The following is a 72,089-nucleotide window of genomic DNA, read 5'->3' as shown; positions in this document are numbered from 1 at the left end:
ATGCACCTGAGCTCAATTTTGAGTCTCATAGCAAAGGGTCTGAATACTTATATAAATAAGGTATTTCTGTTTTTTATTTCTAATACCTTTGCAAACATAAAAAACACTGTTTTCACTTTGTCATTATGGGGTATTATGTGTAGATTGATGAGGAAAAACAATAATTTTATCAATTTTAGAATAAGGCTGTAACAAAACAAAATGTGGAAAAAGGGAAGGGGTCTGAATACTTTCTGAATGTGTTCCAGTCTCTTGAAATACTTTGCAAATGCAACTTATTTCTATGTGAAAACTGTAATGGTTTATTCATTCCTTTTACAAGATGCTCTTATACAGAGCAACTTACAGTAGTGAGTGCATACATTGTCATACTGTTCCCCCGTGGGAATCGAACCCACAATTAAGAATTTCAAGTGCCATGCTCTACCAACTGAGCCACATCATCACATCATCACAAACCACTTGATGTCTCAATGTACTCAATTACAGTATTGGTCATTGTTTTCTTCATGGTGATGGAAAGTCTACAGGTACGAACCTAGATGACCAGCCTATGTACAATACAGTAATGTACATTTACATTAAGTGGTTTGTAAGGATGGTCTTAATATTAATATTAATTAATACTTAAATATTTAATTTGATGTGGCTGTTTTGTGTCTTTGGCCATAATTTTCACCGTTTAATGTAAATGTTTGAGGACAGGGTTTTTTTCTTTCTGGATGCCATTGGAATGACAATCTCAGAGAAAGGGACAGAGAAACAACTCTTACAATTCCAACTATTGAATCCTGCAAGATACTGTTCTTAATTACCTTTTTTTGACAAAGCAGAGATGCTGAAAAATAATTTGGGTTCGCGCTACAGATGTTTATATCGGTCTGCTAATACTAGTAAAGGTCTAGTGCAGTACTTTTTTGATAAACTTTTTAATTGTTTATGAAAATGTTTGCTTTTTCAGGGGGTGCTGCAGCACCCTCAGCACACCTACTTCCCGTGGCCATGGGAACTATTTATTTTTTTATGTGCCTGTGTGTGTGTGTGCATGTGTTTGTGTGTGTGTGTGTACATGTATGTGTGTGCTGTGTGTGTATGCATTAATGTAGTGTTAAAGAAAATTGTTGGGTTAACTGAGATTGCGTAAAGCGCAAAAAGGTGCGTAAACTATGTTTACATGTGTTTACCCTCCACTACACCACTGTGTGTACGGCTATGAGTATGTGTATCTGCAAGCACCTCCATTCTATGTCCTCCACTCTCAGTGTATCACTGCAGCCCTGCAGCAAAGTAGACAGAAGACGGTAGTACATAACCATGTGTCAATACTGCACTATGGCCTGACTGTACAACATGCAAGATGCATAACTTAACTTAACATAACGTCCTAGAAAACATATTGTGTAGGGAGGTACTTGAGACATCACATTAAGACTCGAGACAGCATGAAATGGTAAGAGATTACAGTAAATAGTACACCATTAGATAGTATTGGTAGTGTCTTGTTGTGTCCAGAGGATATTGGCCTCAGTCCTAAGAGTCTCTAAGAGGCTTTGAGTTGGTACCAACCAGGCGACCATCTGTCTCAATGTTCTGGACAGGGTCCTTCTGTGTATCTGGGAGATTAGCCCCTGTAGAACCAAACTAATACCTATTGCATTCTACTTTATTCTGTTCTACTCTGTTCCAGTAAATGCTCGTCCCTATATTTGCTGATGCACAATCAAGCAAGATGTGTGATCACTCTGATGGCACTTCTTGTTATTCACGGTGGCTGTTTACATAACTGCTTAGAGTATATCTGTTGTGGAAATAGTATTTATATAGGTAAGTCAATTGAGAACACATTTTTATTTACAATGACGACCTGTCAAAAAATCCACTAACTGCTGTGTCATCATCTCCCATAATGCCCTAGGGTAGTAAGGAACCAGCTGAACCAGTTAGCCTAACCAGTGACCAGTCTGCATGTAGCCTTCTGATTAACTGGGGTTTCTAAGGTTCATGGGTTCAAGTTTTACACACTACTTTAGTTCATAAGGCTATACTATACTTCTCCAACCTTGAGATTGACACATGTCGTTGTAAACACAACAGACGTATAGAAGAGGCCTAGAACACATCAGGTTTGCAGCTGTCTGCTTTTCAGGCTGAGGCTGCAGGCCGCAGGATAAACATTGCTGGGATGTATGTGGACCAAAGGCCCTTTTTTTACATTCCTGTCTCAGACAATGCATGGAATGGTCCCTTGGTGTGCCAGCAGCACACAGTCTAGTACTGAGTTATGGTCTCTTATGGCTGTTCAGTGGAATTCAATCAAAACTGCCCTGCATGAAATTACATAGCACTTTTTGCAATTCATAAAAAGGATTTTTAAGTACTGTAAGGTAATTTGTGTGATGTTTTCTGAGAACTCATTAAGGTATGAATTTTCTGGTGATATATTTAATCCACCTAGACAGTGAGATTCCTGTGAAGGACTAAATATGGGGAAGCAGGTGAAAAATGACATCCTCTGATTTGAAGCGGTTATTGTATCCAATCATTCCCATTGAGGAATTGTGAGAACCATGTGAGAACCCATTGTGAGAAACACGTATGTCAGTGAAATAGCACAGATCGATGACACCACCCAGACAGTGCTCACCAGCCAGCACGGTAGTACATAACCATGTGTCAATACTCCACTGTGGCCTGACTGTACACCCTGTCCTCTTCTTGGCTGATCTAAATACAGTTTAGTCACACTGGCCTATCAAAAATATGACCTGTCTATTATGAGTTATTGCCCATGGAACACTCAGCTCTGGTTCCATATTATCTCATCAATAATGAGAGTTCCTAGAATCCCATAGATAGAAAAAAGAATCCCATAATTACAAAACAGAATCCCATAGTTACAAAACAGAATCCCATAGTTACGAAACAGAATCCCATAGTTACAAAACAGAATCCCATAGTTGCACAACAGAATCCCATAGTTACGAAACAGAATCCCATAGTTGCACAACAGAATCCCATAGTTACGAAACAGAATCCCATAGTTGCACAACAGAATCCCATAGTTGCAAAACAGAATCCTATAGTTACAAAACAGAATCCCATAGCTAAGAACACTTGGGGCCAGTTTCCCAGACCCAGATTAAGCCTAGTTGTGGACTAAAACGCACTTTCAATGGAAATTCTCCATTGAGAATGATTTGTAGTCCAGGACTAGGCTTAATCTGGGTCCGCGGAACCTGCCCATAGAGGCAGGTATACCCAGACTGTACAGTCCAGAAAGATATGGTGGCATGTTTTCATTATCACACAAAAACTGATGAGTGATGGACCTCACCTTCGTCACAAAGTGCACAACTGGGGCAAACTGTAGAGGTTGGCACCAAACAAGATTCCCATATCTGTTCACAACTGTAGTGAGTTTATGATTTTCACTAATGTTAAATAAGAGGGCACTGTACTGTTTTGTTACATCATGCAGCCAGCCAAAAGATAGACCTCTAAATAGAAACAAAGAAATCTACACTGAGTGTACAAAACATTAGGAACACATGCTCTTTCCATTGCATAGACTGGCCAGGTGAATCCAGGTGAAAGCTATGATCCTTGCACATCCTCATCTGCACATCTATCACTCCAGGGTTAATTGCTAAATTGTAATGACTTCGCCACTATGGCCTATTTATTGCCTTACCTCCTTACTTCATTTGCACACACTGTATACAGATTTTCTATTGTGTTATTGACTGTACGTTTGTTAATCCCATGTGTAACTCTGTGTTGTTGTTTTTGTCGCACTGCTTTGCTTTATCTTGGCCATGTCGCAGTTGTAAATGAGAACTTGTTCTCAACTGGCCTACCTGGTTAAATAAAGGTCAAATATATATATATTTTTTTTTAATCCTTTATTGATGTCACTTGTTAAATCCACTTCAATCAGTGTAGATGAAGGGGGGGAGACAGGTTGAAAATATTTTTAAGCCTTGAGACAATTGAGGCATGGATTGTGTATGTGTACCATTCAGAGGATGAATGAGCAAGACAAAAGATTTAAGTGCCTTTGAACGGGGTATGGTAGTAGGTGCCAGGCGCAACAGTTTGAGTGTGTCAAGAACTGAAACGCTGCTGGGTATTTTCATGCTGAACAGTTTCCCAATGGTCCACCACCCAAAGGACTTCCAGCCAACTTGACACAACTGTGGGAAGCATTGGAGTCAACATGTGCCAGCATCCCTGTGGAACGCTTTTGACATCTTGTAGAGTCCATGCCCTGACAAATTGAGTCTGTTCTGAGGGCAAAGGGGGTTGCAACTCCAATATTAAGAGGGTGCTCCTAATGTTTTGTACTCAGTGTAGATTTGGCTCAGTAGCAGAACTCCCAGTAAATCTCCCTCATTGGTTAGTGTATTCTTTACACATTAACACTATATTCCTGTGTCAGCTTGAGACACCAGTCGCCACTAGTCCTCCAACCTGGTCTCAGAGCATTTTGTATTATTCTGTATGTAAATGCTAGACACTCCGTTTGGAATACCGTTTCGTATGGTATCTATTAACATTCTTTTCAATTCATATTATTTCAATTCATATTATATGGTACGAATTTTCAAAACGTACAATATGTTATAAATATAACGCAAATGTCTAACAACCTAAAGGTTGCAAGATCGAATCTCATCACGGACAACTTTAGCATTTTAGCTAATTAGCACCTTTTTAAATATTTACTACTTTTTATCTACTTTGCAACTACTTAGCATGTTAGCTAACCCTTCCCCTAACCTTAACCCTTTTAGCTAACTCCTAAACTTAAACCTAACCTTAACCCTAACCCCTAGCCTAGCTAACATTAGCCAGCTGGGTAACATTAGCCACCTAGCTAGACTTCGTAACATATTATACATTTTGCAAATTCGTAACATATTGTACATTTTGCAAATTTGTAACATATAATACGAATTGTAATTCGTAACACATCATACGAAATGGGTGATGATGTCCACAAATCAATACATACCATACGAAATGTAACATATCATACTAAGTGGACTGTTACGGAATTACGTACAGAATAATACGGAATGCTCTGAGACGAGGTTGAGTCCTCATCAAACGATGAACTCAGTCCCTCTGGGAGAGCATAGCAAAGAGACTCTAGTCTTGTAACCCCTGCTTCTGTCTCCTGGTCATAAACATACTAAAGCTACTGGAGAAATTAATCTAGAGAGTGCATTAGCACATTTTCTAAGAATCTAAGAGATCATCTAGAGTTTCGGGGGAAGTACTGGAATACGATAAGATGATACTGTACATATTGTAATATTCCCACTGAGTCCACTGTTTCCACATGAATGACCAGGTAGTATTTTGAGAAATTAACATAGCCGCCATGTCTTCACACACAATCACAAAATTACCTCTTATATTTTCAATAATGATAAATATCCTGTTCTGAAAATGGCCGTGGACGGATTCCGTTTCGATGGGATCTCCCAAGCCATACAGACAGGTAGTCTATCCGTCAGCCAGACGCGTGATTTCCCTACTTTCCTCCTGTTATTATTCCATTTCCTCGCTGCTAAAGGAAGGACGCAAATAACCATGGTGAAATCTTTGACTCTCCTGGGGGAAACCTTTTGTGTCAGAAACTCTGAAAAACAAGAGCTACTGGCCGCAGAGTGGTGCTCTGGGGCTCTAGGGGCTCTAGTGTTTCACGGCTCATTACCAGGTGGCCATTATGGGGATAGGACAAGATATGCCTCTCCATGAGAACCTCCCTGTGTCTCAGACTAAAAAGTACTAGTGGAGGGTTCACATTGCCCAAACTACATCTGAGAGCAAAGTGACATATCCATAATGTAGAAGTTGTGTGAGCCTGGTACATTCTCAAGAGGCAATTGACTGAGCAGTGGTTCCCAACCAGTTAAGAATTTGTTCTTAACTGACTTGCCTAGTTAAATAATGCATAAATAATACTTCAGGGGTACTCCTGGCAGAGCAAAATTCAGCTGGTGGTACAGTAAGTGAAAAAGGTTAGGAACCACTGGCCAAGAATATATCTTTCCAGCTGATGCTGAAATCAGATTGGCCTTTCTTGTGTGCTTCTTCAGATTACCTTTATTTAATTAAAGTGAATATTTGTCACATCATTGATGTGTCTGTTTTCTTTTGCTACCAGGATAGCATAACAAGTTCTTGTTCCTTTGATGCCAAAATTCCAGAGACACCTCTGAACAAACATTCCTACAAATGTGTTGACATGAAAGTGTCTCAGTGCCACAGACGAGCACGCACGGACACACACGCACACAAACTCCTACACGCCTACACTCCTGAAGGTAAGCTGTCACAGCCAAACAAATGAGAGTTGTGGCTGGCATTGTGGTGGAGCCTCCCACTAATGTCCAGGCTGATGTCTCTCAGAACTTACCTTCCCTCACACAACCTAGGAATGTAATGGGGAGTGTCAGAAACGATTGTCTTTGTCTTTGACACCTGCCATGTCACTAAACCAGAGCACCCAGATGTATTATGCCACTGCCAGGGAAGGGGGCCACAGGCATACAGATAACATTGAGTCAATACAACCAAAATCAAGTTTTCCTTGATTTGAATCTATCCTATACGTACTGGGTACCTCAAAATGCACTATAATAGCAGCCTTGTTTGAGCTGGGCGAGGACCTGTTAACAAAATCCAAGAGTTGATTACTGTAATTGAAGCTCAGTTTGATTATACAGTACCAGTCAAAAGTTTGGACACACTTACTCATTCCAGGGTTTTTCTTTATTTTGACTATTTTCGACATTGTAAAATAATAGTGAAGACATCAAAACTATGAAATAACAGATATGGACTCAAGTAGTAACCAAAAAAGTGTTAAACAAATCAAAATACATTTTATAGTTGAGATTCTTCAAAGTAGCCACCCTTTGCCTTGATGACAGCTGTGCACACTCTTGGCATTATATCAACCAGCTTCATGAGGTAGTCACCTGGAATGCATTTCAAGTAACAGGTGTGACTTGTTAAATGTTAATTTGTTGAATATCTTTCCTTCTTAATGTGTTTGAGCCAATCATTTGTGTTATGGCAAGGTCGAGATGGTATACAGAAGATAGCCCTTTTTGGTAAAAGACCAAGTCCATACTATGGCAAGAACAGCTCAAATAAGCAAAGAGAAATGACAGTCCATCATTACTTTATCGTTTCTTCAAGAGCGGTTGTAAAAACCATCAAGCGCTATAATGAAACTGGCTCTCATGAAGACCATCACGGGTAAGGAAGACCAAGAGTTACCTCTGCTGAAGAGGATAAGTTCATTAGAGTTATCCGCACCTCAGATTGCACCCTAAATAAATGCTTCACAGAGTTCAAGTAACAGACACATCTCAACATCAACTGTTCAGAGGAGACTGCGTGAATCAGGCTTTCATGGTCGAATTGCTGCAAAGAAACCACTAATAAAGGACACCAATAAGAAGAAGAGAGTTGTTTTGGCCAGGAAACACAAGCAATGAACATTAGACCGGTGGAAATCTGCCCTTTCGTCTCATGAGTCCAAATTTTAGATTTTTGGTTCCAACCGGGTCTTTGTGAGATGCAGAGTAGGTGAACGGATGACACTGTCTGTGATTTATTTAGAATTCAAGGCACACTTAACCAGCATGGATACCACAGTATTCTGCAGCGATACACAATCCCATCTGGTTGGCGCTTAGTGGGACTATCATTTGTTTTTCAACAGGACAATGACCCAAAACACCTCCAGGCTGTGTAAGGGCTATTTGACCAAGAAGGAGAGTGATGGAGTGCTGCATCAGATGACATTGCCTCCACAATCACCCGACCTAAACCCAATTGAGATGGTTTAGGATGAGTTGGAAAGCAAAGTCAGAGAAAAGCAGCCAACAAGTGCTCAGCATATGTGGGAATTCCTTCAAGACTGTTGGGAAAAGCATTCCTTGTGAAGCTGGTTGAGAGAATGCATAGAGTGTGCAAAGCTGTCATCAAGGAAAGGTGTGGCTTCTTTGAAGAATCTCAAATGTAAAATATAATTTGATTTGTTTAACCCTTTTTTGGTCACTACATGATTCCATATGTGTTATTTCATAGTGTTGATGTCTTCACTATTATTCTACATTGTAGAAAATAGTAAAAAATAAAGAAAAAGCTTTGAATGAGTAGGTGTGTCCAAACTTTTAACTGGTACTGTATGTCTCCAGATTCTAAATCAGACTCCAAAACAACTACAGTTGAAGTTTAGATAATTGAAGCAAATACATTTAAACTCAGTTTTTCACAATTCCTGACATTTAATCCTACTAACAATTCCCTGTCTTTGGTAAGTTAGGATCACCACTTTATTTTAAGAATGTGAAATGTCAGAATAATAGTAGAGATAATTATTTATTCAGCTTTTATCTCTTTCATCACATTCCCAGTGGGTCAGAAGTTTACATACATTCAATTAGTATTTGGTAGCATTTCCTTTAAATTGTTTAACTTGGGTCAAACGTTTTGGGTAGCCTTCCACAAGCTTCCCACAATAAGTTGGGTGAATTTTGGCCCATTCCTTCTGACAGAGCTGGTGTAACTGAGTCAGGTTTGTAGGCCTCCTTGCTCGCACACACTTTTTCAGTTCTGCCCACAATTTTCTATAGGATTGAGGTCAGGGCTTTGTGATGGCCTCTCCAATACCTTGACTTTGTTGTCCTTAAGCCATTTTGCCACAACTTTGGAAGTATGCTTGGGGTCATTGTCCATTTGGAAGACACATTTGCGACCAAGCTTTAACTTCCTGACTAATGTCTTGAGATGTTGCTTCAATATATCCACATAATTGTCCTGCCTCATGATGCCATCTATTTTGTGAAGTGCACCAGTCCCTCCGGCAGCAAAGCACCACCACAACATGATGCTGCCACCCCCGTGCTTCATGGTTGGGATGGTGTTCTTTGGCTTGCAAGCCTCCCCCTTTTTAATCCAAACATAATGATGGTCATTATTGCCAAACAGTTCTATTTTTGTTTCATCAGACCAGAGGACATTTCTCCAAAAAGTACAATCTTTTTCCCCATGTGCAGTTGCAAACCGTAGTCTGGCTTTGTCATGGCGGTTTTGGAGCAGTGGCTTCTTCCTTGCTGAGCAGCCTTTCAGGTTATGTCGAAATAGGACTCATTTTACTGTGGATATAGATACCTTTGCACCTGTTTCCTCCAGCATCTTCACAAGGTCCTTTGCTGTTGTTCTGGGATTGATTTGCACTTTTCGCACCAACTTATGTTCATCTCTAGGAGACAGAACGCGTCTCCTTCCTGAGCAGTATGACGGCTGCGTGGTCCCATGGTTCAGATGAACGTGGTACCTTCAGGCGTTTGGAAATTGCTCCCATGGATGAACCGGACTTGTGGAGGTCTACCATTTATTTTCTGATGTCTTGGCTGATTTCTTTAGATTTTCCCATGATGTCAAGCAAAGAGGCACAGAATTTGTAGGTAGGGCTTGAAATACATCCACAGGTACACCTCCAATTGACTCAAATTATGTCAATTAGCCTATCAGAAGCTTCTAAAGCCATCACATCATTTTCGGGAATTTTTAAAGCTGTTTAAAGGCACAGTCAACTTAGAGTATGTAAACTTCTGACCCACTGTAATTGTGATACAGTGAATTATAAGTGAAATAATCTGTCTGTAAACAATTGTTGGAAAACTTACTTGTGTCATGCACAACGTAGATGTCCTAACCGACTTGCCAAACTATAGTTTGTTAACAAGAAATGTGTGGAGTGGTTGAAAAACAAGTTTTAATGACTCCAACCTAAGTGTATGTAAACTTCCGACTTCAACTGTATATGATAACTATAAAGTTGTCTTTGCCCCTAGGCACACTCCTGCCCTCTGTCTACACACTTAGAAAAATAATTTCTATCTAGAACCTTAAAGGATTCTGTCCCCATAGGAGAACCCTTTGAAGAACCACCTGGAACCAAAAAGGTTTATCCTATGGGGACAGCAGAATAACCTGTTTGGAGCCATTTTTTCAAAGAGTGTAGGCTTCTGTTGTCATATTGGACCATCTGTATGTGTCTGTGTAAAGGTGCAAGCCAAAACCCTTTTGTTTCTGCCGTCCAGACGATTTATTTGTTTGTTTGTGTGTTGCCATTATTTACAGGGTCAATGACCTCATCATAATAATCCAGACCAATGTTGTCTCTCTGTTTTTGATGAAACAGGAGCTCGACCTAAAAGGCCGCACTGTTCCAAACATCACATGCATTATTTAACAACAGATTGACTTGCACGGCTCAAAACCTGCCCCATCTCTAGTTGTTCTGGTTCAAATCGGTACTGTTAGGGCCTGGGGCAGTGTTCCACAAGCAGATGATTAGCAACCCTCTTATGATTCAAGCAAGCAGTATTTATCGAGATCTTCCATGGAGCCACACTAATATTTGTTTTTTGAATTGCTGACTGCAGTGATGATTACAACGTGGCAATACAACTTCAGTAAAAGACATGTGATTCTAAACATGAAAAGTGTTGAGATCTACACTGAGTGTACAAAACATTAGAAAAACCTTCCTAATATTGAGTTGCACCCCCTTTTGCCCTGAGAACAGACTCAATTCATCGGGGCATGGACTCTACAAGGTGTTGAAAGCGTTCCACAGGGATGCTGGCCCATGTTGACTCTAATGCTTCCCACAGTTCTGTCAAGTTGACTGGACATCTTTTGGGTGGTGGACCATTGTTGATATACAGGAAACTTTTGAGCATGAAAAACCCAGCAGCACTGCAGTTCTTGACACAGTCAAACCGGTGCGCCTGGCACCTACTACCATACTCCGTTCAAAGGCACAAATCTTTTGTCCTTCCCATTCACCCTCTGAATGGCACACATACACAATCCATGTCTCAATTGTCTCAAGGTTTAAAAAACCTTCATTAACCTTTCTCCTTCCCTTCATCTACACTGATTGAAGTGGATTTAACAGATGACATCAATAAGGGATCATAGCTTTCACCTGGATTAATCTGGCCAGTCAGTAGATAGTTTTCATCCAATTGGCAACAGATTTTCATGTGAATATTTTAAAATCTGAATAAAGAACATACAGTTGAAGTCGGAAGTTTACATACACTTAGTTTGGAGTCATTAAAACTTGTTTTTCAACCACTCCACACATTTCTTGTTAACAAACTATAGTTTGGCAAGTCGGTTAGGACATCAATTTTGTGCATGACAAGTAAGTTTTCCAACAATTGTTTACAGACAGATTATTTCACTTATAATTCACTGTATCACAATTACAGTGGATCAGAAGTTTACATACCCTAAGTTGACTGTGCCTTTAAACAGCTAGGAAAATTCCCGAAAATGATCTCATGGCTTTAGAAGATTCTGATAGGCTAATTGACATAATTTGAGTCAATTGGAGGTGTACCTGTGGATGTATTTCAAGGCCAACCTTCAAACTCAGTGCCTCTTTGCTTGACATCATGGGAAAATCTAAAGAAATCAGACAACATCTCAGAAAATAAATGGTAGACCTCCACAAGTCTGGTTCATCCTTGGGAGCAATTTCCAAACGCCTGAAGGTACCACATTCATCTGTACAAACAATAGTATGCAAGTATAAACACCATGGGACCACGCAGCAATCATACCGCTTTGAGAGACGCGTTCTGTCTCCTAGAGATGAACGTACTTTGGTGCAAATCAATCCCAGAACAACAGCAAAGGACCTTGTGAAGATGCTGGAGGAAACGGGTACAAAAGTATCTATATCCACAGTAAAACGAGTCCTATATCGACATAACCTGAAAGACAGCTCAGCAAGGAAGAAGCCACTGCTCCAAAACCGCCATGAAAAACCCAGACTACGGTTTGCAACTGCACATGGGTACAAAGATTGTACTTTTTGGAGAAATGTCCTCTGGTCTGATGAAACAAAAATAGAACTGTTTGGCAATAATGACCATCGTTATGTTTGGAGGAAAAAGGGGGAAGCTTGCAAGCTGAAGAACACCATCCCAACCGTGAAGCATGAGGGTGGCAGCATCATGTTGTGGCGGTGCTTTGCTGCAGGAGGGACTGGTGCGCTTCACAAAATAGATGGCATCATGAGGCAGGACGATTATGTGGATATATTGAAGCAACATCTCAAGACATCAGTCAGGAAGTTAAAGCTTGGTCGCAAATGTGTCTTCCAAATGGACAATGACCCCAAGCATACTTCCAAAGTTGTGGCAAAATGGCTTAAGGACAACAAAGTCAAGGTATTGGAGTGACCATCACAAAGCCCTGACCTCAATCCTATAGAACATTTGTGGGCAGAACTGAAAAAGCATGTGCGAGCTAGGAGGCCTACAAACCTGACTCAGTTACACCAGCTCTGTCAGGAGGAATGGGCCAAAATTCACACAACTTATTGTGGGAAGCTTGTGGAAGGCTACCCAAAACGTTTGACCCAAGTTAAACAATTTAAAGGCAATGCTACCGAATACTAATTGAGTGTATGTAAACTGCTGACCCACTGGGAATGTGATGAAAGAGATAAAAGCTTAAATAAATAATTCCCTCTACTATTATTCTGACATTTCACATTCTTCAAATAAAGTGGTGATCCTAATTTATCTAAGACAGGGAATTTTTAGTCGGATTAAATGTCAGGAATTGTGAAAAACTGAGCTTAAATGTATTTGGCTAAGGTGTATGTAACTGACTTCAACTGTATTTGCATTTTCCCACCAGTGGTGTTTCCACCAAACTGACTCGTTGCGGATAAAAATCTATGCGGGATGACGTAGTGCACACAATATTTACCTTTTCGCTTAAGTTTTCATGTACTGAATAAAAATCTAATGTTCAATGTGTTTCCATCGCATTTTCAACTCTACCGATAGTTTTGTCACAAACTCTTGTGTTAAATAGCAAATGTGCCTATTCTGGTCTTGGCAAGTGTGCTCCAGCCAACAACTTACAGATACAGTGCGGGTAGGCTCTGCAGGTAGGTCGGTCTACACGATGAGAATATTTGTCAAACTGCAGTCAAGCATCAATCATCATGTCACCTGAATAAGACCCTCAACATTTATTGGAAAGGCGCATCTAGCTCATACTGTGTACTTTCACCACCCTGTGAAGTTCATCATCATTTATTTAATCTGTAGCCTAATAAATTGCATGGTTTCCCAAGTCATAGTGGGAGGACCACACACCATGTCATGCGTGACTCCAAGTTTACTTCGATATAATGGTTATTATATCAATATTTGCGCATAAATGCATGTCCACCGTCATTTCTCGCATTATAGTTATTACAGACACAAAAATCTCCTGTTGAGTCATATACGTACCTTGCAGTAGGTTAAGCAAACATTAAGCTGTTTGTTTAAAGGTTCCGAACAGTGAAAATCATGTTGTTTAGGAGACATGGATTGTGTATGTGTCCCATTCAGAGAGTGAATTGCAGACGTGTTGCTGTGCGTTTTGTTGCTGTGCGTTTTGTTGCCAACTTTACTTTGCTAGCTGACAACTTTACGTTTTTTTTTTCTTTTTAATTACCGTTTATATTTTTTGTTTTTCCATCGCAACTTTTTTCCCTCATTCAACTTTTTCACTCCGGACGCTTTATCTGGACATGGTTCGTCAGCACCTTCAACAGCCGAAGCTAAGTAGTAACATTAACATGATGTCTTCTAATTGCAGTCGCTGTACTCATAATATACAGGAGAACGATCGCCTTATGGCGAGGATAGCTGTGCTGCAAGCCCAGCTTCAGACGCAATCGTTAGGTAAGGGTTATTTCAGTGTAGGAAAGGATGAAACAGCGTCTGTGCCACCAGTAAGTACAGATAGTAACGTTAGTATAAATCCCCCCGCACAGTCCCCGCAGCCGGACAACTTTCTCATGGCTTCTGGAGGGAAATGCTGTTGGAATGCTCAACTGGTGTCGCTCATTCAGCCGACAGAAACTTTCAACCGGTTTTCCCCATTAAGTAGCGAGTCGGAGTCTGAGGCTGAGTCTTCTCTTGTCTCTACTCCTCCCGTTACGGGGTCTGAGACGCCGAAGGCTCCCACCATTAGCTCTGACAAATTGAAAACCCTAGTCATTGGCGACTCCATTACCCGCAGTATTAGACTTAAAACGAATCACCCAGCGATCATACACTGTTTACCAGGGGGCAGGGCTACCGACGTTAAGGCTAATCTGAAGATGGTGCTGGCTAAAGCGAAATCTGGCGAGTGTAGAGAGTATAGAGATATTGTTATCCACGTCGGCACCAACGATGTTAGGATGAAACAGTCAGAGGTCACCAAGTGCAACATAGCTTCAGCGTGTAAATCAGCTAGAAAGATGTGTCGGCATCGAGTAATTGTCTCTGGCCCCCTCCCAGTTAGGGGGAGTGATGAGCTCTACAGCAGAGTCTCACAACTCAATCGCTGGTTGAAAACTGTTTTCTGCCCCTCCCAAAAGATAGAATTTGTAGATAATTGGCCCTCTTTCTGGGACTCACCCACAAACAGGACCAAGCCTGACCTGCTGAGGAGTGACGGACTCCATCCTAGCTGGAGGGGTGCTCTCATCTTATCTACTAACATAGATAGGGCTCTAACTCCTCTAGCTCCACAATGAAATAGGGTGCAGGCCAGGCAGCAGGCTGTTAGCCAACCTGCCAGCTTAGTGGAGTCTGCCAATAGCACAGTCAGTGTAGTCAGCTCAGCCATCCCCATTGAGACTGTGTCTGTGCCTCGACCTAGGTTGGGCAAAACTAAACATGGCGGTGTTCGCCTTAGCAATCTCATTAGGATAAAGACCTCCTCCATTCCTGCCATTATTGAAAGAGATCGTGATACCTCACATCTCAAAATAGGGTTACTTAATGTTAGATCCCTCACTTCAAAGGCAGTCATAGTCAATGAACTAATCACTGATCATAATCTTGATGTGATTGGCCTGACTGAAACATGGCTTAAGCCTGATGAATTTACTGTGTTAAATGAGGCCTCACCTCCTGGTTACACTAGTGACCATATCCCCCGTGCATCCCGCAAAGGCGGAGGTGTTGCTAACATTTACGATAGCAAATTTCAATTTACAAAAAAAAAAATGACGTTTTCGTCTTTTGAGCTTCTAGTCATGAAATCTATGCAGCCTACTCAATCACTTTTTATAGCTACTGTTTACAGGCCTCCTGGGCCATATACAGCGTTCCTCTCTGAGTTCCCTGAATTCCTATCAGACCTTGTAGTCATAGCAGATCATATTCTAATTTTTGGTGATTTTAATATTCATATGGAGAAGTCCACAGACCCACTCCAAAAGTCTTTCGGAGCCATCATCGACTCAGTGGGTTTTGTCCAACATGTCTCTGGACCTACTCACTGCCACAGTCATACTCTGGACCTAGTTTTGCCCCATGGAATAAATGTTGTAGATCTTAATGTTTTTCCACATAATCCTGGACTATCGGACCACCATTTTATTACGTTTGCAATCGCAACAAATAATCTGCTCAGACCCCAACCAAGGAGCATCAAAAGTCGTGCTATAAATTCTCAGACAACACAAAAATTCCTTGATGCCCTTCCAGACTCCTTCTGCCTACCCAAGGACGTCAGAGGACAAAAATCAGTTAACCACCTAACTGAGGAACTCAATTTAACCTTGCGCAATACCCTAGATGCAGTTGCACCCCTAAAAACGAAAAACATTTGTCATAAGAAACTATCTCCCTGGTATACAGAAAATACCTGAGCTTTGAAGCAAGCTTCCAGAAAATTGGAACGGAAATGGCGCCACACCAAACTGGAAGTCTTCCGACTAGCTTGGAAAGACAGTACCGTGCAGTACCGAAGAGCTCTCACTGCTGCTCGATCATCCTACTTTTCCAACTTAATTGAGGAAAATAAGAACAATCCAAAATTTCTTTTTGATACTGTTGCAAAGCTAACTAAAAAGCAGCATTCCCCAAGAGAGGATGGCTTTCACTTCAGCAGTAATAAATTCATGAACTTCTTTGAGGAAAAGATCATGACCATTAGAAAGCAAATTACGGACTCCTCTTTGAATCTGCGTATTCCTCCAGGGCTTAGCTGTCCTGGATCTGCACAGCTCTGCCAGGGCCTGGGATCGGGAGAGACACTTAAGTGTTTTAGTACTATATCTCTTGACACAATGATGAAAATAATCATGGCCTCTAAACCTTCAAGCTGCATACTGGATCATATTCCTACTAAACTACTGAAAGAGCTGCTTCCTGTGCTTGGCCCTCCTATGTTGAACATAATAAACAGCTCTCTATCCACCGGATGTGTACCAAACTCACTAAAAGTGGCAGTAATAAAGCCTCTCTTGAAAAAGCCAAACCTTGACCCGGAAAATATAAAAAACTATCGGCCTATATCGAATCTTCCATTCCTCTCAAAATTTTTTGAAAAAGCTGTTGCGCAGCAACTCACTGCCTTCCTGAAGACAAACAATGTATACGAAATGCTTCAGTCTGGTTTTAGACCCCATCATAGCACTGAGACTGCACTTGTGAAGGTGGTAAATGACCTTTTAATGGCGTCAGACCGAGGCTCTGCATCTGTCCTCGTGCTACTAGACCTTAGTGCTGCCTTTGACACCATCGATCACCACATTCTTTTGGAGAGACTGGAAACCCAAATTGGTCTACACGGACAAGTTCTGGCCTGGTTTAGATCTTACCTGTCGGAAAGATATCAGTTTGTCTCTGTGAATGGTTTGTCCTCTGACAAATCAACTGTACATTTCGGTGTTCCTCAAGGTTCCGTTTTAGGACCACTATTGTTTTCACTATATATTTTACCTCTTGGGGATGTTATTCGAAAACATAATGTTAACTTTCACTGCTATGCGGATGACACACAGCTGTACATTTCAATGAAACATGGTGAAGCCCCAAAATTGCCCTCGCTGGAAGCCTGTGTTACAGACATAAGGAAGTGGATGGCTGAAATCTTTCTACTTTTAAACTCGGACAAAACAGAGATGCTTGTTCTAGGTCCCAAGAAACAAAGAGATCTTCTGTTAAATCTGACAATTAATCTTGATGGTTGTAAAGTCGTCTCAAATAAAACTGTGAAGGACCTCGGCGTTACTCTTGACCCTGATCTCTCTTTTGACGAACATATCAAGACTGTTTCAAGGACAGCTTTTTTCCATCTACGTAACATTGCAAAAATCAGAAATTTTCTGTCCAAAAATGATGCAGAAAAATTAATCCATGCATTTGTTACTTCTAGGTTAGACTACTGCAATGCTCTACTTTCCGGCTACCCGGATAAAGCACTAAATAAACTTCAGTTAGTGCTAAATACGGCTGCTAGAATCCTGACTAGAACCAAGAAATTTGATCATATTACTCCAGTGCTAGCTTCCCTGTTAAGGCAAGGGCTGATTTCAAGGTTTTACTGTTAACCTATAAAGCGTTACATGGGCTTGCTCCTACCTATCTTTCCGAGTTGGTCCTGCCGTACATACCTATACGTACGCTACGGTCACAAGACGCAGGCCTCCTAATTGTCCCTAGAATTTCTAAGCAAACAGCGGGAGGCAGGGCTTTCTCCTATAGATCTCCATTTTTATGGAACGGTCTGCCTACCCATGTGAGAGACGCAGACTCGGTCTCAACCTTTAAGTCTTTACTGAAGACTTATCTCTTCAGTAGGTCATATGATTGAGTGTAGTCTGGCCCAGGAGTGTGAAGGTGAACGGAAAGGCTCTGGAGCAACGAACCGCCCTTGCTGTCTCTGCCTGGCCGGTTCCCCTCTCTCCACTGGGATTCTCTGCCTCTAACCCTATTACAGGGGCTGAGTCACTGGCTTACTGGTGCTCTTCCATGCCGTCCCAAGGAGGGGTGCGTCACTTGAGTGGGTTGAGTTACTGACGTGATCTTCCTGTCTGGGTTGGCGCCCCCCCTTGGTTTGTGCTGTGGTGGAGATCTTTGTGGGCTATACTCGGCCCTGTCTCAGGATTGTAAGTTGGTGGTTGAAGATATCCCTCTAGTGGTGCGGGGGCTGTGCTTTGGCAAAGTGGGTGGGGTTATATCCTTCCTGTTTGGCCCTGTCCGGGGGTATCATCGGATGGGGCCACAGTGTCTCCTGACCCCTCCTGTCTCAGCCTCCAGTATTTATGCTGCAGTAGTTTATGTGTCGGGGGGCTAGGGTCAGTTGGTTATACCTGGAGTACTTCTCCTGTCTTATCCAGTGTCCTGTGTGAATTTAAGTATGCTCTCTCTAATTCTCTCGTTCTCTCTTTCTTTCTCTCTCTCTGAGAACCTGAGCCCTAGGACCATACGTCACGGCAAACCGGGCATGATGACTCCTTGCTGTCCCCAGTCCACCTGGCCTTGCTGCTGTTCCAGTTTCAACTGCTCTGCCGGCGGTTATGGAACCCCTACCTGTCCCAGACCTGCTGTTTTCAACTCTTAATGATCGACTATGAAAAGCCAACTGAAAATTATTCCTGATTATTATTTGACCATGCTTGTCACTTATGAACATTTTGAACATCTTGGCATAGTTCTGTTATAATCTCCACCCGGCACAGCCAGAAGAGGACTGGCCACCCCTCATAGCCTGGTTCCTCTCTAGGTTTCTTCCTAGGTTTTGGCCTTTCTATGGAGCTTTTCCTAGCCACCGTGCTTCTACACCTGCATTGCTTGCTGTTTGGGGTTTTAGGCTGGGTTTCTGTACAGCACTTCGAGATATTAGCTGATGTACGAAGGGCTATATAAAATAAACTTGATTTGATTTTTAAAAAAAATCGAATTGGATGATATTTGGATGAAACCAGTTCATGGTAGGTAGACCAAAGTATGAAAAATGACTGTAGCTGGTACATAGATGGTCCACTCCCCCCATGTGAAAAGTTTGGATTCAGGAAGCAGGCATTACTTTCGGCTTCATGCAATGTCATGTAAAACTGGAAATGTTATACACCAATGGTAGGATCCTATAATTTTAACTCATTTAAATACGTAACGCCTTAAAACCGTCATCACATGTGCGCAAACCATAAGATAACTCAAGCAGAACGATACTGGTAACTAACCCTTTTCATCTATGTTCTGACTTTTAGCTAGCAAACTAGTTACCAGCATGCTGGGAAAAAGCACACTGTGTTGCGACTGGATGCCATAGTGTTAATTGAAAGTTTTTCTGAAGAATGAAGAAATCCGACAGCAGTGGTTGCTTTTCATTTCTGGTGGACAGGCTACACTGAAAATTATTATTATTATTTTACTTTCCACCTCCTTTTGTCTTTCCTATCAAGTTGTAATGATGGGCATTTTTGAAAATTAAACATCTACTCTGTCTGCACAGCATCCTAGGCAACCACCGCAGCAGGAATGCAGTGATACAAAATCAGCTTTCCCAGGGCAAAGAAGGGGGGATATGCTGTGAAGCCTGTGAAGACAGACCCAACATCCTGTAAGTCATAGTTATTCATTTCAAATCAATTGAGCATTTCAGGCACACCAAAATTCAAAATATAAACATTGAAAAGTTTCACAAAAAAGTGCACAACCAAATATTGCATATTTAAAATGGAATACTTCAAAAACACCAGAAAACATTGTAGAATGAGTAGATCATTTGATAGAATCGTAACTCAGAACACTAAATAAAAGTGAACAAAATGTACTACCCATTTAACAAATATTTCCCTTTTCAAAAACACAACAGACAACGTAGACAGGCTCCTGGATCTCCTCTCAACGAGGTCACCCTTGATCCAGCGTGTGGGGAAGCTGTGCAAGCTGTCGATCCCAGGATCCCTGTCTGCCCAGTGTGAGAAGCCATAGCTGGATTTGTCTCCCGCTTCAATCTTGGGGGTGACTGAAGCCACGTGGGTAACTGAAACCTGCTTGATTGAAGGCGGGTACATCGGTCCCCCTCCTCTCCCAACCCCCTCCCTGACAATCTCTGTAGATGGTTGCATTTCCTAAAGCCTAAGTAATTCACTTTTACGTGATATGATGTCACATTTTGTTACTTTGTATTGTTGGTTTTCCAAGCATTCAGACGGGAGATGAGTGTTACAAATTGGACAAATCAATGGGGTCCATCCAGACTGTAGGGGAGTCTGGTGCCTATATTAGGCCTATTTTATTATTTGTTTTATGTCAAATGATGTCTCACTATTATTTCTCACCTGTATTTCTCAATTGTGTTCATGTTTATTAATATGTCAGCTATGCTGGCCTTTTTGTAAATTATTAAATAAATGCCTGATCAATACACACAATTCTGAACATTATGTCATTTATAATGCTAATGCAGAGGCACCAATAAATTGTCCAATACACTTAATGTATGCTGTTTTCATGTACATTCCATTATGTTTAAGGTTCTAAGGTGACTCAGGTTTGACTAATTATGAATTATTGTTATGAATTATGAATTATTGTGAAGAAGTGTTTCAGTGAATTGTATTCTGCAATTAGTTACAAAACAATAGAAATGCAGTTGTGTATTGCTGCTGTTTCAAATAAAATAAAATCTAATTTATTTATATAGCCCTTCTTACATCAGCTGATATCTCAAAGTGCTGTACAGAAACCCAGCCTAAAACCCCAAACAGCAAGCAATGCAGGTGTAGAAGCACGGTGGCTAGGAAAAACTCCCTAGAAAGGCCAAAACCTAGGAAGAAACCTAGAGAGGAACCAGGCTATGAGGGGTGGTCAGTCCTCTTCTGGCTGTGCCGGGTGGAGATTATAACAGAACATGGCCAAGATGTTAAAATGTTCATAAATGACCAGCATGGTCAAATAATAATAATCACAGTAGTTGTCGAGGGTGCAACAAGTCAGCACCTCAGGAGTAAATGTCAGTTGGCTTTCATAGCCGATCATTGAGAGTATCTCTACCGCTCCTGCTGTCTCTAGAGAGTTGAAAACAGCAGGTCTGGGACAGGTAGCACGTCCGGTGAACAGGTCAGGATTCCATAGCCGCAGGCAGAACAGTTGAAACTGGAGCAGCAGCACGGCCAGGTGGACTGGGGACAGCAAGGACTCATCAGGCCAGGTAGTCCTGAGGCATGGTCCTAGGGCTCAGGTCCCCCGAGAGAGAGAAAGAAAGAAATAGAGAATTAGAGAGAGCATACATAAATTCACACAGGACACCGGATAAGACAGGAGAAGTACTCCAGATATAACAGACTAGCCCCCCGACACGTAAACTACTGCAGCATAAATACTGGAGGTTGAGACAGGAAGGGTCAGGAGACACTGTGGCCCCATCCGATGATACCCCCAGACAGGGCCAAACAGGCAGGATATAACCCCACCCACTTTGCCAAAGCACAGCCCCCACACCACTAGAGGGATATCTTCAACCACCAACTTACCATCCTGAGACAAGGCCGAGTATAGCCCACAAAGATCTCCGCCACGGCACAACCCGGGGGGGGGGGGGGGGGGGGGGGGCGCCAACCCAGACAGGAAGATCACGTCAGTGACTCAACCCACGCAAGTGACGCACCCCTCCTAGGGACGGCATGGAAGAGCACCAGTAAGCCAGTGACTCAGCCCCTGTAATAGGGTTAGAGGCAGAGAATCCCAGTGGAGAGAGGGGAACCGGCCAGGCAGAGACAGCAAGGGCAGTTCGTTGCTCCAGAGCCTTTCCATTCACCTTCACACTCCTAGGCCAGACTACACTCAATCATATGACCTACTGAAAAGATGAGTCTTCAGTAAAGATTTAAAGGTTGAGACCGAGTCTGCGTCTCTCACATGGGTAGGCAGACCATTCCATAAAAATTGGGCTCTATAGGAGAAAGCCCTGCCTCCAGCTGTTTGCTTAGAAATTCTAGGGACAATTAGGAGGCCTGCGTCTTGTGACCAAACCGTTTGTCTGATATCCAACAGTCCATGAACAGCTCTGTTGACCGTGAGAGCATTTTGCAGAGAAATGGGTTGAGGCATACTATTTAGGCTCGGAATGACATGTGGCCCATTGTTAACTGGTCATCAATGACATGTGGCCCATTATTTACCTTGTTTCCTGGCAACAACCACAAGGGTGTTTCAAAGAGCTGTCAGTCAAGGCGAGCTCATGAATATAAGCTCCCCACCCACTCAAAAATATTATGGGTGATGTTTTGGTCATTCATTGGCTACTTTTACTTGGGAAATGGGATGACTCTGCGGGACCTTTAAGGGGAAATTGTAGGTGAACTTTGAACATTATAGGGGTTCCCGAGGGTGCAGCGGTCTAAGGCACTGCATATCAGTGCAAGAGGCGTCACTACAGACACCCTGGTTCGATTCCAGGCTGTATCACAATCGGCTGTGATTGGGAGTCCCATAGGGCGGCACACAATTGGCCGGGGTAGGCCGTCAATGTAAATAAGAATTTGTTCTTAACTGACTTGCCTAGTTAAATAAAAGTTCAAATTAAAAGCCTGTTTTATTAGAATTATCAATACACATCGAGAGGATATCCAGGTTACCCTGAGAAACAAGAGAGACAGGAACAACGTGTGATGTTTGGCGGCCATGTAATAGAGCATCTAAATGGAGCTTGCTGGCACGGAGTGAAAATATACAGGTCACTGCTGCACTAGGGCCAAACTGTCTAGTGATTGCAAGGGGAGCTTTAAATAGTATACTAATGGACAGTTTCACGGTCTTTATGAGAGGTTTATAGCTCTAGTTTGCAGTTGTCCACTAATAGCACATCCTGCTGCTTTATTTTCAGGGTGGGCGTGGGCTGATGATGTCGTACTGTCTGTGGTGTAATTATTGTACGAGAGGCTTCAGTGAGACAGCAGCTGGGGCAGCACCACATCGAGAAGGGAAACTGTGGGAAACTGTGTGGGTTTTGACACGCTTGCTATTTCGGTACAGTTTCATAGCTTCCTGACAGAAAAAAGGAAAGTGAAGTGAGTGACACAGCCCAGTAGTGGAGTTTTGTGTTACCGTGTCCTATTGAGCACCACTGCATCAATTCAAAATGAGGAGAAGTTTTGCTTTTTATAGGACCCATGGGCAATCATTGGCCCAAAGCACCGACTTGCCATTTTTAGAGCCGTGGTAGGCCATCCAGGCTATACATGAAGTGTTGTAAAAGTCTGGACAGCCTAGGTTGATTGAGGCATCCACACATCACCTGGGTACTAAACAGAGAACAAGCTCACCTTTCTCCCCTAATCTCTAATTCAGTTTCTATTTGCTACTGAGCAGCAGCAGCAGAGGTAGAAGTGGTTGCCTCTGAAGCAGCATCTCTGCGTCCAGTAGAGGTCTCTGAGGTAAAGCACTGGCAGATAGACTGAGGCTAATGCCGGGCTGGAGCTGCACTGCACTATACCTGACTAGAATACTAATGTCCACATCAATACAGTAGTCCCCCCAGACAGACAGCCACAGAGAGTGGTGACTCCCCTCAGCTCTTCTCATGAAAAATAATATGAAAAATGCCATGCTTAGTGTGACAGCCCCAACCCCCGACAGAACACTACTGTGACCACAGTGGCACTACTGAGTTATTAATACCACTCAGTGTCAGACAGGAACTGTATACATTTGGTGGAATCCATGTGGGCCTGGTGCTAAGCGGGCTTGGTAGTGCATGGGAGGGAAGTAGCCGTGCCAGTCCTTTCACTTATAGAAAAGCAGCTAAAGTAGAGGGTGGTGGCAGTCTGTGAATGCACATAGCCTAAGACCTTACATAGCCTAAGACCCTATTCTGTTCAAACGAGACAACCCAGGCTGTAGGCAAGATTTCAAATATCAAACCTGTCAAGATGACATTTGGACTAACATACAGACATGACTCAGAGATGTACTGATACACATAGCTATTCCAGATATACTTAAGGCACTTAAATCTCTACCAAATTATGCAGTAACTAAGTTGTAATAATAGATGAATAACATTGAGTTTAGTAACTACTATAAAATAGACTCCTTGGTCTTACATGAAGTATTTGTTTGATGTAACACAATACTTTATCCTTCATGACTTGAGCACCTTGTGTTGATGTGGTTTAGCTGGGCCTGGCCTGCCCGTAAGGTTCTATGACTGCAACCATAACAATCATGAAGCATTTCTATTAATTCCATCATTCCCATGGTGACTGCAATACTGTAGGCACACAGAGCAGGAGAGAAAATAGAGGTGTTGGAGAGGTGTGGCTTGTCGACTCAACAAGTAGCCTAATACATCTACTATATGTAACATCTTGAAACAGTGACCAAAATAAACTGAGCAATGCAGAATGTCTGTGAGAGAACTGACAGTTGACTAGAAATCACTAGAACAAAATAGTATTTTTCCTTCCCCAGAAAAAATGGGTCCTTGAGATCTAGGCCCTACATGTCTCTCCTATGCATGCCACCCTGTATCAAAACAATTTCCCCAAAATGATGTGATTCCCAAGGATGAGGGGTGTCATGTCGGTAAATGGATGAGTTATCAATCAGGTATGGAGCTATGCAACAACAAAAAGCAGGCCTTCAAATTTTGAAGTGTGAATGCTGACATTAATGTTTCCATTAATTCATCGCAATTCTAAACCCAGTGATGGATATAATCAGTATCTGGACTTCATTTGGAGGCGGAAAGTTAAAAGCCATCAAATAATACAAGGTGCACTTGATGGAGATGATACCTGATTTGAACAAATAATGTTCCAAATGAGTGCATAAACTATACAAACGCCTGCATGTTATTTTGTTGTTTTTATTGGTATTTTTTTTAGGTTCACATAAACAAACCACATTTTTCTCCCTTAAAAAATAATGGATATTTTTTTATACACAATGCATTTACTATGTACATCTTAATACATTAGGGTATTGTTCTTTTGCACAGCAAAGATATGACATTGATGTTTCTGATAACATATACGAGAAAACGATATTATACACATAATAAACGTAATACTCGACTGAATTTCACAACAGTGCAAAAACATAATTGTAGAAAAGCTTCCTGAAAGGAGAGCGAGGGACTTCTAATTTAACCCATTGCGACAAAAAGGAAACGTGCTTTCAAAATGGAATGTTAGGCTACATATTTCTGGACAATGTTGCGCAAGAAAAATGCATTTCCACGCGGGAATTGGGTTGGGTAAACAAGTTCTAATACAAAGCATCTTAATAAAGTGTGAATCAGCGGTGCATCACTCTCCTGGTACGCACGGTGACTTCGGGGCCAGTCTCAGCATGCAGTCCTGCCCCTTTTCTGTAGGCTATCAATGTTCGCCAAAATATCACTCAATAACTATAACATAGGCTACCCCTCTATATCCTTTCAAGTCGGCGAGGGGGTACAATAATACAGGCATAGGCTACACTCACAGCCGACAGCATAAAATAAACAGAAAAGGAAATTGTTCTTATCCCAGTGGAGGGAATTTTGGCTCCAGGAAAACGTAGACTTCATGATATTTCCTGCATCTTCCCCTCCTCGAATCCGTTTGAGACAGAAATTGGCTCCTGGTTGCTTTCTAATGACGACTCGCTGCCCGTGCTCTCCCCAGAGAGGAGTCGTGTAACCCTAAGGTCAGCTTTTAGTGTTTGTACGTCGTTTCCTATGCTCATCTCTCCAAGGTCACTGATGATCTGGGACAGCTCATGTTTACCATTGCCCACACAATCGTCATCCGTGTCTAAAATGTCCTCACACTCAAAGTGCATCGCTTTCTCCTCTTCCTCCTCTCCGATTAAGTCCTCTGTGATAGAGCCCAATTTGGGCGCGCTCCTGCTGCGCTCCACCGGCGGTTTGTAATAACACTGTCCGTTTAGAAGCTTCCTGAGGGGCACAAGGGGTATGGTTTGTTCCCCTATCAGCTGCTGTTGCTGGTGCCTTGCATCGTCCCTCCTTTTAAGTCTTTTAAATTCAGAAAGCGCTGTCGCCGAGGTCTGGTACAAAAGTAGTGCCATGGCCTTTGCCTTCTCCGGCTTGGACACCAGCACCGCATGGCACCGCAGCATCACTGCCTTGTGCTTCATCTCATGTCTGTATATCCAAGCGAAAATTTTGGGTAGCCTTGGGTCCGCAACGCAATAGGTTATCCGGTGCAATAAATACAAATGTCCCGGTCTCCTCGCCTTGTCGTCCACATGCACCATTCGGATGCCCTGCGAGCTGATGGTCAGTTTCATCTTCGTGCCATTTTTGCCCATTTCGCTCTTGCCCCAAATTTTGCTCACAGCCACGTCCGTACAGCCTTCTCCTTTCGACTGGATGGTGGTGGCATTACCCAGGTAGAGGACCGTGTAGGTGGGGTCCTCACTGGTAATTTTAACCTTTTTCCTTTTTGTCTTGAACATGCTTCCAACCCTGTTCAAAGCACTCTCCGGGCAAGACTTGGCAAAGGAGGTCAGGGCAGAGTAGTTCAAACTCACGGCATAGCCCTTCTGCTTCGACTGTTTATCTTCCTCAATCAAGTCGAACTTATTCTTCTTCCAAGGCAGCATTATATGGTCGTATCACGTCCACAGCAATAACGTACACTACAGCGAACGTTTTACTGCAACTAAATCGTATATATTTGACTGACTTTTATGGTTTATTAGCGACTCCAATACAACAAACGTTCAAGTTATCCTGTACTTAATTTGTTTATCCTCTCAAGACTTCTCCATAACCACAATTGCGCTCTCCCATTCTATGATCGCTGTCTGTCTGACAGAGGTTGGGTCTGCTGAGAATTGGATGGTCTACATTGGCTATATACTGGGTTGAACCATTACAGTGTCTCTGTAGGGGAACATAGAGGGAGAGATGGATGGAACCATTATGAGAGAGACCAAAGTTAAACAGCTCTACCTTGAGGATGCAATTGGCACTCAGGGTGCTCTTGCAGAGGTTCATTAACTGAACTGAAATAAGAAGAATTTGGAAATAATAGGCTAATATACAAACTGATATAACCGCTTATATACATCGACCTGTAAATTCCAACAATACTTCCATTGTACATATACTCACTCAGAGCAGAACTGATAGATTTTTTAAATCATTGGCAACTTTAATAAATAAATCACTAGTCACTTCAATAATGCCACTTTAATAATTCCAACAATACTTCCATTGTACATATACTCACTCAGAGCAGAACTGATAGATTTTTTAAATCATTGGCAACTTTAATAAATAAATCACTAGTCACTTCAATAATGCCACTTTAATAATGTTTACATATCTCGCATTACTCATCCCATATGTATATACTGTATTTTTATACCATCTATTGCATCTTGTCTATGCCGCTCAGTCATCGCTCATCCATATATTTATATGTATATATTCTTATTCCATCCCTTTACTTAGATTTGTGTGTATTAGGCAGTTGTTGTGGAATTGTTAGATTACTTGTTAGCTATTACTGCACTGTTGGAACTATAAGCACAAGCATTTCGCTACACTCGCAATAACATCTGCTAACCATGTGTATGTGACCAATAACATTTGATTTGATTTGATATAACGAGTCTGCATATAGTTAGTATGAAAACAAAATGAAATACAAAATGGATAACAGTAGAACCTATAAATACATATAGTTTCCGTATATCAAGCGAATAATACAAAGAAAAGCTGGTTTGCTGTCAATCTTTCTATGCATGGCAATGCACCAAAAATAAATGTCTTGCAGACCATCCTTCGGTTTATGCTGCCATCTATTGGTAAGAAAGAGTTGCCTCCTTTACTATTAACATGCTCCAAGCCTCTTAGTCTGTAGCCCAACCCACCATCAGATGGCAGTATTATTCCTTTTACAAACGACTTAAAAGCAATAATAGTGCCATCTGGCGGTTGGTTGGGCTACTTAGTCTGTAACAAGCTTAAAATCCAATAATAACATTAATAATATTCATATTGTTAATAATAATAATAAGTAGGCTATGCATATAATTAGGCTATAGTATAATTTTCTCTTCATGAAACACCCCAAACATTAGTAAAAATGGATAACGGCTTGTTTCGATTTCGGTTTCTGAATTTGAAAAACGAACATTTGAAATCGACTTGCTTTGTCATTTATTGTGTCAAAATTGGACATGGAATAACGGAAAACAAATAACAACAAACTGTATTACATTTTCCGACTTGAATGTTAGTCTGTGTGAGTGTAACAGAAGAGAAAAAAAACGCCCATGTGCCGGTCGCATCAAATCCATTGTACTGAAACACTGTTTTCGCCGTGTGAGAAAATTTGCCGTTCCGTTACGCACAGCATGCAGCTGCTCAAGAAGCGTGACACTTGGCCCCCAGGAGCACCAAATGGCAATTACAAGTGTGGCCACAGTGTACATTGTGACAGTACGACCAATACTAAAGTTTTTTACCACCCGAGAACAGATAAAGAATACAAAATCCAAAGCTTCATTAATTGTAGCACCACAAATGTCATACACAGTACCAGTCAAAAGTTTGGACACACCTACTCATTCCAGGGTTTTCCTTTATTAGTACTATTTTCTACATTGTAGAATAATAGTGAAGACATCAAAACTATGAAATAAGACATATGGAATCATGTACAGTGGTTGCTCCACTAAAAGTTTTGCAATTATGCTGCAGGATTTAGAGGTAATTTGTGGTTTAGTACGGTACCATGCGTCACTACGTCATTGCTCCAGACCAGCGCAAGGGGGAGTTAGAGCACTGATTATGCGTTTGGGTCCCAAGGCACTACTGTGTCTCTATAGTACTGTAGCCTACTCCCAACCAGTCATGTTGTATAGTGCCTGAGTGGTGCAGTGGTCTAAGACACTGAATCGCAGTGCAAGCAGTATTGCTACAGATGCTGGTTCAATACCCTTGACTGGGAGACTCATAAGATGACTGTAGGTTTTTGGTTTCTTATTTAGAAATAAATGATTCTAAATAACAAACTAGCTTTATTTACAAATTAGGAACAATGTCTCACCCCATGTTCAATAATGGCCTTTTTCCTCACTCATTTTGTTATTTGAAAACGAAATAATCTCCAAAATATTGTTATTTTTTAAACAAAGCGATTATTATTATTAATTTAGAATTATATAAAAGCCCCATGGATATTCTCACAGATATGTTATTAACCCTGTTATTAGCAGTTATTAACCCTGTTATTAGTAGGACCTGCCTTGTTGATAGTGTTGTTAAGAAGGCAGAGCAGCGCTTTATTGTGGACAGACTTCTCCCCATCTTAGCTACTGTTGTATCAATATGTTTTGACCATGACAGTTTGCAATCCAGGGTTACTCCAAGCAGTTTAGTCTCCTCAACCTGCTCAATTTCCACATTATTCATTACGAGACGTAGTTGAGGTTTAGGGTTTAGTGAATGATTTGTCCCAAATACAATGCTTTTAGTTTTGGAAATATTTAGGACTAGGTTATTCTTTGCTACCCATTCCGAAACTAACTGCAGCTCTTTGTTAAGTGTTGCAGTCATGAATGATACGGAGCCAGTGAGACATTACTTGATTACTGAGCTGGACCAATTGGGCCGTGTAGTGTGCATGTGATTTCAGCTGTATATGAAGGAGCCACTGTGAAACGGCTGTATTGCTTGGCAAACAAACACTAAGCTAGAGGCTGCGCAACTGCTTGATTGAGGTAATATATAGGAGCATGTGATTAGGATAATTATAGGACTGTGATAATATTATGATTATTATAATATGCATTATTTGTGGTATCATTAGACATTTACCTGCAAGAAATAGATATCATCAAAATATGTTACAGTAAAATATTTGCATAAAATACTCAAATCCATGGAAATCAATGACATTCATGTTGTCTTGTATGAGAAATTGAGAAGTGATAGGAGAGTGGGCTGACAGCTGCTGTCAGTTGTAGGAAGTGATGTATGTATGAAAGTGAGGAGAAGGAGGAGGAGGGGGGGAGGAGGGGGGAGTTCCTAAGAGCCAGAGGATCTGATCTGTACAATGGGCAAATGTGTTGGAGGGAGACAGACCGTGAGTAAAAATTGGAGAGAAAGGAAAGACGTGGGTCAACCTGTTCTTTCCCAGCAGTAATGGTTGAACCAAGGGCCCAGCAGGATGGCTAGGTAGTAGGCAGAGTGGAATTGGATCATATACCCCCCCCCCCCCCCCCCCCTCTCCCCAGGATACATTTAGAGAAGGTGCTTTGCTGTTGGCACACCCTCATCCAAAATGTAACTCACTCTTGTTCAACTTTTTTTTAAATTAAATTGGTTTACTTCAATGTTTAAATGTGCTTCAAGTGTGGTTTTTACTCAAATCTAACAGAGGGATGTCGGCTTGGGGGAGTGTGGGTTTGGGGAGGGAGATGGGATAGATGGGTTTGGTTAAAGAAACTCACTCTCACTCTACCTCCCCACCTAGTCTTGATGAGTCAAAAAATGTGAATGCAATTGCGGCATTTTACCTGTGATCCTAAATAAAATAAAATAAAAAGTAATATTTTATGAGTTAAAAGCTAAGACAAAATATGATTTCATGACATTTACTTTGTCTTTACACATCTACTGGCCAACTGCATTTGCCATCCACTTCAGCTAGCATTACCTGCTTTTAGTAAGTGTCAAAATGTGATACAAGCTGTATTATTATGCTTATGTACAGTGCCTTCAGAAAGTATACCACTTGACTTACTACACAATTTGTTGTGTTACAGCCTGAATAAAAAAAATCTCACCCATTTACATACAATACCCCATAATGATAAAGTGATTTAAAACAATTTTTTTGCTAGTTTATTGAGAATTAAATACATAAATATCTAATTTACATAAGTATTAACAACCCTTAGTCAATACATTTTATAATCACCTTTGAAAGCGATTACAGCTGAGTCTTTCTGGTTAAGTCTCTAAGAGCTTTGTACCTGGATTGTACAATATCTGCACATTATTATTTTAAAAATTCTTCAGGTTCTGTCAAGTTGGTTGTTGATCATTGCTAGACAGCTGGGTGGGTGAATGGCTGGGTGAATTGATACACCATCCAAAGTGTAATTAATAACTTCATCATGCTCCTTTTTTTTACCCATCTACCAATAGGTGCCCTTCTTTGCGAGGCATTGGAAAACCTCCATGGACTTAGTGGTTGAATCTATGTTTGAAATTCATTGTTTGACTGAGGGACCCTACAGATAATTGTATGCGTGGGATGCAGAGGTAGTCATTCAAAAATCATTTTAAACACTATTATTGCATACAGAGTGAGTCCATGAAACTTATTATTTGACTGGTTAAGCAAAAGTGTACTTCTGAACTTTTCTAGGCTTGCCATAAACAAGGGGTTGAACACTTATTGACTCAAGACATTTCAGCTTTTAATTTTTAATTAATTTGTTAAAAATAAAATAAAAAATAACAGCATTCCACTTTGACATTATGTGGTATTGTGTGTCGGCCTGTGACACAACATCTCAATTTAATCAATTTTAAATTCAGGCTGTAACACAACAAAAATATTACACTGAGTAGGTGTAGGTAGGGGCAGAGCCATAGTGAGACAAACTATTCTCCAACTTGCCATGACATTGTCATTCATAATGTAATGACCTGACTAGATCATAAAGGAACAATTGTCCAGACAGAGGATTGAGTTTATGAATTTACAGTTTAATTAACCCAACTTCACACAGGCTACTGTTTGGCCGTAGCCCACGCCAAATAAATGAAGGATACCCTATAAAACAACCGTGACCTTCTCTTGTGAAGGCCAGATGTAAGACTTAACTTCCAATGCTCCATCCCCCTGACCAAGCCCCCTCCGCCAACCACCAGGATGCCCGGCATCAGAACATTCCAGGCATTCCTGTGATTAGCAGATAGCAGGTTGATTGGAATGGCGGACCCCACGAACACTGGGTACTGGTAAGTACAACACAACCAACTAATAGCCTAACACATAACACACAGCTGTCTGTGCGGGTTGCTACAATAATTTAGTTTTATTGTGGCCATGGAACCTTTCGGCCAGCATAACCCAACAAAATGATGTCAAACACCACACCGAAGTGTTCAATTGTTGTCGAGTTTGTTCAATTGGCATGCTTACTTAATGATAAGTTCTGCATCTTAGCTAACATAAGTATTGTTATCTTCATTATCACAGACACAGTATAATTAAAGACCGTACAGTAGGAAGATAGGCAGAAACTGCTTCTAAATCAGGTCAAATCAAAGGCACGCCTTCAATATAAAGTTGTTTTTGACAAAAAATGAGCGTGTCAGTTTGTCACTTTCACAAGGTTGGAGTAATAACATGTTCAGCTAGTTAATTGGCTCGAATCTGGGTTGGGCCTTTAGATTTTGAAAAAATTAACAGCTAAGGAAGAACGTTTCACTTCTGTCATTAACTTCTCTAACCTCAAACCCAGTCTTGGTCTGCTTCGTAAGCAGTGTTGCCAACTCCTTAGTAAGGAAAGTAGCTATTGGCTGTCCTAAAAGTCGCTAGAAGTCGCTAAATGACATCATCACCTAATATGCATAATTGGCATGTGCATGTAATTGTGATGAACGCTGTAGGAGAGGGGAATAATGTCGTGGGAGACAAAAAGTGAGTAAAAAACACCCTAAATATGTTTAGAACTACAAATGAACTTTCTTCTGTCGATTCTTGTTTTTTTAATGTCACAATTCCAACCCTCCTCCTTTATCCGGGCTTGGGACCGGCAAAAGTGACCCAAAAGAGACACTCTGGCGGAGTTACTTAGTTTTTATTTTAAATTTTATTCACTTTTTGTTTTTTTTTGTTTAGTTTTCTTAATTTGGTTTGGTTTTTAACCTTATGGCCCACTTAGGAGCCTACAACACAGTAAAACATGAACATTTTTAACCATAATATTTTTTACTTTTTTTTGTATACAATCTACATTAACAATCTAAATGGACCAAAAAGAGACAATAGAAAAAACTGTCAATGGCAATGTGAGAAAATTATGGTAACTAGTCTGGCCCTAATTCATTTTTTTTTTTATGTAAGCAAAGGCGGGATCAGCCAGCGGCGGCTTCCCGCATGCGCGATTCATTTGCAGTCTGGATGCGGAGGGGTGAACATCTCCTGCTCTGACTGCAGCTGGGAGGGACTGCTGCGCGAGGCCTGTAAATGCTTTGAGAGCTGCTCGTTGAGAAGAGTAAGAACGATACGTGCTTACAAGTCAGTCTCCAAAAGTCTCCAATAACATCAGAAAAAGTCACTAGATTTGCTTTTTTGAAAATGTGTCGCTAGAGGGGTATGAATACTTGCTAAATATAGCGGCTAAGTTGGCAACACTGTGTAAGCGTTCCCAAAAGTCTCGCGATGTTGCGCCTCTGGGTTTAGAAACTCTTTGGTAAAATTATTTATTTGTGCTGACAAACTAAGCTCTGGTCTAAACACACACCTAAGTATTATGAATATTCTATGAGGGGGCGTGTACTGCCGCGTATGAAAAGAAAACCGAAAATCAAAAATGTTTATAACTTTTGTTGTTATTGTTTTCCGTTATTCCATGTCCAATTTTGACCAAATAAAAAGTACATTAACGATTTTCACCATCTTTTGAATCAAATAACCAATGAAGGGACGAGTTTATTGTGTTGCGCATTGCATTTCAGAAATATAATTATAAATATATTAAGTATTTAGAAATGTGTACAATTGAGTATCGACATTTAGATGATAGCACCTGTCACAAAAAGTTTATATTTTCGAACGTGTTCTTGGTGGAAATGTTATTTGACGGAGTGTGTTTCCTTCAATGCGTATTTGAGTGTTGGACACATCTTTTGGAATGTACCACAAAACCAAGTCAATGCACAAATCATTACAGTAATTCATAATAAAATTACACTTTAAGCAGCAAACAAACATACTGAATCTGGTTCAGTTACTTCCAGCGATTTATACACTTGAGATCAATCTCGATAGCTGAATAATTACTAATAATATTAACTAAGTTGGTATGTTCCGTTTCACTTCCTCCTCATGCGACAACAATTCACTTCACATGGGGTCCTGTTTGCTGGGCTGTTCTACTCGATATACCAACGTAATCTAATTAAATTGACAAAAAGTAGTTTGTGGTAACAAGACTAAACCTAAAATGGGTAAGAAGAAGTCTGCCATGGGGCTCGGGAGATCGTTGATAAAGGAGAGACTCAACGCAGGCCGAGGCAACAAGAGGGGCGATACTTGGGTAACGTTCATTAACGCTACGTTATTTAACTATAGTTATTTAGCTAGCTAGCTAGCTTAACCTATAGCTAGACCTACCTCCAAGGGTCCTAGCCTGTTCTAACTTCTAGCTAGTTAGTTAGCAGAGTAAAGTAAAACATTTGGGAAAACCAGGATTTGGTGAATACTGCTCTCCTGAAAATAAATAAAGTAACACATCTTGTTTTAATGGTCGTCTGTCTTGTTAGCTAGCTACCTTGCTGATGATTTAACGTGATATCACATTGCCAGCTCCACACCAGTGAACTGAATGATGGCTACGATTGGGGTCGTCTCAACCTGCAGTCAGTGACTGAGCAGAGTTCTATGGATGACTTCCTTGCAACTGCAAAAATGGCAGGAACTGAGTTTGTTGCAGGTAAATACTCCATTGCATTGACCTGACAAGTGATCTTTTAAACTGTCCTCTACCAGGGGTGTATTCATTCTGCCAATTCGTTTGCAAAACGTTTCTTAAACGGACACTAAGGTAACGGGGAGGGTCCTACCATAATTTGTCCCCGGTGGTGTATTCATTAGTTGGATTCAGTTGCAAAGCGTTTGCAACGGAAAACCGTTTACTCTAAACGGAAAACATTTTGCAACGAAAACGAGTTTATTGGACAAATTCAGGTAGGTCCTTCCCTGTTTCGTTCCGTTTACTTCTGTTTGGTTCTTAGAGTTTTTGTAACATACCAAATGTTTTGCAATGGAATCCGACTAATGAATACACCCCAGTACCTGCCTCTTTGTACTGGATTGCCAGGATGCAACTGATGGATGAAATGTTTCCCCAGAAAAGCTCAACATCAAGTTTGTGCCAGCTGAAGCTCGGGCAGGATTACTGACAGCCGAGGAAATTGCAAAGTTGAAAAAGCTGCACGAAGAGAACAAACAACTCCTCAGAATTCCACGAAGGTGCAGTAAGGGTCCTTGATATCGGGGATCCTTGGAAGTCCCAATTCTGGGGGATCCTTGGGAAGTCCCAATTCCGACGTTATCCTATTGAGGTTGACATTTTAAATGATTAGGGTCAGGGTTAAGATTAGGGTTTAGTGTAGGGACGTCCCAAGGATTACGGATAGCGCTAACCGTGCAGTAAGCACAGTGACTCCAAAGATATTACTTCCAAATGTTATTTCATGTCCTCTTTCTAGCTGTCTTAGTAGTAGGGATTGTGCTGATATTGCATTGCCTCTGATGTTCCATTACTGTCTCTTCTTTGTCTTGTCATGTTGCAGGCCTCACTGGGATGAGAGCACCAGTCCAGAGGTCCTCCAGCAGACCGAGAGAGACAGCTTCTTGGAGTGGAGACGAGAACTGGCACTGTATGAAACCCACTACAATCAAAACACTTACACCACCCCCCCCCCCCCCCCCCCATCAATTGAATAGGATCTCATTGTTTTGATGTTTATAGATTGTGCGCCTTTAGTAACATGGTTTTCTTTTAGCAGTGCCCTAAAGTTGATCTATTTTGTTTCATAGACTAGAAGAGGAGCAGAAAATGATTCTCACCCCTTTTGAAAGGAATTTGGATTTCTGGAGACAGCTCTGTCGAGTGATTGAGAGGAGGTAGGAATCAGAGCTGCTGTGTCTCATGACTAATTGTGTCCTGTTTCAGCCTTTCAGTGCCTTGTATGATGATGGAAATGTGAATTTTCCTACGCAGTGACATCGTTGTTCAGATCGTTGATGCCAGAAACCCGTTGCTGTTTCGTTGCCCTGACCTGGTAAGTACAGTGGCGAAGGGCGCAGCCAAACTAGCCCATTGATTTAATCCACCGTTCTAATGTAGTGTCCATTCTCTAAGTATGTCATCAAATAATTGAGGCAAATTTTTCTTGGATGGGGAATGGCATTGCCAGGTGGGGGAATCCGCCAAACCAAACTGATAGGTGGGGAAACACTGTGGCATTTCACCCATTGACCTTCATGGTTCCTGTAGGAGTGCTATGTCAAGGAAGTGTCCCGGGACAAGGTGAACTTGCTGCTGGTGAACAAGGCTGACCTGCTTACCCGGGAGCAGCGGAGGATCTGGGCCAGATATTTCCAGAGAGAGGGCCTCCATGCTGTTTTCTGGTCTGCACTGGTGGAGAATGAGAGGCTGGAGGCAGAGGAGAAGGTGAGGAGTCATCATCCACATTTTAATTGGAAGGGCTGGTCTTAGATGGCCTGGTTAAACCAGACTGAATGCTATGCTCACCATTGTTTAACTTAGGTCTGGTATACTTTTTTGACTGATGAAAGATGAGTTGTTAGGCTACTTCTCTTCAGACCTCAGTGATACCTTCCCTTGTTCATTATTCAAAGGGAATGGAAGTGGAGGAGCAGGAAGATGAACAGAGTGACACAGAAAATGAAGACGAGGGAATGCCAGACAACGACAATGTGAGCCGAAAACAGGAGGTAGAGGATAACAAGGAGAAGAGTGAGGAGGAAGATGAGGAGAGTGATATGGACGAGGAGCAGCAGAGAGGGGAGCAGTTTGAAGACTGTGTAGCAGAGGGAGACTGGCAGACCTGCTCAGAGGCATCAGAGGGTGAGGAAGCAGACGACGAAGAGAGTATAGATGGCTCCACCCACAACTCCTCCTCCTTCCACAACTCCAGTCGCCTGCTGTCCAAAGACGAGCTGCTGGACATATTTAAGGCTGCTCACGATGGGCCAGCGTTGAAAGAGGGTGAGCTCACAGTGGGGCTGGTGAGTACAGATACACACACTGGATATCAGTCGGCTTAAATACTAGGTCATGTTTAAGCAATAAGGCACAAGGGGTTGTAGTATATGGCCAATATACCACGGCTAAGAGCTGTTCTTATGCACAACGCAACGTGGAGTGCATGGATACAGCCCTTACCCAAGGTGCCTTATTGCTATTATAAACTGGTTGCCAACGTAATTAGAACATTAATAAATGTTTTGTCATACATGTGGTATGCTGTCTGATATACCACGGTTTTCAGCCAATCAGCATTCAGTGCTTGAACCACCCAGTTTATAATACACTTTATATTACTATAGGAAGTAATTTACGAAGTAGGAGAACAGGTCTTGTTTGGAGTGATCTCAATCTGCTCTAAACAGGTGGGTTATCCCAATGTGGGAAAAAGTTCCACCATCAACACTATTCTGAGAAATAAGAAGGTGTCCGTCTCAGTCACGCCTGGGCACACCAAGCACTTTCAGGTAAAGCACTGCTCTCTGATGTAGCCTACTTGACCTCTAAAACTGTGTGCCTTAGTTACAATAACTTTTTCTTGTAGAGTCAAATAAAGAATTCAAGTGTGTATGTGTGTTCCAGACGCTGTACGTGGAGCCAGGTCTGTGTCTGTGTGACTGCCCCGGCCTGGTCATGCCCTCCTTTGTGGCCACTAAAGCTGAGATGATCTGCTGTGGGATCCTGCCCATCGACCAGATAAGAGACCACGTGCCTGCCATCTCCCTCATATCCTTCACTTACCAACCCTACAAACTGCTTTTGTTAACTTATGGGTGTAGAAGTCATATTTATTGTCCCTATCAGTAGATACTGGAGTTTTTTTCTTTCTTCTAAAATCCATTTTAATTCTGTTTTTTTCAGTAGGACCAAAGTGGAGCTGCATACTATGTTATCATTTCACATTACAAACATACAGCTAAATTCAGAGGCCTAATCGTTTCACTCGGGTAAAGGATTTTTCAGATGTTTGATTGGGTGTTTAGTATGGTTAAGGCCTTAACAGACTGCCCACGTGTGTCAGACTATTCCTCGGGATGTGCTAGAGGGCACCTATGGCATAAACATCATCCGCCCGCGAGAGGACGAGGACCCCGACCGCATACCCAACTATGAGGAGCTACTGATGGCCTACGGATGTGAGACCATAAACCCTGTCCTTATATAGTACAGTGTAGAACAATAGACACAGCACAACATAAGCCATATGATAGTGATGGAGTCGGAGCAAGCCATTGACACTGTCCTGTCCTCTGTCAGACATGAGGGGCTTCATGACAACACACGGACAGCCTGACCAGTCGAGATCAGCCCGCTACGTCCTCAAGGACTACGTTGTTGTAAGTTAACCCTCCTCTTTCCGCCACCATCCTCTTGATGTAAAAGTATGGTTTATTAGGCAGAATAGTCTAAATATTGTTTAGTCTGTATACCTGCACTGAACAAAATATAATTTCTCAAAACTGTTGTGCACAAATTTGTTTACATCCCTGTTAGTGAGCATTGTATCCTTTGTAAAGAATCCATCCACCTGACAGGTACAGCATATCAAGAAGCTGATTAAACGGCATGATCATTACACAGGTGTACCATGTCCTGGGGACAATAAAAGGCCACTCTAAAATGTGCAGTTTTGTCACACAACACAATGCCACAGATGTCAAGTTTTGAGCGAGTGTGCAATTTGCATGCTGACTGAAGGAATGTCCACCAGAGCTGTTGCTAGAGAATAGAAAGTTCATTTCTCTGCCAGATAATAGAAAGTTCATTGCTCTACCATAAGCTGCCTCCAATGTCATTTTAGAGAATTTGGCAGTACGTCCACCTCACAACCGCAGGCCACATGTAACCATGCCAGCCCAGGATCTCCACATCCAGCTTCTTCACATTTGGGATCGTTGGGGGTGGGGGGCTGACGCCCAAGTGGATGGGCCTATGGCCTCCCAGGCCCACCCCTGGCTGCACCCCTGCCCAGTCATGTGAAATCAGTAGATTAGGGCCTAGTAAATGTATTTAAATTGACTGATTTCCTTATATGAACTGTAACTCAGCAAAGTCTTTGAAATTGTTGCATGTTGCGTTTTATATTTTTGCTCAGTAGAAATTCAGTAGTAGTAATGGCAGAGGAAGCACCACTAACAGGTTCTTTCTGACCGTCCCCAGGGGAAACTGCTTTACTGCCATCCTCCTCCCCACATCAGTGCAGCAGACTTCCAGCCCCAGCACAGCAAGTTCCAGTCTGGAGATGCAGACGGTAAAGGCTCCAAGACAGGCCACAAACAGATCAAAGTCAAGAGACATGAGAATCTGGTGGACAAGAACTTCTTCCATCAGGTACAATAGAAGGCAACTCCACAGAAATTACATTAAAATGACACTGGCAGAGATTTATGCCAGTTTAGGCACATTACCTCACAGCCATTGGTTGTAATGAAATGGGAGAATTACTATACTAACCACATTGTTGTGCATTTCGTTTCCAGGAGAATGTTCGAGCACTCACCAAGGGGGTCCAGTCTTACATGGGCTACAAGCTAGGCAGCATAGGCCAGTGTGAACAGATAGGTCAAGGGCAACCTGGCACGGAACAGCCTGTGGTCAAACCCTGGAAGAAGCATGGCAATAGAAACAAGAAAGAGAAAGTGCGCTGACTCACCAAGCACCTGGATGCCTGAAGAACATCTATAAACTGTTAGAAACTGTTAGAAATATTTTAGAGTGGAATGGAGTGTTAACCCACAAGGGACTTTTCAATGCAATTCCACAGGAATTGGTGCTTTGTTGTACGTAGATACTGGTCAACAACAGTAACCTCCATTGCATTTTGCAATATGGAGAACCAGGGATAGGTTGCCTTTTGATATAAAAACATTCTGAATATTGTGAATTATCACATGCATTGCAGTGACGATACATTCCACCATTTGATTATGATTGAGTTGTGCAACAAATCTCACAGAAGTTATGAGTGTAGCAACAAGAGCAGAGTAGGGGGTCAACTAAATTCCAGGATTTTCAGAAATTGAATGGAATTGAGCCTTACTCTGAACCAGAGAGAAGTAATTGCTAAGGAGATCAATCAATATTTATTTGGTTATATGCGTTTGTTACATATACAGAAAGGTCAGACTTGTACGTTACAGAGATAATGAACTACAGGTAACTGCCGAAATAAAGGAAACAACAAAGTGTCTTAATAGGGAGTGGGGCCACCGTGAGCAAAAACAGCTTCAATGCATTTTGGCATAGATTTTACACGTGTCTGAAACTATTGGAAGGATGCGACACCATTCTTCCACGAGAAATTACATTATGTGGTGTTTGTTGATGGTGGTAGAAAACACTGTCTCGGGTGCTGCTCCAGAATCTCCCATAAGTGTTCAATTGGGTTGAGATCTGGTTATCAAACCATTCAGTGACCACTCGAGTCCTCTCTCATGTGTATGGTGGCATTGTCATCCTATGGGGCCATGGTAGCCAAAATAATAAATAGCCTGCCCAGCATTTCTATACTTTACCTTAAGCATGATGGGATGTTAATTGCTTAATTAACTCAGGAACCACACCTGTGTGGAAGCACCTGCTTTCAATATACTTTGTGTCCATTTACTCAAGTGTTTCCATTATTTTGGCAGTAGTTGGATTCCCTAAGATTTAGAACCAACTGCTAACTGCGATAAATGTCTGAAGCAATAACAATTGAGTAATATCCCTGATCAAATAATTATATATTTCAGATAGTTTTCAAATGTTACTTTGTGGTGTTTTTGGCTCTCTCATGAGTGTTTCTAATATTTGCCCTGATTATGTGCCCAATGTACCCTCAAACTGCCATCAGAGGCTTCAATGAGCTAGGCCTACTTGAAGCTGACCTACATTTTCTCTTAAAAATTCCCTTGATCCTTCAGTGTAGGGCTACAGCAGAAATTAGGAAAGGTGTTCTTTGGTTTGTTGCACATGACTGGTGCACTAAATCAGGGCATTATGTCCAAAGAAAAGTACATAAAATGGGACTAATAAATTATTTAAAATTGGACTATTATTAATAAAAATTCAATTGGCCCAGCTCGAGTGTCTTTATAACTCAAATTTGGTCAAATAAATTAAGAATTGAGTAAGGGCATCATCATGGCCTGGCAAAATCATGTCAATCTCATTGTCATTCTCTAATCTACAGGGAAATGTGTTTACGTTTGAATAACCAGGCAGCGCTTTTGTGAACTAAATTTGCATACTATTGGGGCACAATTTCCCACACCTTTTTCATAGGTCCGTGCTATCCGCTACCTTTATCGGGATGACTCGATCCCCCATTTAAGGGGAAATTTGAAATGGTTAGGTAAGGATTTAGGATTAAAAAAAATAGAGTAGGGACGTCCCAAGTATCCCGAATAACACTGACCAGATTACATACCTGTGCTGTGCACTACTGACGCAGCTCCTTCCAAATGGGCGTATTTGCCCATGCTATTCCAAATATTTTCTTTAGGACAATGTTGGCACAGTTTAGCGACATGGGAGAGGACGCACAGTGTCACAAATGAACAGAGTAGAAAGCCTTTGGTTTGATGTCTTGGTAGTGCCCGACATATAAACCTGTTTTTCAAACCGACAAAGTCTGCATCCCGACCTGACTCATCTGTTTGGCGGTGCTTTTGATAATAGCATGTTTTATGTGAGTAGGCCTGTGGGTAATTACGCATTTAAACATGGAGGAATTGCATGTCTAGTGATTTACTTGGACTGAAATAACTGCCGGTACTCATTTCGTATGCCGGTAATGTTTATATTTAAGTGTTGCCAGAAGATTATGACCGTACCATTACGATTGTTTACACTGAGCTCGGAATGCAATCGTGGTTACAGATTACAGGCTACACATTTTTTTTTTTTATACACACACACACCTCTTTCAATAGTAACATTTTTTTTAAACATTTTTACAACACACATACCTGTCATGTTCTTTCCTGTACTTGAATACTTATTAAATTATGTTTTCATAGTCAGTTGTTTCAGTTGTTTATTAATATCTCATTTAGACTTAATCTGCTTATTTCTTCCCTACATCTTTGCAGATCTAAGACAAGATGAAAGTAAAAAACACTCTTCCTAATTTGTTTTTTTCCCACCTGTATTTTGTCAGGCCAGTGAACATGGTGGTAAACTGTACTATTTGTATGGACCCTAGGTTACCCTTTCCCATCATACTAACTGTATGTCATATAACCTTAATTAGTGCTCCCGCTCGCTCACCTGATGTACCATGCCAAGTGTGTATAATACTGACGTTAATGGGAGAGGGAAGGGGTTTTAAGGTGTGGTCTTTACTCCCAAATGTCACTTAAATATAGCTTCCAAATGAAGAGAGACAATGATACATAAAGTAATCTGAGAAAAAAAATGCAACTTTATGGACAACGGTGGATGGTTCTTAAAATAACCTTTGTGGTAGGGGGCTCTTAAAAGAGCAGTTTCACTCCACGGCATACTGCCATGGGACTTCACCTGCTGGCGATGAGAAGTAGGTGGTCAGCTTCTCCCTCACCTGGAGTGCCTGTCTGGGGGCGTTGTTGGCACCTGCCCTGGTAACATCAGGTAGGTGACCATTTGGCGTGCCCATCTCCATCCGGAGCGGCTCCTGGAATGACCTCCGCAGGTAGTTATAGAGAACACATGTGGCCTTCACGCAGGCATCAACATTTGAGGGGCTGAGACCAAGCACTCTCCAATACATTCTCCACCGGGCTGCCAGAATCCCAAAGGCGCATTCAACAACTAACCTTGCCCTGGACAATCGTTTGTTAAAGATCCTTACAGGCTTTGGCAATGGCAGCTGGCGTCCAGCATAGGGCCTCATGAGGTTGGGTCTTAAAGGGAAGGCCTCGTCGCCGACGAAGATGTGGGGAACAGGTCCCAGGTTTTCAGCTCCAGGGAGTGATGAAGGTGGTGGAATCTCCAGGGTGCCATCCTGAAGTTCCTGGCCGAAGGCAGAGTCCCGGAGGGTCCCGCAATCACTTCCCTTGCCGTCAGCACCAACATCGACAACACGGAAACAGTAGATAGCATCTACTACAGCCAAGAGTACATCTGAATATGTACCCTTGTAGTTGTAGAATTGCGAACCTGAGCACGGTGGAGTCTGGATTATTACATGTTTCCCGTCAATGGAGCCAAGACAGTTGGGGAAATTCTACCTCTCCAGGAACTCGGCAGCGATGGCCCTCCAGTCTTCCTCCTTGGGGACAGGCATGTATTCACCAACCAGACAGTCCCAAATGGCTTGTGCCTCAGAGGGGACAATGCCTGCCACCGTGGACCGTCCAACTCGGAAGCTGAATCCAATGGTCCTGTAGGAGTCCCCTGTTGCCAAGAATCTAAAATATAATTCAAAATAATTATCAATATTGCGTATAACTTGAATTCCACCCACATATTATATCTACTCATATATCTACCTCATTACAGTTTATTATGCTCTACTAATTATATTGTAATACTCATCAACCATCATTAACAATGCCCTGAAACACTACAATTCAGTCTATGACTATATCAATAAACTGTAGCCCAGGCCAACTCTACTCTTAGAAAGAATGGTACTATCTACTTAAAAGGATTCTCCGGCTGTCCCCATAGGATATCCCTTTTTGGTTCCAGGTAGTACCCCGTTTGGTTCCATGTAGAACCCTATTGGGTTCCATGTATAACATTTTCCCCAAAGGGTTATACCTGGAACCAAAAAAGGTTATGCTATGGGGAAAGCAGAAGGACACTTTGGAACCTTTTTCTCTAAGAGTGTATGTGAGTCCAATAAGAATGTAATGAATGACTGTAACTGTCTTGAACAACAATGGGTCCTGGAGAAGACTAGCCTACCTTCATCAGGGCAGAAGGCACCTCAACTTTATTTTCATTTGGTAACATTGCATAATTAAAAAAGGATTATAAACCAACTTTGAGAAAAGTTATAGTCCTAATGAACATTCTGTAAAAGTACATCTGATATCAAATAGGGACTATTAACTAGACAACTAGACAGCCCTTTAGCTAGTTAGTTGTAGCCACTGCAGCAATTTTGGAATGGCAGTGTCAGCCAATCAGCTCCTTTGTTGTTCAATGCTATGTGCCATTCTATTATATTATTTAGCATGAGGTCGAAAAGGAGTTTTCCAGGAAAACTAGAAGTATTTAAATACTGATGGAGCAGTGTAGATAAAGGTACAATTTGGAGTACAGTGGCCAACCGAGTCTCTAACTATGTATGCTATGTACAAATAAGTACAATGTTTTTATGTACTAATAGCACAAACTCAATAGCATCGAACTCAATAACACCCAGTGGCATATTCCATCCCTGCATTGAGACATGTTTTCTAACCCATTTCTCACGCTGGTGTAACAGGGTTGAAATAGACATCATTGGTTGTATGAATTTGGCCATAATTAAGCAGCCAGGTCATGTATATATATATGTATAGTTGTGGAGCCACCTGCTGTATTATTTGTGTAACTGTATCTGTGCATATATGTGCGCATGATCACGCAGGATCCAGCAAAAGAGTTGTTAAACTTTGGAGGTATGTATCGTGATCGATGCTGCACCCGGTGTTTTCACTTTAAAAATTATATCTAATGTATGTTAGGCTGAAAATGATATTGTTTTATAATCACTTTCGATGTTGACATGGTATGTGATAGAGTTACAGAGTTGTGTCCTGTATTTGCAATTTTATGGACATTTACAAAGTTAGCATGTTGCTGTATGCTATAGGCTAGCTAGCATCCGTCCTGTACTTTCCTTGCTAATGAGGTTAGTCACCTTGTGAAGTGTACATTTATTTTTATTTAATGTCACTCAGATTTGGACTGATTTTCAGTTGCTCTGATGTTTACACATTTTGTGTGTGTGTGTGTGTGTGTCTGCCTGAAGGTATGTGCTCCCAAACTGTTATGGAACAATGTTATGTTGCTCTACACGTGCTGTGTTATGGCCACCATATAGAGCCATTATAAGTTGAGTGCCTATCTGTAGTCATGTTGTTATAGATGTAATGATGGATATTGTAAATATGCATTTAGCTGTTCTACAATTATTATAAAAATTTGTTAAACTTTTATGGATTTTTTCTTTGATGATTTCATGATGGATTTGCAGTTGTTCTAAAGTTTACACGTGTGTGTGTGTGTGTGTGTCTGCAGAATAAACCGTGAAGGAGAACAGCACTGTCCTTTGTCATCCAAGCAAATGAGAACCGTTACACTGGCTCCACAGTGTCTTAATGTAACCATGATTGCGTTCTGACCCCAGTGCAGCTCGTAGGGTCAGTATCTTCTAGCAAATGTAGGTGCAGGAGCTCCATAGTATTTTTGAACTAATATTCAATAAGAGGTGCAGGAGCTTAAGCAGAACAACATTTGAGGTGCCGGTATTCAGCTCCAGTGATTCAACTCCCAAGTCAAGCACTGTCATGTTTAGGCTACTTATAGTTGTTTTACTTAACTTTTACTTAACTTTTATTGGCAACACTTATTCTCGGCTGGTATGTCAGAAATGCAGAGTGTTGGGCAGGAATTCAGGGGAGGAGGCAGCCTGTACCCTCTGTTTCCTTGGCCATTTGTGCAGCACCGTTGGGGCCTTTCTCTCCAGTCAGCTGGCTCTTCTGGTGACAAGACAACAATCTATGATGTACACAAATATATATGCAACAATTTCAAATATTTTACTGAGTTACAGTTCATATAAGGAAATCAGTCAATTTAAATAAATTCATTAGGTCCTAATCTATAGATTTCACATGACTGGGAATATAGATATGTATCTGTTGGTCACATATGCCTTAAAAAAAAGGCAATGGTGTGGATTAGAAAACCAGTCAGTTTCTGGTGTGACCACCGTTTGCCTCATGCAACATCTCCTTCGCATAGAGTTGATCAAGCTGTTGATTGTGGCCTGTGGAATGTTGTCCCACTCCTCTTCAATGGCTGTGCGAAGTTGCTGGATATGGGCGGGAACTGGAACACTGTCGTACACGTCAGTCCAGAGAATCCCAAACATGCTCAATGTGTGACATGTCTGGTGAGTATGCAGGCCATGGAAGAACTGGGACATTTTCAGCTTCCAGGAATTGTGTACAGATCCTTTTGACATGGGGCCGTGCATTATCATGCTGAAACATGAGGTGATGGCGGCAGATGAATGGCCTCAAGATCAATGGGCCTCAAGATCTTGTCACAGTATCTCTGTGCATTCAAATTGCCATAGATAAGATGCAATTGTGTTCATTGACTGTAGCTTATGCCTGCCCATACCATAACCCCACCGCCACCATGGGGCACTCTGTTCGCAACGTTGACATCAGCAAACCGCTCGCCCACACTACGCCATACACGTGGTCTGCGGTTGTGAGGCCAGTTGGACATAGTGCCAAATTCTCTAAAATGACTTTGGAGGCGGCTTCTGGTAGAGAAATTAACATTAAATTCTCTGGCAACAGCTCTGTTGGACATTCTTGCAGTCAGCATGCCAATTGCACACTCCCTCAAAACTTGAGACATTTGTAGCATTGTGTGACAACTGCACATTTTAGAGTGGCCTTTTATTGTCCCCAGCATAAGATGCACCTGTGTAGCGATCATGCTTTTTAATCAGCTTCTTGCCACACCTGTCAGGTGGATGAATTATCTTGGCAAATGAGAAATGCTTACTTTCCTTCTACACATTTCTCAATTATCCCTTTTTTGGCAGAGCTGCTCACAGTCACCCTTTAAGCAGAGCATGTTCGTTGTATCCGGTCCTACAATCTGTTATCAACACAAACAATACGCTTGCACTGTGTGTATAGGAAAAACAATAAAGAAAAGTTTGATCTATAAAGCCAATAAATGCAAAAGAAATGAGGCTGAAGAGAGGTCCTTGTGAAATACTTTTTTTCAATGTTTCAATGGATAACATTCAGTTAGCAGAACTGCAATTCTCAACCCTCACCCCTTTACCTTCTCCAGATAATAGACTGAGGATGATGAAGAGGAAAAGGAGGCAGAACCTCATGGCTGTTTCTCTGCTGTTGGTGGAGGGAGCTACCTGACATCCAGGACCAGCCCAGGGCCTGTAGACAGGCCTCTAACTGGGAGGATAATGGGAGAAGAACTTCTCACAGACCTCCTCCATTTAAGTGGGAGATTCTCTTGTGAAATCACCTCCACACACTAGTACCCTGTTTTCAGTGGCTAACTGACTGCTATGCTGTGTCCTTGGGCAGGACAGCACTGATGTCCTGGGTTATGTTATTGGTTTGCTCTGGACCTCCCAAGTTCTTTGCTTTCTCTAGAGCAGTAAGTGACATCCCATTGTAGTTCACTTCCGTTCATGTCTGAGTTGCCGTACTTGGATGTATTGTCACAACAGTCCCTCAAAGTCAAGTGTTATGTAGTGAAAACCTGCAATAGAACATTACATAATAATGCTCTTAGCACTTGAACCTCTTCATCTTTTAACGTATACGCCTCGACCATATTGCTGTACGACACTCAGTATGAGTTTGTACTGAGAGCCATGCCATGGCTACTGGCATCAACGTTCTGTGCAACCCTGGATCTTGCTGTATCCTTCTCCAGCTTATGAATATGTAGCCTTGTCCCCAGCCTCGAGAGAGCTAGCTGGTGGGCGAGATTGAATGAATATGTGAATATAGCTTCTAATTGAATTGAACACTAACCGTGTTGTCATTACTGTCTTGACTCTGTGGTCAGATTGTGTTCCTGTCCTGGTGCAGGAAGAGTACCACTCAGTAGCAGCCTGGAAGGGGTTCTCCAGACACAGTCTCCTGGGGGCTTCTCTCCCCCACTCAGCACAACCCCAGAGGGAAGACTAAGAAAAACACACAGTAAGCCCAGAGTCCTGCCTGGGTTAAGGAGATGGACTCAATGCCTGGCAGTGTTGTTTATGTCATTTTATAGAAAGTATTGTAATGAAAGAGCAAATAAAGATCTTTAAGATAGAGAATGAAAGACTAAATGGTAGATGTTTGAGAACTCCTTTTTAAGTTGCTCTTTCATTCCTGTCCTGGCTTTGCCTTATACAGTATTTGATAATCATCTTTACACACAGCTCTCTTTCCTCATGTGCATTGGGCTTGGATGGCACTCCTCTCTGTGTTCCCTCCAATAACACAAATCTCAACAAGATGGCTGATATGGGATATTACATGGATGTCAACATTCAACCAGTGTGAAATGTGAGGGTAAAAACGTCTTTAGAATGTTTCAGGTGTGTCTGAAGGAGGTGACTCTGTCCAGGGAAGCAGGTGTGTCAGAGAGATCCCCCTCAGGAGGACCGTGAGAATGGACGAACCATGCACCTTAGAAATGTTCTCTGACTCCTCATCCCTCAACTCTGATGTGGAGGTCAGGTTCCAACGGATCCTTACATCTTCCTCACATTCTTTATTAACAACCTTCATATTGTGTAAAATCATCTTCTACAGTAAGATTTGGCCCAATATGGTTCAGTTATTCTGAGTTTAGTATGTGATGGTAAAAAAATGTGAACTGTTAAACCATTTTCTGCCACAAGATGGTGATAGTATGTGAAGGATGGTTGAAAACGTGTTGCTTTGGATTCATCTACACATCAGGGAAACCTATTATTTTCAGTCTTAACACATTGTAGGCCCTGCCTATTACCAAGTAAGGAAGGTCAAATCAAGACCTTTACCCATAAGGTATTCTGAAGTGCTTTGCTTGCTAACTAAGTATGTTTATTTAACGTTACTTCTTTATGCTCAGGCCTTTCCATGTCGACTGATTATTATATTGCAGTGAAAGTCCACTCAAGGGCCGTTTCATATGAATTCGATCACTTTCTGACTGCACCCCTTTTGATTTGAACGAAACCTTCCATACATGTTTGCCCATGGTAGGAGTGGTCAGAAAAGTGACCTTTTGGACGTGAATGCCAAAACATTCAGGAGATAGAGGTGCTCAAAGTTGACACATTTTGCATACCTACCATTAGACGTCTGTGTCTTCATCACTGAAAAATATAATTCAAATTAAATCGAACTTTATTTGTCACATGCACCGAATACAACAAGTGTAGACCTTACCGTGAAATTCTTACTTACAAGCCCTTAACCAACAGTGCAGTTCAAGAAGAGTTAAGAAAATATTTACCAAATAAACTAAAGTAAAAAATTATAAAAAGTAACACAGTAACATAACGATAACGAGGCTATATACAAGGGGTACCGGTACCGAGTCAGTGTGCGGGGTACAGGTTAGAGGTAATTTGTACATGTAGGTGGGGATGAAGTGACTATGCATGGATAATAAACAGCGAGTAGGTGCAGTGTACAAAACAAATGGGGGGGGGGGTCAATGTAATAGTTTTTAATGTTAAAGGTATAAAAAAAATGCAGATTCTTTTAGATCAAACTTAACCGTCTATCTAAACGTGTAAAGTCAGATTTGTCTCATTTTCGCATAGGTTGTAAATTAGACACTGATTTATCTGAAGTTCCAGGCATAAGCAGGTAGCTTAGGGCACCCGGCCCCAAACTCAGTCGGGGTCTCAACTAACTATTGAGAGTAAGAATAGTAGGATACACCAGATGCAATTTCTGGAATTGGTTGTGCATCAGCAGTTTTTCTCTAATATCAGTCATTGATAGTCACTCTAACAATTGATAGATTGGTAGTTATTGTAGCCAGCTATCTAAACTTGTAGTAATCATGGCCGAATACCGACAGAGCACGCTGGGGCCCTGACCTCCGGGGGGCCCCGATTGATTATATTAGTCATTTTCACTCAGATATTGTATTAACATGGCGTACAGTGCCTTCAGAAAGTATTCACATCCCTTGACTTTTTCCAAATTTAGTTGTGTTACAGCCTGAATTTAATTAAATTAATTTAGATGTTGTGTCACTGGCCTATACACAATACCCCATAATGTTGTTCAACATTTTTACAAATTAATACAAAATGAAAAGATGAAATGTCTTGAGTCAATAAGTAATCAACCCCTTTGTTATGGCAAGCCTAAATAAGTTCAGGGGTAAACATTTGCTTAACAAGTCACATAAGTTGCATGGACTCACTCTGTGTGCAATAATAGTGTTTAACACGATTTTTGAATGACCTCATCTCTGTACCCTTCACACACAATTATCTGTAAGGTCCCTCAGTCGAGCAGTGAAGTCCCTTGTCATCGGAAAGGACTAGGAAGTTCTTTAGGATGAAAATAAACTGAAAACAGCTAAGGACAGGCAAAATCCTAGAGCAAAACCTGGTTCAATCTGCTTTCCAACAGACACTGGGAGGAAAAATCACCTTCCAGCAGGACATTAACCTAAAACACAAGGTCAAATATACACTGGAATTGCTTACCAAGAGGACATTGAATGTTCTTGAGTGGCCTAGTTACAGTTTTGATTTAAATTGGCTTGAAAAGCTATAGCAAGACTTGAAAATGGCTGTCTGGCATTGATCAACAACCAACTTGACAGAGCTTGAAGAATTTTTAACGGAATAATGTGCAAATTTTGTACAATCCAGGTGTGCAACATACCCAGAAAGATTCACAGTTGTAATCGCTGCCGAAGGCGATACATCTCCTTCACATAGAGTTGATCAGGCTGTTGATTGTGGTCTGTGGAATGTTGTCCCACTCCTCTTCAATGGCTGTGCAAAGTTTCTGGATATTGGCGGGAACTGGAATACGCTGTCGTACAAGTTGATCCAGAGCATCCCAAAGCATGCTCAATGAGTGACATGTCTGGTGAGTATGCAGGCCGTGGAAGAACTGGGACATTTTCAACTTCCAGGAATTGTGTACAGATCCTTGCTACATGGGGCTGTGCATTTTCATGCTAAAACATGAGGTGATGGCGGCGGATGAATGGCACGACAATGGACCTCAGAATCTCGTCACGGTATCACTGTGCATTCAAATGGATTTCACATGACTGGGAATACAGATAAGTATCTGTTGGTCACAGATACCTTAAAAAAAATGGGCCTCACAATGGGCCTCAGGATCTCATCACGGTATTTTTGTGCATTCAAATTGCTATAGATAAAATGCAATTGTGTTCGTTGTCCGTAGCTTATGCCTCCCCATACCATAACCCCACCGCCACCATGGGGCATTCTGTTCACAATGTTGACATCAGCAAAGATCTCACCCACGCGACGCCATACACGTGGTCTGCGGTTAGACGTACTGCCAAATTCTCTAAAACAGTGTTGGAGGCTGCTTAGTTTCTCTACCATAAACTGCCTCCAATGTTGGTATAGAGAATTTGGCAGTGCGTCCAACCGGCCTCACAACCGTAGACCACGTGTAACCACGCCAGCCCAGGACCTCCACATCAGGCTTCTTCAGCTGCGGGATCATCTGAGAACAGCCACCCGAACAGCTGATGAAACTGGGTTTGCACAACCAAAGAAGTTCTGCACTGTCTCAGGGAAGCTCATGTGCTCATCATTCTCACCAGGGTCTTGACCTGACTGTAGTTTGGCGTTGTTACGTTCCCCAGTTTCTGTGTTGTGGGTTTGTATGAATGTGTATGTATTTCAGGAAATGGCTTCCAGGATTCCCCCAAGCAGCTGATTGGTCGGCCCCATTACAGATTGGAGCTGACCCCGTGATAGAGAGAGAGCGTCTTTGATGTTCTGTGTTGGTTGTTGCTCAGACAGTTTTTGTAAAGTATTTTGTAGCCGGTCCTGCGGAGGTATGTTTATGTTAAAAGGACTGTTTTGATTATTGAAATTGTTCGTATTATTCTGTTTTTGTTCCCAGGGGGGAAGGGGAAGGCATCTTGGGAGTGCTTAGGCCTGCGGGCATACATATACCCGTAGTATGTGTCCCGCCCTGACCTTAGTTCCTTGTTTATGTCTCTATTTTGGTTTGGTCAGGGCGTGAGTTGGGGTGGGCATTCTATGTTTTGTTCTATGTTTTGTATTTCTAGGTGTTTGGCCTGGTATGGTTCCCAATCAGAGGCAGCTGTCAATCGTTGTCTCTGATTGACAACCATACTTAGGTAGCCTGTTCCCACCTGTGTTTGTGGGTAGTTGTTTCCTGTTGTGTGTCTGCACCAGCCAGAACTGTTTCGGTCGTTATTCTTTGTTATTTCAGTGTTAATTTAATAAATATGGACACGTTCCACGCTGCACCATGGTCCTCTCCTTCCAACAGCCGTTACAGAACTACCCACCACCAACGGACCAACCAGCGTGGAAGAATGGACTCCTGGACATGGGAGGAAATCTTGGACGGCAAGGGACCATGGGCACAGCCGGGAGAGTATCGCTGTCCTAAAGAGGAGCTGGAGGCAGCCAAAGCAGAGCGGTGACGCTACGAGGAGTTGGCTCGAGGAAGAGTGCACGAGAGGCAGCCCCAGAATTCTTTTTTTGGGGGGGGCACACGGGGAGATTGGCGGAGTCAGGTAGGAGACCTGAGCCAACTCCCCGTGCTTACCGGGTGGAGCGTCGTGCTGGTCAGGCACCGTGTTATGCGGTGGAGCGCACGGTGTCTCCAGTGCACGTTCACAGCCCGGTACGTTACATCGCAGCTCCTCACATCGGCCGGGCGAGAGTGGGCATCGAGCCAGGACGGAGTGTGCCAGCCCTGCTCTCCAGGCCTCCAGTGCGTCTCCTCGGCCCGGGTTATTCTGCGCCAGCTCTGTGCACTGTGTCTCCAGTGCGTCTGCACAGCCCAGTGCGTCTGCACAGCCCAGTGCGTCTTGTGCCTGCGCCCCGTACGTGCAGGGCCAAAGTCACCATACAGCCAGGAAGGGTTGTGCAGGCTCTTTGCTTGAGACCTCCAGTGCGCCTCCACGGCCCAGTGTATCCGGTGCCTTGGCCAATGACAAGGCCTCCTGCATGTCTCCCCAGCCTGGTAAGTCCTGTGCCTGTGTTAAGCCCTAACCCTCCTGCATGTCTCCCCAGCCTGGTGAGTCCTGTGCCTGCTCCCAGAGCCAGGCCTCCTGTGTGTCTCTCCATTCCAGTGATGATCCATGGCACGAAGCCTCCAGTGATGATCCATGGCACGAAGCCTCCAGTGATGATCCATGGCACGAAGCCTCCAGTGATGATCCATGGCACGAAGCCTCCAGTGATGATCCATGGCACGAAGCCTCCAGTGATGATCCATGGCACGAAGCCTCCAGTGATGATCCATGGCACGAAGCCTCCAGTGATGATCCATGCCACAAAGCCTCCAGTGGTGATCCATGCCACAAAGCCTCCAGTGATGATCCATGGCACGAAGCCTCCAGTGATGATCCATGCCACAAAGCCTCCAGTGGTGATCCATGCCACAAAGCCTCCAGTGATGATCCATGGCAAGAAGCCTCCAGTGATGATCCATGGCACGAAGCCTCCAGTGATGATCCATGGCACGAAGCCTCCAGTGATGATCCATGGCACGAAGCCTCCAGTGATGATCCATGGCACGAAGCCTCCAGTGATGATCCATGGCACGAAGCCTCCAGTGATGATCCATGGCACGAAGCCTCCAGTGATGATCCATGGCACGAAGCCTCCAGTGATGATCCATGGCACGAAGCCTCCAGTGAGGAGTTCTAGTCCGGAGCCTCCAGCTTCGCCCTCCTGTCCGGAGCAGCCAGAGTCTCCCTCCTGTCCGGAGCAGCCAGAGTCTCCCTCCTGTCCGGAGCAGCCAGAGTCTCCCTCCTGTCCGGAGCAGCCAGAGTCTCCCTCCTGTCCGGAGCAGCCAGAGTCTCCCTCCTGTCCGGAGCAGCCAGAGTCTCCCTCCTGTCCGGAGCAGCCAGAGTCTCCCTCCTGTCCGGAGCTGGTAGAGTCGCCCTCCTGTCTGGGGCCCGCTGCTAGGGTCCCCAGTCCGGGGTCGGTGGCGAGGGTCCCTGCTCTAGAGGCGCCACCTAAGTGGGCCAAGCCAGAGGTGGAGCGGGGTCTACGTCCCGCACCAGAGCCGCCACCGCGGTGAAATGCCCACCCAGACCCTCCCCTATAGGTTCAGGTCTTGCGGCCGGAGTCCGCACCTTTGGGGGGGGGGGGGGGGGGGGGGGGAGGTACTGTCACGTCCTGACCTTAGTTCCTTGTTTATGTCTCTATTTTGGTTTGGTCAGGGCGTGAGTTGGGGTGGGCATTCTATGTTTTGTATTTCTAGGTGTTTGGCCTGGTATGGTTCCCAATCAGAGGCAGCTGTCAATCGTTGTCTCTGATTGAGAACCATACTTATGTAGCCTGTTCCCACCTGTGTTTGTGGGTAGTTGTTTCCTGTTGTGTGTTTGCACCAGCCAGAACTGTTTCGGTCGTTATTCTTTGTTATTTTTGTTATTTCAGTGTTCATTTAATAAATATGGACACGTACCACGCTGCACCTTGGTCCTCTCCTTCCAACAGCCGTTACAGTATGTACTCTGTCTATGCACACTAGGTAAGATCTGGGTGGACCATCCCCTGCATTTCGGTTAGTGCGCCAGGTGGTGCTAGTTAGGTAAGTAAGGTAGGAGAGGGGGCTCTTTAACTTTAACTTTCTTTGCTTTGGTTCCGTCCAGCCCCTTTTTCTCAAAATGACCGTGTGAAGGAATAAATTCCCTGTTAATGGTAAAATTCTCTGTCTCAGTCATCCTTACCCGCACCTACAGTCACATAACTCTTTCACTCCACAGGGAGTTGAGTGTAGCAGGGTGTTGTGTTCCCTCCAAGAGGTGTGTGTAACAGGCGTCATAACTGACTTCAGTGGGCAAATGATGGCCATTGGCACACTGAGGAAGTGTGCTCTTCACGGCTGAATCCCGGTTTCAACTGTACCAGGCAGTCGTGTATGGCATTGTGTGGACGAGCAGTTTGCTGATGTCAATGTTGTTAACAGATTGCCCCATGTTGGCAGTGGGGTTATGGTATGGGCAAGCATAAGCTACGGACAATGAACACAATTGCATTTTATCTATGACAATTTGAATGTACAGAGATACATGATATTGCACGACCCCATGTTGCAAGGATCTGTACACAATTGCTGGGAGCTGAAAATGTCCCAGTTCTTCCATGGCCTGCAAATAAATGCTCTGAATTACTATTTTTATTTGGAATTTAGGATAAATGTTGTCAGTAGTTCATAGAATAAAACTCAATTTTTAATTTTACCCAAGCACATACCTATAAACAGTAAAACCAGAGAAACTGATAATTTTGCAGTGGTCTCTTAATTTTTTCCAGAGCTGTTTATATATATTTTAAACGTCAAGAGGAGGGCCTTTAAATGTTTTGCCGCAAGGTGGGAGGGTCCCACAACCATATATCGCTTAGGAACCACAAAATGCTGGAGCCGGCCCTGGGAGTTTGTGTTGTGCCAGACACAGCATACTCTTCAATACAGGGTGTCATTTCAATCATAGAAACATAATTCATAGAATGGACTTGCAATTTAGCTGGTACACCATTGACATTTTTTAAATTGAATTTACATTTTTACTTCCAATTAAACCAGAAATATGGCTGCTGGTCCACCCACAGTCGAATGTCAACTTTAATGGGAATGTCTATTCTAGTATCTATATTTCTATGATTTCAATAGGTTTCCTATTAAACATTTTCTGATGTGTGAATCTTTAACCATCTTTATGGTACCATTTGAAAGTTGAAGTTGAATTGGATTCACATTTTAGTACATTTATCAGCCAAAACATGACGTCCACCCTGTATTCAAGAGCATGCGTAGTGTCAACCGATGGTGGGCACAACAAACATCTCTGTAAAATAGGTTCTAAGCTTCAACATACTGTATATGAACATGAAAAAAAGTGTATGCGTTTTTAGATATTGACATTAAAGGTAAAAATCTGTTTTTAAGAAATGTATGAAATAGTTTAATCAACCCTAGTTTGACAAAGCTTTCAAATTATATCAAACTCAACCGTTTCTCTTTTTCAGTGATGAAGACGGATGTCTAATGGTATGGTATGCAAAGTGGATACATTTTGAGCACCTCTATCTTGTGAATGTTTTGGCATTCAGGTCAAAAAAGTCACTTTCTGATCACTTCTACCACATTCAAACATGTATGAAAGGGGTGCTGTCAGAAAGGGATTGAAATCATGTGGAACGACTCATAAGCAACCTGTCAACCTCATAATTAGGAGAAGAGTTTAGAATTGTTAGGGTGGTGATTGTGCGACGTCTTTAGTGCCTTGTGGAAAATACATTTTCTATTGGCACCCTTTTGTCCCTCACATCTTTAGAATAATGGAGCTCTCTGTGGCTCCGCTGAAAGCAGAGTCATGGAGGATGTAATTTAATCTGAAACAATTGCAAATGGTGTGAGTGAAAACAATTGGAACTTTATACTATTCACCAAACAGGAAAAAGCTAATGATGTGAACCTCCCCTGGCTAAGTGTGTCAAAGAGCAGTAGGGCCCAAACAGGGGTTCAGAACATATTGTAGTTAACATGGCTTTTAATTGAGTCATTGTCATTTTGTCAGCAGTGGCATGAAAGAATTTGAGTTTTTTTCATCCAATTACTTAACATTTCAAATGTTATTCTTTCCCTCTGGTTAGAATTTACCAAGGTCTGACAAAGGTCAGACGTCCAATTACTTGGTAATATGGCGGGGGAACGACTCCCGCTCAGTTCCGTCTACACAGATTGCATAATCTTCAATCACTAACACTGACAAATCATCTATAAATGGGGATGGGCTGGCAGCCTGCCAAATGTGTTCCTATAGGTCTGAGAAGTGCTATTCTTATTGCAGTGCCTCTACCTACACTACCGTTCAACAGTTTAGGGTCACTTAGAAATGTCCTTGTTTTCCTTGAAAACATACATGAAATGAGTTGCAAAATGAAGAGGAAATATAGTCAAGAAGTTGACAAGGTTATAAATAATGATTTTTAATTGAAATAATAATTGTCCTTCAAACTTTTCTTTTGTCAAAGAATCCTCCATTTGCAGCAATTACAGCCTTGCAGACTTTTGGCATTCTAGTTGTCAATTTGTTGAGGTAATCTGAAGATATTTCACCCCATGCTTCCTGAAGCACCTCCCACAAGTTGGATTGGCTTGATGGGCACTTCTTACGTACCATACGATCAAGCTGCTCCCACAACAGCTCAATAGGGTTGAGATCCAGTGACTGTGCTGGCCACTCCATTATAGACAGAATACCAGTTGACTGCTTCTTCCCTAAATAGTTATTACATAGTTTGGAGCTGTGCTGTGGGTCATTGTCCTGTTGTAGGAACGCCGTCCACAAGGTATGGCATGGTGTTGCAAAATGGAGTGATAGGCTTCCTTCTTCATTATCCCTTTTACCCTGTATAAATCTCCCACTTAACTGACACCAAAGCACCCCCAGACCATCACATTGTCTCCACAATACTTGACAGATGGCGTCAAGCACTCCTCCAGCATCTTTTCATTTTTTCTGCATCTCATGAATGACGTTCTTTGTGATCCGAACACCTCAAACTTAGATTAGTCTGTCCATAACACTTTTCTCCAATCTTCCTCTGTCCAGTGTCTGTGTTCTTTTGCCCATCTTAATCTTTTATTTTTATTGGACAGTCTGAGATAGGGCTTTTTCTATGCAACTCTGCCTAGAAGGCCAGCATCCCGGAGTCGCCTCTTCACTGTTGACATTGAGACTGATGTTTTGCGGGTACTATTTAATGAAGTTGCCAGTTGAGGACTTGTGAGATGTCTGTTTCTCAAACTAGACACTCTAATGTACTTGTCCTCTTGCTCAGTTGTGCACTGGGGCCTCCCACTCCTCTTTCTATTCAGGTTAGAGACAGTTTGCGCTGTTCTGTGAAGGGAGTGGTACACAGCGTTGTACGAGATCTTCAGTTTCTTGGCAATTTATCGCATGGAATAGCCTTCATTTCTCAGAACAAGAATAGACTGACAAGTTTCAGAAGAAACGGATTTATTTCTGGCCATTTTGAGCCTGTAATCGAACCCACAAATGCTGATGCTCCAGATACTCAACTAGTCTAAATAAGGCCAGTTTTATTGCTTCTTTAATCAGAACAACAGTTTTCAGCTGTGCTAACATAATTGCAAAAGGGTTTTCTAATCATCAATTAGCCTTTTAAAATTATGAATCTGGATTAGCTAACACAATGTGCCATTGGAACACAGGAGTGATGGTTCCTGATAATGGGCCTCTGTACGCCTATGTAGATATTCCATAAAAAATCTGCAGTCTCCAATAGTCATTTACAACATTAACAATGTCTACACTGTATTTCTGATCAATTTTATGTTATTTTAATGGACAAAATTTTTGCTTTTCTTTCAAAAACAAGAAAATGTACAGTTTAATTTACAGATATCGGAAGTTTACATACACCTTAGCCAAATACATTTAAACTCAGTTTTTCACAATTCCTGTAATTTAACACTAGTAAAAATTCCCTGTCTTAGGTCAGTTAGAATCACCACTTAATTTTAATAATGAGTAATGTCAGAATAATAGTAGAGTGAATGATTTATTTCAGCTCTTATTTCTTTCATCACATTCCCAGTGGGTCAGAAATGTACAAACACTCAATTAGTATTTGGTAGCATTGCCTTTAAATTGTTTAACTTGGGTCAAACATTTCGGGTAGCCTTCCACAAGCTTCCCACAATAAGTTGGGTGAATTTTGGCTCATTCCTCCTGACAGAGCTTGTGTAAATGAGTCAGGTTGTAGGCCTCCTTGCTCGCACACACTTTTTCAGTTCTGCCCACACATTTTCTATAGGATTGAGGTCAGGGCTTTGTGATGGCCACTCCAATACCTTGACTTTGTTGTCCTTAAGCCATTTTGCCACAACTTTGGAAGTATGCTTGGGGTCATTGTCCATTTGGAAGACCCATTTGCAACCAAGCTTTAACTTCCTGACTGATGTCTTGAGATGTTGATTCAATATAGCCACATCATTTTCTCCTCATGATGCCATCTATTTTGTGAAGTGCACCAGTCCCTCCTGCAGCAAAGCACCCCCACAACATGATGCTGCCACCCCCGTGCTTCACGGTTGGGATGGTGTTCTTCGGGTTGCAAGCCTCCCCCTTTTTCCTCCAAACATAACGATGGTCATTATTGCCAAACAGTTCTATTTTTGTTTCATCAGACCAGAGGACATTTCTCCAAAAGGTACGATCTTTGTCCCCATGTGCAGTTGCAAACCGTAGTCTGGCTTTTTTATGGTGGTTTTGGAGCATTGGCTTCTTCCTTGCTGAGCGGCCTTTCAGGTTAAGTCGATATAGGACTCGTTTTTCTGTGGATATAGATACTTTTGTACCTGTTTCCTCCAGCATCTTCACAAGGTCCTTTGCTGTTGTTCTGGGATTGATTTGCACTTTTCGCACCAAAGTATGTTCATCTCTAGGAGACAGAACGCGTGTCCTTCCTGAGCAGTATGACGGCTGCATGGTCCCATGGTGTTTATACTTGCGTACTATTGTTTGTACAGATGAACATGGTACTTTCAGGCGTTTGGAAAATGCTCCCAAGGATGAACCATACTTGTGGAGGTCTACCATTTATTTTCTGAGGTCTTGGCTGATTTCTTTAGATTTTCCCATGATGTCAAGCAAAGAAGCACTAAGTTTGAAGTTTGGCTTTGAAATACATCCACACGTACACCTCCAATTGACTCAAATTATGTCAATTAGTCTATCAAAAGCTTATAAAGCCATGACATAATTTTCTGGAATTTCCCAAGCTGTATAAAGGCACAGTCAACTTAGTGTATGTAAACTTCTGACCCACTGGAATTGTAATACAGTAAATTATAAGTGAAATAATCTGTCTGTAAACAATTGTTGGACAAATTACTTGTGTCATGCACAAAGTAGATGTCCTAACTAACTTGCCAAAACTGTAGTTTGTTAACAAGAAATTTGTGGAGTGGTTGAAAAACGAGTTTTAATGAGTCCAACCTAAGTGTATGTAAACTTCCGACTTCAACTGTAAGTGACCCCAAACTTTGGAACGGTAGTGTACCTTTATATTTTATAATACTAAATTCTAGGCTAGGCCATAGAGCTGTAAAGTTGTTTGATCTTATTTGGAGAACAAATGGGCTAAGGATTTAAAGCATTTTGTTTTACAACTGAATGATATTAAAATAATTTGCATAAATCATGAAGTTAACTGAAATAATTTAGGTCGTTTTGCATTTCACTAATTGCTCTTGCATTGAAATCCCATGAGGAAATAAGGCCTTTTGCAATTTGCCGGCTGCATAATCTCACCACAGGACTCTGGCTCTGTTTCTTCGTACTCTAAAAACAACCCCAGCCACAAGAAAGCTGTTTGGAATTTGCTTTGTATTGTGTTTCTCATTTCTGCTGAGTGCTCGTTCTAGCGGGGTAGGGGTGAGGCGGAGGGGTTGAATTGTTCAAGATTTGCATTGTGGCCCGATTTGTTCTGCTGTTAAAGATCTTTGATTAAAGACTGAGGCAGGGCCAGTCTGCCTCGGAAGCAAGCAAAATGGTTGCCTAGTCTATAGGGGATTCGTCACTTGGCTCTGATATTTTGGGAGCTGTTTACAGTCTCCTGTGTGATGCCTGCTGGTCAGGGGCTTGGCTCAACATGTTGTACACTGATCTCCAAGGGCTGAGGAGTTGATTGGTTGAACATGTGACATCATTGAGTTTCACAGTTTGCAGGTTGAAGTGAAAAAATTAACATTGTTGTGTTTTTATTGCAGTGTAGAATATTTCCCTAGAGAACAAGAACACAATCATGTGATTAAGATGTAGACATAAACAACATGTCATTCATAGTGAATATGCATAATTGATAAACAGTATCTCTGCCCTATAACAAAACAACAGTCTTCTTTCCAGTGGGATTTTGAAAAAGCAAATGCACAGTGGAGAAAACTGCCAAAAGAGCAAGAGAAAGTGTATCAGTTTCCCCTGCAAGAATGACCAAAGAACCGAAGGCCAAAACCCACTGGTGTCTTTTTCTGTGGCATCATTGGACAGACTATAAAGAGCATATCAAGCAGAGTGGTGACTGGAGTGGTATGATCATTTCAAACACTGGTGAATGACCTGGTAATAGTTCCTCATTATATCACATTGTGTCAGATCTGTGTTTTGGATTGTGACTATATAAGGTAATAAAAGTGCAAAAAATGTATCTGTCATCAAACTTTGTGTTTTTATTGTCATGTCTCATGCTTTCATTGGGTGTCATTTAAGTTATTGGTTTGCCATCATAAGTGTCCTGTGGAGTTTACATAACAATTTAGACACTGATCCAGCAGTTTGTTGTTTCATGAAATATTGAATGACTTGGTTAAATGGCTCATAGACACATTATATGGCCATGTATCTGTCTTGTTATTCTCTTTGTCAGTGTGTCGACTACAAATGCTGTTAACGCTCCTCAGATGCTCAGGTGGCCTTGCAGACAGCTTGCCTGTTATGGGTTTGCACCGCTCATTAAACGGATGACACCCAAACTCCTTATCAGCCTGGCTTTTGCATGGGCTGCACTAACTAACAAGACCCATTAGGGATGTGTCACCGTAGACCTCCCCTTATAAAACAGTGTCACTCCCTGGCTGCCTCGCAAGGTCAAGGGTTCACTTCCTGTATTTTACTAGTAAGGCCGGGTTATCAGGGCTGAACTGGAAAAGGCCCAGCAAACCTGATAAGGGCCAGACTAGACGGAATGGCCTCCTCCGTCCTTCCCAGTAGCTCCCACTCCCCTGCCTGTCTGGTCCGTTTCTCGAACTGGCGGCTGGGTAGTACAGTGCCAGAGTCACAGACTTGTTTTAACTGATGGGCATTCAAGTGACTTTCCTGGGTTCTGATAATAGGACAATACATAGATTAGAGCAAAGTTGTGAAGCACATTTTTCTCCACTCCATTACATTTCCTTTGGTGAAATGTCTGCTGAAGACATTGGTCTTTGATAAGAACGAGGGCTAGCCAAGCAATTGCTGATAAACAGTAGGCATTTGCCATTAATTTAAAACCTCTTGACTACATCAACATGAATTCTCGTGACAATGAATGGCAGTGTCCTCATGACATTTTCTTTTATATTGCACATCTATAAAGGCTTATTACCATATTTGTCTCAAGCTCCTTTGACATGCTGAAAACAGAGACAGCACAGCACACATACAGAGTACATGCAGGTCCTGAAGCCCTGTCACTGCCAGTGCCTTGTGTTCTGATATGTGTGTGTTCTGATGTAGTCTGAATGCTGAGCTGGCATTGCCCAGCCTCTGGGCTGTGAGGTGCCAGGGCCTGAGGTTGATCATTTTCCCTTCTGAGACTAGGGAACATTAAAACGAACTGTCCTTCCATATAAATAGTTGGAATTCTGTTTGCACAACTGACTGGGAGCAAGGATTAGAACATCTGAAGCAGCAGTCCTGAATGGGCTTTCTTGTTTTTCTTTAGGATTGGTGAGTACGTCATTGGTCGCTCGCTCTGAAGGAAGAGAGACGTGGGATGTATTATAGCCTGTATGAGTTTTTGCTCGTCATATGCTATGAGACTGTTCTCGGTAGTTTCAATAGATCTCATAATGTTCTGCCATCCAAAGTAAAATACAAGAAATTGCCTTGTTCAAGCAATTAAGCTATATTGTCTGGTCTTGAATGTATCCATGTTATTTATACAATAATATTTCATGCAAGAGGAACACACCTAGTCAGATGGAATCATGAATGGAAAACACCCTTCCATGCTGTGGGTATGCATGCCGACGTACAAGCATGTATGACATGTAGATTGTAATGTTTAAATACAACAAATGTGACCCCAGCGAGGTGAATGAAGATATTGTGATGATAATATAAGGCAGAAATATGTCCGCTATTTGACCACGGAGTTTATAATCGCGTATGTTCTTTCGTGATCTCATATCCTGTGCCTCACGCCCTCACTTCCTCTTGGTAAGTGAGGAAGTTTCAGGCAGTTAATTCGACGCCTCATTCGTTGTTTCACTGAGCTGTCAACATTTAATTGTGAGGCGACTACATTCGATATAAAATATATATAGCCAGCTAGCTAGCTATACTTCTCTGCAACAACGTTTTTCTTTTTGAAAACAGCTGCTCTCGTCTTACTATGACTCTCAGGTGATCGTCAAAGAGTCCAGGTGGTTCTGGTAAGTGTCTTTATTTAATTTGAGCTCTCCACATTACCCCATGTGTTGGAGATTGCTTGCTTGCTAGCGAGCTAAAAGGCTGCGTTTAAACAGGCAGTCCAATTCTGATATTTTTCCACTAATTGTTCTTTTGACCAATTACATTCACATCAGCTCTTTTTCAGATCTGATCTGTTTAGTCTAAAGACAAATTAGTGAGAAAAAAATTCTGAATTGGGCTGCCTGTCTAAACGCAGCCTAAGAAAGCTAACGTTAGCAACTAGCCACAGTGTCAGTCATGCTCAGCCATACCATAGTAGTGTAGCCAGTTCTTGTGTATCACGAAATGGGGATTCCTCCAGTCCGTTTGGTGTCTCTCCTGTGTTTCACATTGACAGCTAAACTAGAACGAGCGTCTTAAGCTAGTTATTCACCGAGCTCATTTAATTTCTATGAGCGAGCTAGCTTTGTTACTCTGTCATATTGGTCCCCCTCTCCCTATTATCTGAGAACATTAGCTAGTTAAGGTTACTTGGTTAGCTAGCGAGAAAATGTTTTAGCTGCTATTGTATGCAGTTCATCACTGCGTTGTCTGTCTAAAGTCACTAAGATGACTAACATTAAATAACACAAGTATTTGCTTTTGTTACTTACTAGGTAGGTAGTGCATGGGTGCCTAACTTTGTCTGAAAGTGGGGGTGCAAAAGCTTGGGAGAGAGTGTGTCCACCCCCCAGAAAATCAACACAGTTTCTTAACAGGGGGAATCCATATTTATGAACGGAACACAACTATTTTTATTAGGTTTAGCCACAAATTATACTGGAAAATAGCCTTTTTTGGTAAACATTATATACTGTATACAGAGATATTTGCAAAAAGCCACAGGATGTTTTTTCAATACTATTTTTTTTTTTTTATATACATTTGAATACTTATATGTACTTTAAGTAAATACCTGCAGTCAACTTGCACAATACGTTAGGAGATAAAGAACATTGCGTTCTAAATTTTACTTGTCACAATATTATGAAGCTTACGGTAGTCCCCAGTCACATGTCACGTGGTGTTTGTCCGAAGCCTTGTGAGTCACTCACTGTTGTGCAGCATGCGCCAGGTGATCTAATTACTGTAAGGAATTCACAGCTACATTTTTGCCAGCTAGATATCTTATAACTATTAAGTTAACTGTCTAAAATGTGCTAAATGCTCTGCAGGTGTGCATTTTGGTTTGCTAATTTAGTAGGTAGTTAGCTATCTAGTTAAGTGGTTAGCTATGTCCTAAATCAAACATTTGCTTGGTAACAGCATAGAATCCCCTCGTAGATCAAGAGCAACTTATTATAATTTTTTAAATTTCGGCAAAACAGTTAAGAACATTATTATTTACATATACTTGTATAGTTTAGGTCAGAAGCTCTACAAAATGTTCGCGAAGTGCACATTAGCATTTAGTTAGCATTCTCTATGGGGGGGGGGGGGAACACACAATGCAAATAGTCCGGGTAACCTTCTGGTTACCTATTCAGGAGTCTTATGGCTTGGGGGTAAAAACTGTTGAGAAGCCTTTTTGTCCTAGACTTGGCACTCCGGTACCGCTTGCCATGCATTAGTAGAGAGAACAGTCTATGACTGGGGTGGCTGGGTTCTTTGACAATTTTCAGGGCCTTCCTCTGACACCGCCTGGTGTAGCGGTTCTGGATGGCAGGCAGCTTTGCCCCAGTGATGTACTGGGCCGTACGCACTACCCTCTGAAGTGCCTTGCGGTCGGAGGCCGAGCAATTGCCGTACCAGGCAGTGATGCAACCAGTCAGGATGCTCTCGATGTTGCAGTTGTAGAACCTTTTGAGGATCTCAGGACCCATGCCAAATCTTTTTAGTTTCCTGAGGGGGAATAGGCTTTGTTGTGCCCTCTTCACGACTGTCTTGGTGTGTTTGGACCATTCTAGTTTGTTGTTGATGTGGACACCAAGGAATTTGAAGCTCTCAACCTGCTCCACTACAGCCTCGTCAATGGGAATGGGGATGTGCTCGGTGCTCCTTTTCCTGTAGTCCACAATCATCTCCTTAGTCTTGGTTACGTTGAGGGATTGGTTGTTATTCTGGCAACACCCGGACAGGTCTCTGACCTCCTCCCTATAGGCTGTCTCGTCGTTGTCGGTGATCAGTCCTACCACTGTTGTGTCATCTGCAAACTTAATGATGATGTTGGAGTCGTGCCTGGCCATGCAGTCGTGGGTGAACAGGGAGTACAGGAGGGGACTGAGCACGCACCCCTGGGGAGCTCCAGTGTTGAGGATCAGCGTGGCAGATGTGTTGCTACCTACCCTCACCACCTGGGGGCGGCCCGTCAGGAAGTCCAGGATCCAGTTGCAGAGGAAGGTGTTTAGTCCCAGGTTCCTTAGCTTAGTGATGAGCTTTGAGGGTACTATGGTGTTGAACGCTGAGCTGTAGTCAATGAATAGCATTCTCACATAGGTGTTCCTTTTGTCCAGGTGGGAAAGGGCAGTGTGGAGTGCAATTGAGATTGCATCATCTGTGGATCTGCATCCCTGTTAATGAGCATTACTCCTTTGCTAAGACAATCCATCTACCTGACAGGTGTGGCATATCAAGGAGCTGATTAAACAGCATGATCATTACACAGGTGCACCTAAAAGGCCACTCTAAAATGTGCAGTTTTGTCACACAACACAATGCCACAGGTGTCTCAAGTTTTGAGGGAGCGTGCAATTGACATGCTGACTCCTGGAATGTCCAGCAGAGCTGTTGCCAGAGAATTCAATGTTTATTTCTCTACCATAAGCTGCCTCAAATGTTGTTTTAGAGAATTTGTCAGTACATCCAACTGGCCTCACAACCGCAGACCATGTGTATGGCGTTTTGTGGGCGAGAGGTTTGCTGATGTCAATGTTGTGAACAGAGTGCCCCATGGTGGCTGTGAGGTTATGGTATGGGCAGGCATGAGCTTCGGACAACAAACAAAATTGCATTTTATCGGTGGCAATTTGAATGCACAAAAATAGCGTGACGTGATCCTGAGGCCCATTTTGATCAGATCTGTATTCCCAATCATGTGAAATCCGTAGATTAGGGACTAATGAATTTATTTCAATTGACTGATTTCCTCATAGGAACTGTAACTCAGTAAAATCTTTTAAATTGTTTCATGTTGTGTTTGTTTTTGTTCAGTATACTTTTTAGCATTGCTAACCTTCGGATTACAGAATATTAGTGGGGTTTGATAACAGCGCCCCTTGTGTTCAGTGCCAATATTACCGAACATCCCGGTATGACAGTCTCGTTACCGCACAAGCCTATTGGGGAGAAAGTGTTTAACTTCTTATGGCTGCAGCCCGACGCCGGTACACTTATGACAACAGCCAGCTCAAAGTGCAGGGCGCGAAATTCAAAAGATATTTTTTTTAAATATTTAACTTTCACACATTAACCTGTTTGGGGTGCAGCCCGACACCGGTACACTTATGACAACATCCAGCTCAAGTGCAGGGCGCGAAATTCAAAAGATATTTTTTTTAAATATTTAACTTTCACACATTAACAAGTCCAATACAGCATATGAAAGGTACACATCTTGTGAATCAAGCCAACATGTCCGATTTTTAAAATGTTTTACAGGGAAGACAAAATATGTAAATCTATTAGCTAACCACGTTAGCAAAAGACACCACTTTTCTTACTCCATCAGTTTTTTACTCCATCAGTAGCTATCACAAATTCGACCAAATAAAGATATAAATAGCCACTAACCAAGAAACAACTTCATCAGATGAGTCTGATAACATATTTATTGTATAGCATATGTTTTGTTCGAAAAATTTGCATATTTCAGGTATAAATCATAGTTTACATTTCAGCTACAATCAGAAATTGCACCGAAAGCAGCCATAATATTTACAGACACCAACGTCAAATACCTAATTACTCATCATAAAACATTTCTGAAAAATACATAGTGTACAGCAATTGAAAGACAGGCATCTTGTGATTCCAGACAATATTTCCGATTTATTAAATATTTTACAGCGAAAACAAAATGTAGCGTTATATTAGCGTAGCCACAATAGCCAGAAACACTTGGGCGCCGACGACCAGTTCACATGCACGACAGATATTAGAAATAGCATCATAAAATGTTTCTTACTTTTGGTGATCTTCCGTCAGAATGTTGGACAAGGTGTCCTTTGTCCAGAACAGTCGTTGTTTGGATCTGGAACGGCAAATTTCCCTCTTCATTTAGCATGGGCACTTGCCAAGTGCTACGGATCTCTCCAACGTCAACAAAGTCAGAGAACGGAACACGGCAAAACTCCCGAAAAAATTTAAATAATCTGATTAAACTATATTGAAAAAACATACTTTACGATGATATGGTCACATGTATCAAATAAAATCTAAGACGGAGATGTTAGTCGTCCATAACGAGAGCAAAACAGAAGGCAAATCCATGTCCTCTTTCGCGCGCTCCAGAAACAGGAAGTGGACGGTCACGTCAAACAAAGAGCTTTAATTCCACCTCAGACCAAGATAAACATGAAATTTTTTCTCTCACCGCCTCTTGACAACCAGGGGAAGGTGTATGAAGTGTATGTAGACTCTTACGTATCATGCCCATGTATAGGCAGGAAGTTGAACAGAGCATCGATTTCTGACATTCCACTTCCTGGTCAGGAAGTGTGCTGCAGAATGACTTCTGTTTCACTCAGAGAAATAATTCAAACGGTTTTAGAAACTAGAGAGTGTTTTCTATCCAATAGTAATAATAATATGCATATTGTACAAGCAAGAATTGAGTACGAGGCCATTTGAAATGGGCACCTTTTATCTGGCTACTCAATACTCCCCCTGCAGCCCAAACAGGTTAAATGACTAGACTACTAACCTATTTCCCTTCCCCTGAAAATCCCACCCCCAATAATTAAATAACAGGTCTGAAACCCTAACAAACCTGTGACTCTCAAACATCCTGTCCCCTTCCCTGAAAATCCCACCCCCAATAATTAAATAACAGGTCTGAAACCCTAACAAACCTGTGACTCTCAAACATCCCGTCCCCTTCCCTGAAAATCCCACCCATAGTGATCGATTGATAGGTCTGAAATGGAGGTTGGCCGATTAATCGGGATGGCAGATTAATTAGGGCCGATTTCAAGTTTTCCTAACAATCGGTAATCAGCATTTTTGGACACCGATTGTGGACGATTACATTGCACTCCACGAGGAGACTGCGTGGCAGGCTGACTTCCTGTTACGCGAGTGCAGAAAGGAGCCAAGCTAAGTTGCTAGCTAGCATTAAACTTATCTTATAAAAAACAATCAATCTTAACATAATCACTAGTTAACTACACATGGTTGATGATATTACTAGTTTATCTAGCTTGTCCTGCGTTGCATATTATCGATGCGGTGCCTGTTAATTTCTAATCGAATCACAGGCTACTTCCCCAAACGGGTGGTGATTTAACAAGCGCATTCGTGAAAAAAGCACTGTTGTTGGACCAATGTGTACTTAACCATAAACATCAATGCTTTTCTTTTAAAATCAATACACAAGTATATATAAACCTGCCTATTTAGTTAATGACCTAAGGCTCGTATTTCTGTGTGTTATAATTAAGTCTATGATTTGATAGAGCAGTGTGACTGAGCGGTGGTAGGCAGCAGCAGGCTCGTAAACATTCATTCAAACAGCACTTTACTGTGTTTGCCAGCAGCTCTTTGCTGTGCTTCAAGCATTGAGCTGTTTATGACTTCAAGCCTATCAACTCCCGAGATTATTAGGCTGGTGTAACCGATGTAAAATGGCTAGCTAGTTAGCGGGGTGCGCGCTAATAGCGTTTCAATCGGTGACGTCACTCGCTCTGATACCTTGAAGTAGTTGTTCCCATTGCTCTGCAAGGGCCGCGACTTTTGTGGAGCGATGGGTAATGATGCTGGCTGTTGTCGATGTGTCCCTGGTTCAAGCCCAGGTAGGGGCGAGGAGAGGGACGGAAGCTATACTGTTACACTGGCAATACTATAGTGCCTATAAGAACATCCAATAGTCAAAGGTATATGGACTACAAATGGTATAGAGAAATAGTCCTATAATTCCTATAATAACTACAACCTGAAACTTCTTACCTGGGAATATTGAAGACTCATGTTAAAAGAAACCACCAGCTTTCATATGTTCTCATGTTCTGAGCAAGGAACTTAAACGTTAGCTTTTTTACATGGCACACTTTTACTTTCTTCTCCAACACTTTGTTTTGCATTACTTAATCCAAATTGAACATGTTTCATTATTTGAGGCTAAATTTATTTTATTGATGTATTATATTAAGTTAAAATAAGTGTTCCTTCCGTATTGTTGTAATTGTCATTATTACAAATAAAAAAAATATAAATCGTCCGATTAATCGGAATCGGCTTTTTTTTGTTCTCCAATAATCGGTATCGGCGTTTAGAAATCATAATCGGTCGACCTCTAGTCTGAAACCCTACCAACTCTGTGACTCTCTCAAATAGCCTGCTCTACCCTGACAATCCCACCGACAGAGATGGATTGACAGGCCAAACTGTTAAGAATGTGTCCAGAATAAATCAAATAAAATGTTATTGGTCGCATATACACAAACTCAGCAAAAAAAGAAACGTCCTCTGTCAACTGTGTTTATTTTCAACAAACTTAACGTGTAAATATTTATATGAACATAAGATTCAACAACTGAGACAAGCTGAACAAGTTCCACAGACATGTGACTAACAGAAATGGAATGATGTGTCCCTGAACAAAGGGGGGGTCAAAAGTAACAGTCAGTATCTGGTGTGGCCACCAGTTGCATTAAGTACTGCAGTGCATCTCCTCATGGACTGCACCAGATTTGCCAGTTCTTGCTGTGAGATGTTACCCCACTCTTCCACCAAGGCACCTGCAAGTTCCCGGACATTTCTGGGGGGAATGGCCCTAGCCCTCACCCTCCGATCCAACAGCTCCCAGACGTGCTCAATGAGGTCCGGGCTCTTCACTGGCCATGGCAGAACAAGGACATTCCTGTCTTGCAGGAAATCATGCACAGAACGAGCAGTATGGCTGGTGGGATTGTCATGCTGGAGGGTCATGTCAGGATGAGCCTGCAGGAAGGGTACCACATGAGAGAGAAGGATGTCTTCCTTGTAACGCACAGCGTTGAGATTGCCTGCAGTGACAACAAGCTCAGTCCGTTGATGCTGTGACACACCGCCCCAGACCATGACGAACCCTCCACCTCCAAATCGATCCCGCTCCAGAGTACATGTCTCAGTGTAACGCTCATTTCTTTGACGATAAACGCGAATCAGACAATCGCCCCTGGTGAGACAACTGCATCTTGTCAGTGAAGAGCACTTTTTGCCAGTCCTGTCTGGTCCAGCGACGGTGGGGTTGTGCCCATAGGTGACTTTGTTGCCGGTGATGTCTGGTGAGTACCTGCCTTACAACAGGCCTACAAGCTCTCAGTCCAGCCTCTCTCAGCCTATTGCGGACAGCCTGAGCACTGATTGAGGGATTGTACGTTCCTGGTGTAACTCGGGCAGTTGTTGTTGCCATAATGTACCTGTCCCGCAGGTGTGATGTTCGGATGTACCGATCCTGTGCATGTGTTGTTACACGTGGTCTGCCACTGCGAGGACGATCAGCTGTCCGTCCAGGGAGACAGTATCGCTGTCTTAGTTGTCTCACAGTACGAACATTGCAATTAATTGCCCTGGCCACATCTGCAGTCCTCATGCCTCCTTGCAGCATGCCAAAGGCATGTTCACGCAGGTTAGCAGGGACACTGGGCATATTTCTTTTGGTGTTTTTCAGAGTCAGTAGGAAAGGCCTCTTTAGTGTCCTAAGTTTTCATAACTGTGACCTTAATTGCCTACCGTCTGTAAGCCGTTAGTGTCTTAACGACTGTTTCACAGGTGCATGTTCCTTGTTTATGGTTCATTGAACAAACATGGGAAACTGTGTTTTAAACCCTTCACAATGAAGATCTGTGAAGTTATTTGGATTTTTACAAATTATCTTGGAAAGACAGGGTCCTGAATATGGAACATTTTCTTTTTTTGCTGAGTTTATTTGGTAGATTTTATTGCGGGTGTAGCGAAATACTTGTGTTCCTAGCTGCAACAGTGCAGTAATATCTAACAATACACACATCTAAAAGTAAAATAAGGGATTAAGAAATGTATAAATATTAGGACGAGCAGTGTGTGTGTTTGTAGATATACAGTGCATTCGGAAAGTGTTCAGAACCCCTTTTCCCGTCAAAGGAAAAAACAGGTAAAACATTTTTTTTATAATAAATGAAATTTTACATTTACATAATTATGTAGACCCTTTTGTAATGAGACTTGAATTTGAGCTCGGGTGTATCCTGTTTCCATTGATCGTCCTTGAGACGTTTCTACAACTTGGAGTCCACCTGTGGTAATTTCAATTGATTGGACATGATTTGGGAAGGCGCACACCTGTCTACATAAGGTCCGACAGTTGACAGTATATGTCAAGAGTGAAAACCAAGCCACGAGGTTGAAGGAATTGTCCGTAGAGCTCTGTGACAGAATTGTGTTGAGGAACAGTTCCGAGGAAGGGTAAAAAAAAATACATTTGCATAACTTTCTAAAAACCTGTTTTTGCTTTGTCATTATGGGGTGTTGTGTGTAGATTGAGGGGGGAGAAAATACATTTTTAATCCATTTTAGAATAAGGCTGTAACGTGACAAAATATAAGGAGTCTGAATACTTTCCAAATGTATCGTCACTGTCTGGCTCACTGGCCGGTCTACATGTGCATTCCATCATCGCAGAATGATTAGGATTTGCCACAAGATGGGTCATACACAGACAGCGCAACATCACACGGCCCAGGATGTGAATAAGCGATTTTAAATAATGATTATAAGTAAGTGTGACAAACGTTATTTTCTTTTCCATGTACTGACTGACTCAGTGGGAGCACTAGAAATCATTCAACAATGTAACTCGAGAGTTGTCAGCTGGAGAATGGGGAGGTAAACTTGATTGTTAGATGTCTTCTGGCAGTTTTCTCTCAGCTGTAAACAAGTGAACTTGCC

The 72,089-nt window shown here is 42.2% G+C and overlaps 2 protein-coding genes across 3 annotated transcripts; one reads left to right on the top strand and one right to left on the bottom strand.

The window, feature by feature from the left end:
- Positions 1-24,703: 24,703 nt before the first annotated feature.
- On the bottom strand, positions 24,704-26,660 carry LOC120053395 (protein FAM43A-like). The gene has a single exon (XM_039000519.1). The coding sequence runs from the start codon at positions 26,457-26,459 to the stop codon at positions 25,419-25,421; it is 1,041 nt and encodes a 346-aa protein (XP_038856447.1). The 5' UTR covers positions 26,460-26,660; the 3' UTR covers positions 24,704-25,418.
- Positions 26,661-33,948: 7,288 nt separating this feature from the next.
- LOC120053742 (large subunit GTPase 1 homolog) lies at positions 33,949-41,896 on the top strand. Of its 2 annotated transcripts, XM_039000957.1 has the most exons (14): positions 33,949-34,151; positions 34,421-34,547; positions 34,966-35,086; positions 35,410-35,496; positions 35,657-35,743; positions 35,841-35,901; positions 36,117-36,293; positions 36,482-36,871; positions 37,256-37,357; positions 37,473-37,616; positions 37,903-38,026; positions 38,148-38,227; positions 39,051-39,221; positions 39,371-41,896. In XM_039000957.1, the coding sequence occupies exons 1-14, from the start codon at positions 34,059-34,061 to the stop codon at positions 39,536-39,538; spliced, it is 1,932 nt and encodes a 643-aa protein (XP_038856885.1). In that variant the 5' UTR covers positions 33,949-34,058; the 3' UTR covers positions 39,539-41,896. The 2 variants fall into 2 exon arrangements, with proteins under 2 accessions (XP_038856885.1, XP_038856886.1); XM_039000958.1 differs by lacking the exon at positions 37,256-37,357.
- The last annotated feature ends 30,193 nt before the right edge of the window (positions 41,897-72,089 follow it).

The sequence above is a fragment of the Salvelinus namaycush genome, chromosome 9 (assembly GCF_016432855.1).
Source record: "Salvelinus namaycush isolate Seneca chromosome 9, SaNama_1.0, whole genome shotgun sequence".
Lineage (NCBI taxonomy): Eukaryota > Metazoa > Chordata > Actinopteri > Salmoniformes > Salmonidae > Salvelinus > Salvelinus namaycush.
Note: the sequence above shows the minus strand (reverse complement) of the source record. Positions and strands in the feature narration are given on the sequence as shown.

Excerpts from the sequence above, each read along its gene's own strand:
- LOC120053395 (XM_039000519.1), bottom strand. The coding sequence starts at position 26,459 with ATGCTGCCTTGGAAGAAGAATAAGTTCGACTTGATTGAGGAAGATAAA.
- LOC120053742 (XM_039000957.1), top strand. The coding sequence starts at position 34,059 with ATGGGTAAGAAGAAGTCTGCCATGGGGCTCGGGAGATCGTTGATAAAG. Across the intron at positions 35,744-35,840 it reads TGTCGAGTGATTGAGAGGAG|TGACATCGTTGTTCAGATCG; the intron begins GTAGGAATCAGA and ends TTTCCTACGCAG. Across the intron at positions 37,617-37,902 it reads ACGTGCCTGCCATCTCCCTC|GTGTGTCAGACTATTCCTCG; the intron begins ATATCCTTCACT and ends CAGACTGCCCAC.